This window comes from Lactuca virosa, chromosome 6 (assembly GCF_052849685.1).
Source record: "Lactuca virosa cultivar CGN04683 chromosome 6, Lactuca_virosa_CGN04683_v6, whole genome shotgun sequence".
Classification (NCBI taxonomy): domain Eukaryota; kingdom Viridiplantae; phylum Streptophyta; class Magnoliopsida; order Asterales; family Asteraceae; genus Lactuca; species Lactuca virosa.
The window spans coordinates 265,298,035-265,370,123 of NC_136431.1; the positions used below are offsets into that span (position 1 = coordinate 265,298,035).

At 40.9% G+C, this 72,089-nt stretch overlaps 1 protein-coding gene across 5 annotated transcripts; it reads left to right on the plus strand.

Annotated features, from left to right (window-relative positions):
- The first annotated feature begins 8,126 nt into the window (after positions 1-8,126).
- On the plus strand, positions 8,127-26,918 carry LOC145118954 (BRI1 kinase inhibitor 1-like). Of its 5 annotated transcripts, XR_013713560.1 has the most exons (3): positions 8,128-9,236; positions 10,565-10,839; positions 26,755-26,918. XR_013713560.1 is itself a non-coding variant. In XM_079054603.1 (2 exons), the coding sequence occupies exons 1-2, from the start codon at positions 8,270-8,272 to the stop codon at positions 26,787-26,789; spliced, it is 1,002 nt and encodes a 333-aa protein (XP_078910729.1). In that variant the 5' UTR covers positions 8,127-8,269; the 3' UTR covers positions 26,790-26,915. The 5 variants fall into 5 exon arrangements, 4 of the variants coding, with proteins under 4 accessions (XP_078910729.1, XP_078910728.1, XP_078910730.1 ...); XM_079054603.1 differs by lacking the exon at positions 10,565-10,839 and having other exon boundaries at positions 8,127-9,236; positions 26,755-26,915; XM_079054602.1 differs by lacking the exons at positions 10,565-10,839; positions 26,755-26,918 and adding an exon at positions 13,363-13,509 and having other exon boundaries at positions 8,127-9,236.
- Positions 26,919-72,089: the final 45,171 nt, after the last annotated feature.

The following is a 72,089-nucleotide window of genomic DNA, read 5'->3' on the forward strand; positions in this document are numbered from 1 at the left end:
TACGTATCTTCCGTTAGCGGAATTTTCGTATAAAAACAACTATCACTCCAGTATAGACCGACCTCCCTTCGAGATGCTCTACGGGAGGAAGTACAGGACCCCAATATGTTGGGGTGAGGTTGTTCAGAGAGTCATGGGGAGTACGGAGGTGGTACTCAAGACCACGAAGCGAATTCAGCAAGTCCGGAGCAGGCTCCAGACTGCTCAGAGTCGGCAAAAGAGTTACGCCGACAAGCGGCGTTCAGACTTGGAGTTTCAGGTGGGCGATATGGTCCTCCTGAAAGTGTCACCCTGGAAGGGTGTTATCAGATTTAGGAAGCGGGGCAAGCTGGCCCCTAGGTTCATTGGTCCGTTTAGGGTGTTTGCCCGAGTGGGTCGGGTCGCTTATCGACTAGATCTTCCAGCAGAGCTCAGCCAGATCCACAACATGTTCCATGTTTCTCAGTTGCGGAAGTGCTTAGTGGATGATTCAGCAGTGGTACCACTGGAGGACATTCAGGTTGACGATAGCCTGAACTATATCGAGAGACCAGTGGCGATTTTGGATCGCAAGACGAAGGAGTTGAGGAACAAAAGGGTAGAGATAGTTAAGGTGCAGTGGCAACACCGCAAGGGTTCAGAGTGGATGTGGGAGCCCAAGGAGGAGATGAGAGAGCACTACCCAAAGTTGTTTTCAGAGACAGCAGACTTCGAGGACGAAGTCTAAGACAGGTGGGGGAGAATTGTAACACCCAGTTCCAGGTATGCATTTAATTTGAGCCAACAACTTATTTCACCCTTGGACTCGACGAGTTGGAGGCCCAACTCGTCGAGTAGGATCGAATCCGGGTCGGGAACTAAGTGACCTACTTGGCGAGTCGGAAGACCGACTCGACGAGTAGGAGCTGTCAGATGGAAACCCTAATTTTAAGGGTTTGTCCCCCTATTTAAAGAAACATATCATCCTTGTGGCCTCCCTTATCACCCATTATCATCCAGAAAACCCTAAATCGCCATCTTGAGCATTGTGAGTGTTTGAATGCCATTTTTGAGTAATATATTGTGATTTGAAGCTTGTGTAAAGAAGAGGAAGAAGGAGGACTTCAAGAGAAGATTGTAGATCCAAGAACAACATCAGTTTCTCTTCATTTTCTGGTAATCAAGCTTCATATTTGACTTGTAGTTTCATAGATCTTCTTATTGTCACTTTATGGAGTTTTGGGTCCAAGAAGCTTGATCCTTGAGACTTGGACGTCCCAAGTCGATTTACCCTCAGATCTGGAACCTTGGAGGGTCCTTATGGCATAAAGGTGCCATCTTTATGGCCATGAGAACCCCATGTATGAAATAAACCCCATTTTTGTCTTTTGAGCATAAAAGTCCCATGCATGGACGTAAAGATCAGGACTTTACGTGTCATACCGATCTTAGGAGTCTAGATCTACCTTCTGGATTAGTTTTGCACGTCAAAAATCGAGTTATAGACTTGGACATGCATGGACTTGACGAGTCGTTCTTGGGACTCGGCGAGTCGTGGGTTGATTCCCAAGACTGTTATGATTCAGGAGAAACCCAGTTGGGTTTAGAAGGGGTTTAGATGAGTCCAGGGAAGGGACTCAACGAAATGGACGTAGCCATGGATCTGGAAACCATGGGACTCGGCGAGTGCAGGAATGTATTTGGCGAGTCCAAGGCCATTTCCCAACTCATGAAGACAGACTCGACGAGTTGTTCATACAACTCGGCGAGTCACAGACTAGACACGTCCTATGACGAAGATAAACTCGACAAGTTCAGGAGGAACTCGGTGAGTCAGATGAAGATTGTGATGATGTTATGATTGAAGGAGAACTCGTCGAGTTCTTGCTAAACTCGACGAGTAGAGTCGGGTTGGGGGTAGATGAGAAGATTGGGACTCGGCGAGTGGCCGAGCCAACTCGGCGAGTCCGGTCAACTGAAAAGTTGACTTTGACCATGATGTGGACTTTAGCCAGGGGTAAAATGGTCATTTCTAAGGATAGCTATTAGTTTCTGACTAAGTGTCATTGTGGAATTTATAGTCGGAGAGTCGCCGGAGCAGCAGTCAGATATTTTCCGCTGAGTGTTTCAGCAGCCAGTTACGCGAGGTGAGTTTCCTCCTTTAGGAACGGGTCTACGGCCACAATGTCGGTCCGTTTATTTATAGTAGTTCCGGATTTCGGTATGATGTTGGGGTGATCCCGAGAAGTAGTGTGTATGCTTGATGTCTTTGTGATTCATGCATGTTTATGTTATGTGCTTTGTATTCCGGACTTCGGTCCGATGTCCGGAAAGCCCGATGCAGTAGTTATATGTTTATGTTACATGTTTATGTATATTTTATTTTCAGTTATTCCGGACTTCGGTCCGATGCAGTGGGCAAGGCCCGAGTTATTCTGGACTTCGGTCTGATGCAGTGGGCAAGGCCCGAGTTATTCCGGACTTCGGTTCGATACAGTGGGCAAGGCCCGAGTTATTCCGGACTTCAGTCCGATGCAGTGGGCAAGGCCCAAGTTATTCCGGACTTCGGTCTGATGCAGTGGGCGGGGCCCAAATTATGCCGGACTTCGGTCTGATGCCGGGCGGGGCCCGATGCAGTGGGCAAGGCCCAATATGTGCTTTATGTGCTATTGTATGGTATGTGGTAGTTTGGGGAGCTCACTAAGCTTTGTGCTTACAGTTTTCAGTTTTGGTTTCAGGTACTTCCACTAGCAAAGGGAAGGGCTCGGGATGATCGCATGGCACACACCACTGTCTTCAGCCTGGGAGTTTTACTCTGATATTTTGATATGATATTTGACATGAGATTTGACATGTGATAGATATTATGAGATTTTGAAACACATAGTTTATGATTTTTATAATTTGGTAATGAAATGATGGTTTAATAATTTTTTAAAAACGAAATTTTTGGGTTGTATTTTCGGGATGTTTCAAGAAATTGAAATCAAGAACAACAAATACATTAAACAAGGTAAGCTTGTTTGACATATTCATGTTACCAATCTTGTGAATTTTAGAAGTGGACCCGTTTGGATGGTATACTCTTAGATTAAGATTTGAAACATTAAAAAGATCATTTAAGTTGGATTATGAGGATGTCATGTGTTGATTAGTCCGAGAATTAACCACCCATTTGGTTAATTTTGAATAATTTTTGAAAAATGAATTTTATGAAGTACCTGTCATATTTTCACTGGTAGTCACCTCATCCCCAGATTTTTTATCACCAATAAGCTTAAGAAGTTTAGAAAATTATTCTCCAGTAAGAGATCTAAGATCAAGATTATTTACAGTAAAACAACATCTAATCATAGTATTGGTTGTAGAATTATTTCCAGAGAAAGATCTCTCAGAATTATTATTAGAGAAGTTGTTATTGTTATTGTTTGAATTATTGAAGTTTTTATTGTATCCATTCCTTGGATTAAAATTGTTAGGATAAACAAAAAGCTTACAACATTTCTCTGTGGTATGTCCTTTAATACCACAATGTTTGCACTGTAGGTTCTGATTAGGACTGTTGTTTCTTTTATCATTAAATTTACTATTAAAGTCAATGGCGGTTTGAGATTTATTGGAAGTATTAGACATAGAGCCATTAAAAAAAGATTCTTCTCTAGATATAATAGAAAAAGCATTCCTAACATTGGGTAAGGGGTCAGTTAAAAGGATATGACTCTTAACCTAATTGAAACTGTCATGAAGACCACTTAGAAATTGCATAAGCTTCATGAGTTTGGAGTGATTATTAAACTAAGTAGAGGCAAGACAAACACACTCTGTTAAGTTTGTTAGTCCATCAAACTCTTTCCATAATGATTCAAGATTATTATAGCACTATGAAACAAATAAACCATTTTTTGTTAATGAATTAATTTTTTGATGATTGTTGAAGACAACAGATCCATCAAACTTAAAATAAGTTTCATTTAACTAATTCCATATATCAATAACATTCTAAGAGAAAGCATGTCCTACATAAATGGTTGCAGAAATAGATCCAAGAATCCAAGAACACATAAGAACATTAGTTCTTTCCCATTTACGTGATTTAATAGGATTATCTTCAGTTTTAGTTACAGTTCCATCAACAAAGCCCAGTTTATTTGTAGCTTTTAATGCCCTAGTCATAAAACTTTTCCAGACTCTAAAGATTTCAGTTACAAGTAATTTGAAAGTAATAATAGTTCCCATCACAGTAATAGCATCAGTAAGATGAATATACAAAGGATCATCAGCATCTGGTGTCTCAGTGAACTTTGTCCTTGATACACCTGGAGTCTTCCCAACAGCCATATAAAAATAATAATAAGAAACACAGTGGCACCTGAATTACATAAAGACTAGGATATTCAACCAATATAATGGTGAACCAAGGTCAATAACTCAGACCTCGATAAAACAAGAAAAACACAAAGAGAAGCAGTAATAAGTCTGGTTTTCAAACTAGATAACCAAGCCAAGATAACCGATGTAAGAGAATAGATTAAGAGGAAGAACCTCACAGAGGACCTAATCATAGGGCTGCAGGAAGAAGTTCTTGAACAGAGAGCGAGTAAAGAAGACTTACAGAGTGATTTTATTTTAGATCTTCAATTCAACAATGAAGACTCATCGATCCACCGAAGAGACGTACTCATAAAAATGGAAGTACCAGCTAATTAGGATTTCAAAACTCTAACCAATGTGAATGAAAGCCATAACTGATTAGGCTAATGATATAATATGAACAACTGAAAACAGATCTAAAGGAGATTACGCAATTCTCAAGATCGTATGAGAGTAGGACCACCGATGAACGAGAGAAGAACTACGAGCAACATTGAGATTCAACCGACGATCTAATCGGAAGCCGATCAATAAACGGAACAACGAGACTCCTAGAGCTTTGATACCATGTACAAAATAACAAAAGAAATTTTCTAACATGAACAATCTACTATTGATGAGTATATTAGTTCGTTTACAACTTTTATAATCAAACCACACTACACAAAAACTAGTTTACTCTCACATATATCTACACTCAAAATATTAATGATCAAGAACGGATGATTTACAAGTAACTGTATAGAAACCCTAATTATAGTGGAAACCCTAAACAAGAGAACAATATATATTTGAGAGTGTATATGTGTGATCTAATATGCTCCACAGACGAACTCTTCATTAAGTGGTATCCAACTTGAACAACTTGAACAACCCACATACTATCCTTGGATCGATAGACCTGCGAGGCATCAAACCAAATTTAACATGCAAACCTTATAGCAACACAATATGTACAAAACTTACCCAATTTATATACCAACATCTTTAACCCATCAATGTTACATTTAACCCCTTAAAAAATCATATTGATGCATAAAAAGACAAGCCAACTTTAAGTTTGGTAAGAAAAATCATGTTATTCAACACTATTGCTATTAAGTTGCTAAAGGAAATAATTTGTACCGGATGTACGACGTATTAGAAAAAGTTTGTTGTTAATTCGCTAAATGCTTTTACATACATATGATGGATACTTTTGTGTATAAAATTCCGTTTTGTTGAAATATAATAGGGTATATGCCCGATTACACATACACCCTCATTAAAAGAAGTTTCAGCTACATATTGGTATAGCCGAACCATAAGGAATAAGCCCGAACGACAGAACTAATCTAGTTGATTGGGTACACTACAGCAAAATCGAATGACCGAATGACGAATGACCGGATCACCAAAGGACAAATGACGAATTCACACAATGAAAGAATGATCGACAAGATCAAAGTAGCTTTACATCGATATTAACAACATACATGTTGTAACGAAGTCTAAGATCTTAACAATACTTAATATCTAATATAAATGACTAATGACATTACGTAAGTACACACTTTTGTATCTTCGGTCCCCTGAACATCTAATATGATAGGACTGAAACTCCTTGGTATGCCCACATCCACAATTTCCAAGGGAAGAGATGTATAAAATGAGTAGAGAAATTATACAAGTACACATTCATAATTCATTTTCCGATTTACACCATATCGACAAATTGTCTAACGTTATCTTCAGAGTGTTCTCCCGGGAAAACCTCTCGGTGAACGACTAACGTTCTGTTGGTGATATTATATCACTAATGTTATTTAAGTGTAATGGGGTTAATTTGTTGATCAATGTCACTTTGACAATTATTGAAAAACTCGGTATGGTGCGGAGTGCACATTTGTTTAATTTTGTCTTTGTTGAAAGTATACTGCTATTTAGGGGCGAAGTCCCTGAACCGACGGGGGTCCGGGGGCATCGCCCCTGGGAGTGGGGTCCAAGGGGCAGCAGCCCCTGGCGGGGTCCAAGGGGCAGAGCCCCTGGCTGGGGTCGAGCTTAAGTTAGAAATCCGGATTTTTGGTAAATGTACCCGGTTTTGTGATCCATATTCTAGACCTGAATTTAAGTTAGTTTATGACCTTTTGACAGTTTTAGGACATTAAACTGTCATGTGGCAGTTTTAAGACTGGAAGTTTTTCTGGTTATATGATCATATTCGAAATCTGTTGTTGGGACACTTCTTCTTCATAACATCTTGAACATTCTCTCTTCTGTTTTCTCAATTCTGAGTCTTATCCGATTAAAGATTGAGAGTATCACCCAAATACTTTAATCTGAAAGTGAAAACCACAGTTCTCAGAATTTCCAAGCCCTTTCTATACCCCAATTCTTACACGTTCTGTGTGCTTCTCAGGTTCACTATTCTAGTCAATAGGTCAAGAGAGAAGAGGAGTATTCCTAACCACGAAAAAGAATCCTGAGGCACATCGTAATGTAAAGACATAATAATGTGTCTAAGTTGTGAGAAATTCAAACTAGTTTGTTTTGGTATACCAATCATAGTATATCTTTCTTAGTAAATTAAACTAATTTGTTTTGGTATACGAATCATATATATCTTTCTTAGTAAATGACCGAACTTTGTTTCAATAAGAGCTTTTGTAAATAGATCTCCAAGATTCCTATTAATGTGAATACATGAAAATTTTCTTTTTAAGTGTTATCTCGAATACGTGATGTCTTATACTAATGCATTATGTTTTCGGATGTTGTGGTTGTAAGTGATTGCAATGACACTCAGGGTTGTCACACAAAATTGTTTGGCATGTTAAATCTATAATCCATTATATGACTTTGCAACCACATGATAAATGTTTGTTTTTTTTTCTTGTTGTCTATGTACTCAATATTAGGACTTATAGTATAAAATTAAGACATATTTAGATACTAGAAACTATAAAAAGATTGGTAACCATGAGAACCGATCAAAGTATTAGATCAATTTTAGGACTTATAGTATAAAATTAAGACATATTTAGATACTAGAAACTATAAAAAGATTGGCAACCATGAGAACCGATCATAGTATTAGATTCATACTTTCATAGTATTAATCCGTGAATACTGAAACATAGTTCAGGTATTTGTATTAAATTGTAAATATAACATAATTTTTTACGGTATTCAAAGTTTAATACATGAACCATATTGTTATGTTATTCATAGTTTAAAGTGGTCGGTTATTACGTTCCTAATTGTTTTGTGATCTTTATTCAAAACCTTTCGTAATGACCAATCGTATTTATAATATTTGGTATTTTTTATCATTACAAGTCATAAACTATTATTATTATAATCACCGTATCATCGTATGGTTAAATGGATTGATAAATAAGCACTTAAATTGAAAACTAAATTATAAATTCAATCACCGATCTCAAAAAAAAATTATAAATTCAAATTTCATGGATTATTATTATTTTTTTTATAATTTTTTTATTTTTTGAAACGGCAAACTAACTAATCTAGTCCTAAATAACAACCTATGTCTCCACCGAAACTTGAACCCCTCACCTCTCATATGAGATAGTCACTCCATACCGCTAGGCCATTGGCCCTTTGGTTATAAACCGTCTGAACAGAAACAATGAAATCTACACATACACCCTGTCAATGATCAATGATCACTAATATTTTAACATGCTTATAAACCGTCTGAACAGAAATAGTTTAACATTCATGGTCTTCTCACCACCACACCCTTTCCTTTATTTCATTTCATTTATTTATTTTGTAAATATATGTCATTATAAGGACAAACAACTCAAAGTAGCCTGCCCCTAACTCTAGTTGTTCTCATTCTCTATCTCTCTCTTCTTCTGAGCTCCATAACTTTTTGTTATCCAATTTTCTGTTACTGGTTGTCAGGAATTGGGTAAGAATAGAAATCGTTTGTATGATGGATAACGCCGATGATGAGGAAACTTACTTGAATAAACAAGAATCAATGCTATTACAACAAACTAGCCAAAATCCATGTTCACCACCGTCTTCACCACCACCAGCCACCGCATCACCTTCCTCAGTCTCTTCATCTCCTACTCATGAATTCTCCTTTACCGTTTCTCTCCACCCAAACCTACCACCAATATTCACTCAACATCATAATTCTGATACTTATGATAGCGATAACAACCAGAAAACCGACACTACTAGTTCTCTTCTACCATATCCACCATTGACAGCTATTGACTTATCTCCAGCGGATGATATCTTCTTCCACGGCCATCTCCTTCCTCTTCCTCTTCACCTCCTATCTCCTCTCCCTGTCTCCCCTCGCTCCTCCACAAACTCAATGGACAGTTATACCCTCCCCAGCAACCTCTTATATGACCCAACCAACCCTATCGGAAACACCAGCTTCCACTGCCACCACCAAACCGCCTTCTCCGATTTCGAAGAGCCTGAGGTCGCCATTAGCAATCAAAACCGACCAAAGTCCAAATCTTTTTCACTCTTTAGCATACCCAAATGGAAAAAAAGGTGTGATGATGAGAGAGAAAGAGGTGAAGATCAAAATACCAAGAAGCTGAAGTTAGATTTAGGTCAGCTCATCAAGAGGTACATGAAAATGGTAAGGCCTTTGTTGTCATTTCCAAAGTCGAGGAGGTCAAATACGACGTTTAACCATCAGTCATATTCGTTTTCTGGAAACTCGCTGAGTTCCAAGAGTAGTAAACCGCCGCATATGAATAGAGGTGGTAAGAGAAGAGGGCAGTTCTCGGCGCCGGCGTCTATGCGGACTTCTCCGGCTAACAGCGGAATCATTCTTAACTCGGGGACTGTGAGTCCCGCCAAAAGTACAACAAGTGAAAGCACCATGGAAGAATTACATGCTGCAATTCAAGCTGCTATTGCTCATTGTAAGAATTCCATCGCCATCGAAGAGAAAATTCAGTCCGAAAATTAAATCATTTATCAAATTTAGATACGTCGACGTCAAATAAAGAGTCCAGGTGTTGATCAATTTTAACACGCCAATCTTCTTATAGAGTAAATAATAATGTGCGTCGTTTTATACACGAAATATCAACATTCAACCAATCATATATGTCTGACTAACCGATAAGTGGTCGTAGTGTTACGGCTCTTTATCTATTTACGACTGACTTTGATTAATTGCCACTTATGAACAACTTACGTATTTCTAAAGAAAAATGGAGATTTATAACGTTTTTTTATCTCTAAGATTTTTGCATTGTAAATAAAATATCATACATGCTTAAAACTATGTCGCATTTATTAGATAAGGAAACATTCCTTTTATATTCAAACTTAAACTATTTTAAAACTATATAATTTTATTAAAGATCGACAAGCAAAGTGGAAACAATTCTTTGAGAATTAAAACGTAGACCAACAGAGAAATGATTGGCAAAATTGCATGCATGTATAGAAATCTTTGATATCTGATCAAACTTATCAAAATTTTGCGTCAAAGAAGGATTATAATAGACCAACGAAACTTTGCTATTAATTAGTAGTTTAATTGAAATTTGCAGGGATACAATAAAAGAAATTCATTGAGTGGCTAACTGGAACTGGGGAATGAGATTAGCGATAGATAACTGATTTCAGAAATGATAATTCGATTTACAATGATCGTATACCAAATTCACGATGATGATTAAAAAACACGACGACAATCCGATATGTGACTTATCCATATGTATGATCAAAACATAATGCTAAAAAGTAAAAACGTAACACATAGATTAAGAGGCACATAAACAATAAAACCATTGAGAAATCAAATCAAGAAACACCAAAAAAGAAAGTTATTTGTTTCACATAGATGTCAAATCAAAGTCTAATAAGCAATTCTTAGATATATGCTATCTCTAATTGTTATACGTGCATTCATTGGTTTACTTTGAAAAACAACTCTAATTGTTATACGTACAATCACGCATTCGTTTTTCTTCGATCCTCAAAGATATCTCAAACATTTAAGTCCACTACTGTAAGTCAAAGTTTAACAAGTTTCTCAAAATACCTCACACGACAATAAACACATACAATGCATACATACAAGGCCTACAAGACAATGTTGGACCGCCTATTGGGCCTTCAACATAAAGTTGGATTGGCCCCTTGGCTTTCAGAATAAAGTTGGACCTCCCATGAATCTTGGCATGCGGCACACAGCTAGACCGCCCTCAACCTAACCATTTTTCTTCTTAACAAATAGGACTGACGCTCCCTATGGCGAATTGCTCGGTCGGATAAACTTTTTGCCCAACAATTCTTGGAGCTGAGAGGACAACTCCTGCATCTCAGGTGGTGCGAGACAATATGGCATCATAGCAATCGAGGCTGCTCCGAGGACTAAATCGATCCTAAGCTCAACATGTCTCTCCGGAGACACACTAGACAGATCCTCCATAGAAACATCGAGGAACTCACAAACGGCACATCAGAGATCAAACGCTTATTCTCCTCTCGAATATCAACTATATAAGCAAGGTATTCCGTATAACCCTGTTATAAACATCTCCTACCTCTCGCGACAGAACAGAAAGATGTACCAACTTCCGTACCCTCGCTGTAGATGGGCATCTTGATGGAATTTCTAGGTTATAGCTACGTATACAATGCGGAAAATCACTTATCAATTAATAATAGCACATGCAACCTATAATGATATATGTCTTAACACTTTCAAGGCAACATACTATGAATAACAAAACTAACGTGAACCCTAGCAAATTTGAAAACAAGGAATTAGGGTTACATACCTTTGATTTGTTATTGTAAAAAAATCACTTCAATCCTTCCTTCGTAGAGCTTGGAAAGCTAGCACCAAAACTATGATGCCTCTAATGGTTTGTATCAAAATCCTAGATATAGACGAGTATTGAGGAGAGAGGAAGGAGAGGCAAAAATTCGGCTATTCTTCTGATCATACAAATGGCTGAAAATAGGAGACCCTAGGGCCCTATTTATACCAGATCACGAAACCCTAGAAACCATAATTTGAGCATATAACATTATTATTTCAAATCCAGGTGGTTATTGTTAGATATTAAAATGCTTGACAGGTGAATTTTTATTTTTAACCTATTAGTTTTAGTGTTTTTTAGATTTTAAACCCTATGACTATAAATAGTTTAGGTCATTTTTTTAGAGAGAGCCTCCTTTTTACATAGTATTTTTTTTACTATAGACAGAGAAAGTGAGAGTTCATCTTTTTCATGTGAGGTTTCTTCACTGTAACCAGATCTGATGATCATATGAATATAAAAAAAATTTCACTGATTCCTTGTTTATCTGAGATTGATTCATCTACTGTTCTTAATTTCCACACTGTCATCTCATATTATTTCAATCTAGGTTCCTACAATTAGTACCTGTAACACCTGTTCCAGGTATTACTTAATTATTCATTTAAGTTTTAAGGTTTTGTGCGTGGACTCGGCGAGTTGGGAGTTCAACTCGTCGAGTAGATGCATCATTGGTGGATGCGGGATAGAGACCTACTCGATGAGTAGGAGCTGTAAAGAGAAACCATAATTTTTAGGGTTTTCACCCTATTTAAAGAACATGTCCTACCTCTTGTGGCATCCCTTAGCACTCTATCAGCCAGAGAAAATCCTAGATCGACCTTGCACCCTCTTGAGTGAAAGAAAGAGCCTTTGCGAGCAACTTTGGGGTGATTGTGAAGAACTTTAGAGCTTGAAGAAGAAGGAGATAGGAGATGAACAGTAGATCTAGCATCTACATCATATTGGACATCATCCTAAGGTATAAAGTCGTGATCTTGATCTCTAGTTGCTTAGATCTGTTTTCTTTGAAGTAAATGGCCATTCTTGGTGCAAAATGGATTCAAAATTGGGTCTGGACTTATCACAAGGATATGGTCCCAGACCTGGACCTCTTTCGGTCCCAAATGACATAAAGTTGCTTCCTTTATGCAGTTTAGTCACTTTCCATGCACATAAACTTTGTTAGAAGCCTATTTTTGAAGTAATAGCCTTGTAGGGCCTTGCATGCACGTAAAGTTTGCAACTTTACGTGATACCTACACTAGGAGAGATTAGATCTGGAGTTTGGGACCTTAGATCCCACTGAAAAGGGCTGAACTTGAAGAAGACTGAAGGAACTCGTCGAGTCGCTTAGCTGACTCGACGAGTCGAGTAGGGTTTACCCGTTTTCGGGTCTCCCGAGTGTTTTCGGTTGTCAAGAGTTTTCGGTTGTCATGAGTTTTCGGTTGTGTACAAGGAGGGACTCGTCGAGTTACACAGGAAACTCGGCGAGTCGATGAATTACTCAGAAAACTCAACGAGTTGCTGGATGCACTCGACGAGTTGAGGTCAACATGGACTGATGACGTTGACCGTTGACCTTGAACTTTGACCAGGGTTGACCAGAGTTGACTTTAAGGGAAAATATGATATTATGACAAGTTAATCACATGGTGATTATAGGCAGTTGTGTGGAGCAGCGCGTGGGACATTCCTGATTTTAGCTTGTCAGTTCGGCATTTGAGAGGTGAGTCTTCTCACCATACCAATGGGTCTAAGGCACCAATGCCGGCCCATTTTATGTGATGCAGATTGTTGATTGATTATACGATATGATAGTATGACATTTGCATGGAAGACCACGTGGGGGTTCCCGTGACATTTGGTATAAGACCTTGGAGGGTTTCCATGGCATCCTAGTATATCTGTTTGTATAGTTTGCATTATGTCTTGTTTGGTAGTGAAGACCTTGTGGGGGTTCCCAAGGCAGGAAGACCTTATGGGGGTTCTCAAGGCAGGAAGACCATATGGGGGTTCCCATGGCAGATAAGACCATGTGGGGGTTCTTGTGGAATTAGGTGTAAGACCCTGGAGGGTTTCCATAGCTTCCTTATATGTCGTATGCATGGCTTATGTGATATGTGTAGCTTTGTAGCTAATACAATATGTATTATGTGGATTGTGTGTGGGGTATGCTCTAGGGGACTCGCTAAGCATTAGCTTACAGTTTGTGGATCTGTTTCAGGTACATCTGAGCCCAAGGGAAAGGGAAAAGCTTGATGGCGCGGCGTGCACTCTCACTCGGGCATTTTATGGGACACTCTGATATTTTGAAATAAAGTTGTATTTGATATATGATTTTGAAAACAATTGTAACTGGTTTTTGTGGATGATGGAATTGTGTTTTGGGATAATTAAAAATGAAAATTTTCTTTGAAAAATTGGGTCGTTACAAGTTGGTATCAGAGCCTTGGTTTGAGGGATTCGGGCACACTCTCGGGTGTGTCAGGACTCAAACTAAGGAAATGGTAAAATTGTTTTTTTTTAAAAAAAGTTAAAAACTTTTAAGACTGGAAAAGAGGAGAGTGCAACGCGCGTGATCAGCCGAGCCAAGTAAGTAGTTCCCCAATATGTTAGCCATGTTATACTGATATTTGAGCTTTGATAATCGTATGGATTTTGCTATGTGTATGCCTTTAAATTGTATACGGTTAGGAGCTTATAGCCTAAGAATGATTGATTTGGCCTTATTTCCTGTTCCTTGTTTAGTTGTGGTCCTAGGGTAGAATCTCTTATTCGAAAGTCTATTTGATCCTTTTCTGTGTATAATTTGCATGCATAAAGGCAACCTATAACACCCATAAAAATTGAGCCAAATTAAAACATTTTAATTCATTAAAAAACCATTAACTTCATACATCTCATTTTCAAAATAGTTTATTATCAGAGTATCCCCCCCAAAACCATATCATATAAATCATAAAACATGAGGAGCAGTACGATCACGCCTTCGCCTTGCCACGATCTCCTGAAGTACCTGAAACAATACACTGAAACTGTAAGCCCGAAAGCTTAGTGAGTTACCCCTAAAATACCAACCACACATAAACATACTCATAACATATCACAAATAGAACAGTCACGCACATCGGGTCTACTGTGTGACTGGTCGAAAGATCCTCAACCAAGAGTCCTCCCGTAACCCATCAACCAATCATATCGCGTAACCACTCGTACCTGGCCTAATCAGCCTCGGGCTGGAATACCAACACACCAGGTCCAATCAATCATAGGGTTCGGTCATCCTCATGATGGAATACCCCAGATTGAAATACCTCCTCATACACAACTCAAGCCTACAACCATACTCGAAACCAAGGACCTTGTCCTTGCGTCACCCTCGAACCCTTCGGTTCGACACAACGGAGTGCAATCCACTCACACCTCCCTATCACGATCTCTAGGTCCTTGACCTCCGACTGTAATATCCTTATGCAGTCCTCAGCACCAGTCCAGACTACTCTCGAGTCTGTTAACCTGCTGTCTCACCTTCCTCTGTCCCAATCTCCAATCGGGAATCCCTTTCCTTCTCCTCTTCCAAGGAGACCGAAAACATGCATGCGCATCATCCAACATTTCCACAACCTCAACGGGCATCCAACCCGTATGTGCTTCCATATATCTGGTACAATCTCAGTTCTTGCTACCAAGCACTTTCGATCATCCATTTACTCTGCTGCCTTCCCCTCAGAGGACCCACGCTCCTTCCAGAGCTACATACCTTCCATTTCCAGGAAGTCTACTCAACAACCCTTACCGCACCTATAAGTGCCACAGAGCTAAACTCCACTTTACACTATCCATGTAGAGCAACCGTTATTCTCTAACTCCCATATACTCTGAATCCGATCACATAACTAACAAGGCCCACGCACGGCCTCCAGCCATCTCCATCATCATGATCAATACTTGGGGCCAGACCATATCGATTACTATTGCATGGTGACATATTTACTCATTCTCCTCATATCGATCCACTATCACATACAAAGTCTTCAGCGCGACTGGACCGCCTTTCCAGGCCTTCAGCCTATCTGGACCACTCTCAGAACCTTCAGCATGTCTGGACCGCCCTCCTGGGCCTTCAACCTATCTGGATCGTTCCCCGAGCCTTCGGCCTGACCGGTACGCCCACCGGCCTTTAGTCTATCCGGACCGCTCAAAGACTGTCGCACATCACCATGATCCATTCTTCCTGGAAATCTCTCCCATGCAGTCTGTTCTAGCCCTATTGGGGTTCCGAACTCCAGTTCCATTCCCGGAATCCTTTCCATGGCCTAAACCCAGGCCTCACATCGACCAACTACCTTAACTGAAACCATGGTCTGTTCCCTGTCCCACTTGTCTATCACTTGCTCTAATCATGCCACACTCTCGGCTAACAACACTGATAAATCTAAACAACTAACCAACCCTGGATACTTGATGTTTTACCGGAGAATTTTCCGATTCTCCCCACTTAGTATACCAACTACTAACTTCCGCTGACAAACCGTCATAACTCGATCGACCTTACTTGATAAAGTTCTCTCTCGTCTCCCGGAACTAAATCCCTCCGAAGTGAGAAACCTTCATAGAATACTCTCCCGTCATCACACATCCCGAACTCCAAGGAAGTTCGAATCCCAACTGAACACTTATTGCATCGCAGTCGCTATTCCTAGCAACGAGATCATATACCTTATCTTTCGACCAAGAGTCCTCCTGAACGCTACTCCTAACTACTAAGATCCTCAATCATACTACAAAACATGCGGACAATGCAGACAGATTTACAATACCACACAAATAACAAGATAACAAGATGGAAACATACCCGCAACTGCATCTGGCTCTGCCCTGACCTCCTCTGATGTAAGCTAGAATGGGCGTCCCTGAGCCCTCGGAGGCTCCGCTCCACCCTGACCTCCACCCGTAATCCTCAAAGTGGTCGGCGCTGGAGCCTGCACCGGTCTTGCAACAAGCTGTGGACAGTTGGCCCTCAAGTGTCCAACTTGATGGCAGTGATAACAAATCCTCATATCCTGTACCGGGGCTGACGGACGGCAATCCCTCGCATAATGCCCCTCTCTTCCACACTTGCGGCACGCAGCACCGGACCTACAAACTCCGGTATGACCCTTCCCACACTTCTCACAAGTGTGGCTGCTCTGACTTCCAATCCTAGAGTCAACGGTCTTAGGCCGTTTCGGCGCCGGCTGCGACTGCACCGGGGCCTGCCTCTGCTCTCGTAACTACAACTCCATCTCTAACTCACGCTGCCTGGCAGCCTCCTGCAACTCTGACAAGGTATCACACCTCTGCGTGGACACAAACTGCCTGATGTCCCTTTTGAGCATACTCAGATATCGGGACATCTGAGCCTGCTCTGAAGCAAACTTTGGGCAAAACATCGCCCTCTCAGTAAACATCCTGGTGATCTCCGTCACCGACTCTGAATCCTGCTTCAACTCCAGGAACTCCTGAGCCAACCTCTCTCTCTCAACCCATGGAACATAATGGGTACTAAACATTTCCCGGAACTGATACCACGTAACCGCAGCCTGCTACGCGTCAGAATAAGATCCCGTAGTCAACCTCCACCAATCCTTCGCTCCGAGCCTCAAAAGGTTCAGAGCACACCTCATCCTCTGATCAGCAGGGCATGAACACGTGAAGAAACAACCCTCCACGTCTGACAACCATCTCATAGCAATGATAGGATCCTGAACTCCATCAAAGGTAGGGGGCTTCGTGTTATCGAAGTCCCGATACTGAAAACCTCGACCGGATCCTCCCCCTACCGCTGTTACAACCGCTATAGCTGCCGCGGCAGCCGTCTCAGTAAGAGCTGCATAACGATCATCGAAGTACTCTCTCATAGCGGACTTAATAGTCCCAAACAACTCCGGGATCTGACCCCGGGCAATCTCGACCACCTCCTCGTGGATAATCTCCCTGACCCGATCCTCTGTCAACATTGGCCCCTCCTGGCCAATAATCTTAGGTGCCACTGGGGCCTCCTGCTCACCCTGTCCTGATCCCGATCCGGATCCAGTCACGACACGCCTCGTAGTCTCCATACTGCAATACACCAACGAGACCCTTAGACACCTCGCATAACCTCCGAGAACTATCCTCTAACCAGCAACCTAGGGGTTGTGACTTCCTTGGCACGCGTATGGGTCCTGTGCTTTCAGTAGTACAGGCCCATACTACCTTCCACACCTACCCATATTTGTCTCAAGTATCACCACAACACCCTAATAATATACATCACACAACGAATGCTCAATATCTTATAACTGGCCTCCCGGCCTCACACAACCCACCCATCCATGAAACTTCCACCAACCCTGCAGCACTAGTGTATGCTAGCCATACATGACGCTGGACCCTATAGACTTTCGAATATCCAATCCTACCCTAAGCTCCCAATCAAACAAGAACAGAACATAATGCCAAATCAAACATTCTCAGGCTATAAGATCTTAATTATACACAGCCATGATGCATACACAAATAACTACAGTAATGATGTCAATCTCATATAAAGGAAACCCTAGGCTAGCAGGCATCATGTAATCATGCAATTCTATCATGCAATTTCCTGAAGATCCCTAGCCTAGTACTAGCATGCTGTTCTAACATATCACATAATCAAATAACTTGTATGGTATTTTGGGGTCTACTTACTGGCTCTGGCTGATCGTACCCTCTGCATCCTCCTTTACTTATTTTGAAAACCTTTTGAAAACCATTTTGAAAATCCCTCCTTGATTTGAGACTGGATTCACACGAATGTTCCTCCAATTCACTCAAACCAAGGCTCTGATACCAACTTGTAACACCCATAAAAATTGAGCCAAATTAAAACATTTTAATTCATTCAAAAACCATTAACTTCATACATCTCGTTTTCAAAATAGTTTATTATCAGAGTATCCCCCCAGAACCATACAATATAAATCATAAAACATGAGGAGCGGTACGATCACGCCTTCTCCTTGCCACGATCTCCTGAAGTACCTGAAACAATACATTGAAACTGTAAGCCCGAAAGCTTAGTGAGTTACCCCCAAAATACCAACCACACATAAACATACTCATAACATATCACAAATAGAACACCCACGTACATCGGGTCTACTGTGTGACTGGTCCGCCCGCACCGGGCCTTCAGTCCACCTGGTCCACCCTCCGAGTCTAGCCATGTACATCAAGTCTACAGTGTGATTGGTCCGCCCGCACCGGGCCTTCAATCCACCTGGTCCACTCTCTGAGTCTACAGTATGACTGGTCCGCCCACACTGGGCCTTCAGTCGGCCTGGTCCACTCTCCGAGCCTCGGCACGTCTGGTCCGCCCTCTTGCGGCCTTCAGCCTATCCGGACCGCTCGCTGGGCCTTCGGAATATCCGGTCCGCCCTGGGTATGTTGGCCTACAGCACAAAGCAGGACCCTCCTCAACCTAACCCTGTCAAACAACCATGTGCACATAAAACAATTAATCACATAACAAATCCTCAACCAGACAAACAGTCTAACAGATCACATAGCATATCAACATCCTAACCAGGATTCCGACCTAACCGGTCACTAGCATAACATTACCCTATATACCGGGTACCGACCTTAACCAGGTCACTAACATAACACCATCCTAAATACCAGGATGCAGATCTAGCAAAGCAATAACATAACAACAATACCCAGATTTCCATCCGATAAAGGGCCGGCCTTGGTGCCGTAGACCCTGTCGATATAGTAAGGATAACTCACCTGAAATTGCCGACTGAAAGGATAAGATCAGCTGCTCCGACCACCGACATGAACTCCACCACCGAACACTACCAAAGAACCAATTCCATAAATACCAAAATCACCAAAATACCCTTGGTAGACAAACTGGTCAACTCTTGGTCAAAGTCAAAGTCCTCAGTCAAAGTCAACCTCCCTGACTGACTCTACTCGCCGAGTCGACCCGTCGAATCGTCGAGTCCCTATACTCAGAAACTCCCGTAACACGACTCTACTCGCCGGGTCACCCCAAGACTCGTCGAGTCCAACGATCTCCGAGTCCCATCCTGTTCAACTCACCGAGTCACCTCCCGACTCACTGCTTCAAGGTTTAACCAGAAAAGATTGGGGTTCTGTGACCAGACTCGTCGTGTCCAAGAACAGACTCCCCGAGTCCAAGACAATCTTCAACAGACTCGCCGAGTTGTTCTTCCACTCGCCGAGTCCATGCACATGTTCATACGACTCGTCGAGTACACCCATGTGACTCGTCGAGTCCCTTTAGTTCTCAATCCATAAAGAGGCTTTTCGAGCCATGAAGAGGCTCCAATCCATAGATCCACTCTTCTACAGCCAAACCCTCACATAAAGTTGCAAAGTTTACGTGAAACCAAGGGGATATAAGTCCAAAACACTCTAGGGCTAGGGTTTATGACAAAGGGGCTTCACCAACAACTCAAAGACTGATGCTTTATGACTTTCTGGACCAACACAAGTCTAGATCTGAAGTACCAACCTCAGATCTAAGCTTCTAACTCGAAATAGCTCACAAACAAGCTATGGAACTCCACATCAACCACCAAGGATGAACCAAAAAGGAAATCAGCATAAGATTATGGCTTTTTACCTCTGAAATGTGCCCAAACAGATGTAGATCCCAGATCCACACAAGCCCCTTGATGTTAGCCATTAATTCCTCAAGCTCTTTTCACCAATTTCCTCTTCCAAGCTCCAATCTCCTCAATAATGAAGCCTCACACGAAAATTAGGGTTTCTGGAACTCTCAGGGGGATTAGGAGGCTAGGAGAAGGACATAAAGTCCTTTAAATAGGGTGTAACCCTCGGGATTAGGGTTTTCTTCCTACAACACCAACTCGTCGAGTCCAAGTCTCCGACTCGGCGAGTTGGCCACTTAAACCCTGATAGAATCCCGCTCCGACTCGGCGAGTAGACGGACCTACTCGTCGAGCCCCTTTCCTAAATTTACACTTTGCACCCTCCAACTTCTTGCTTCCGAACTTGGGATGTTACACAACCTGTTATGATTGGTCTGATTGATGTGCGTAGAGCAAATCTTAGGATAGCCTAGGATTTGAGGTATGCGGTAGTCTGTGGGATATCGTTATTTGGGACGAATTGGGGTTATCAGGTAGAGCCTTGAGGAAAGGTACATGTAGGTGTGGAAGGTAGTATTGGGCCCGTACTACTCAAAGCATAGGACCTGTACCCAAACTAATGCTAGATATGACAACTCTAAGGAGGATCGACGTGGGAAGATCCCTTATATAGATGTCCTAATTATTATGGTTTATGACATTTCATGTCATCATGGTGATAACACGCTTTGGGACAGGGGGATCAGGATCTGGATCCGGATCGGGCAGCGGTACTGAGCCCATTAATGAGAGGTTGTGCGAGATCATTGCAGCCGAGGTTACGAAGGGCATCCTTGACGCTACCCCAGTGATCTTTGCGAAGGTCAAGGAGGGTATGATGGAGATCATGCAAGAGAGGCTCAGGTCATTCAGAGCCGAGATTGCTGCAGGCCAAATCGGGGTCCGAACTTCCTCGTTTCGGGAGTTCAAGGCGCGTGGAGCGCCGAAGTTTTTCAGGGTCAGGGACCCCATTGTTAGCCGACGCTGGATGCCGGACATTGAGAACGCCCAGTGCACGAGTTCTTGCCCTGATGCGGCGAAGGTGGGTTTTGCTTCCTGTATGTTGAAGGATCGAGCCCGGGATTGGTGGGGAGAGGTGACCAGCCAGGTGGGAGCAGCCGGTGTGGCTGAGATGACATGGGTCGAGTTTTTTTTGGCGATTTGGCTTGGAGTTTGCACCGGCTATTGAGGTGCAATGGATGGTGAGGGAGTTCCAGGAGCTCCAACAGACCACCGAGACTGTGGCGAAGATCACCGCCAAGTTTCGAGAGCAAGCATTGTTGATCCCGCAATATGCTACCGATGAGGACATGAGGAGGACGAGATATCATTCTATGCTGATGGATGATATCTGGGAGTTTGTGAGCTTTATAGGGTGCAAAATCCTGAATGAGATGACTGAGAAGGCCCGTGAGTGGGGGATGGAGTTGGATTTCCGCACCAAGCGGAAGCCTGAGCAGGCACAGGCAGCAGTAGGTCAGGGTAAAAAGCCTTAGACCTCGGATTCATCCAGTAGGGGCCAGAAGGGTCGTGGCCGGTGTGCCAAGTGTGGGAGATCTCATGGGGGAGCTTGTCGGGGGACGAACCCGGTGTGTTATATTTGTGGTCAGCCGGGCCACGTGAGCAGGGACTACCCCAAGAAGGGATTGATATGTTTCCACTACAACCAGACCTGCCATAAAAGGCCGATTGTCCGAGGTTGCAGGGAGGAGGAGGAGTAGTGGTGGCGCCCGCGCCCACCACGATGAGGATTAATGATGGCCACCCTGCTAAGGTGGATGCTCCAGCAGTGAAGAGTCGTGCATTTCAACTGACTACCGAGGAGGCTCAGGCAGAGCCAGACGTTATGGTTGGTACGTGTTTATTCTTCTCTGCTCTCTATTTATTTGTATTGCTTATACGTGCATTGTGTTTATGTGTAAGGACCTTTTTGGTCAATGGTATGTCGGCTCATGTTTTGTTTGATTTGGGTGCTACCCGATCGTTCGTGTCTCTTGCACTTAGCAAGAAGGTCCGGGATGCGCCGAGAACTTTGGATTCCCCGCTTGAGTTAGAGATTGCTGACGACCGCACTGTGAGTGTTGCGAGGGTGTATCAGGACTGTGTCCTGAACATGCTTGGAGAGAGGTTTCGCATTGACTTGGTTCTAATACCATTGCGAGGGCTGAAAGTGATTGTCGAGATGGATTGGTTGGGGGCCGATGGGCCATGATCGACTATGAGCGCCAGTTAGTGAGAGTTCGAACCCCAAGTGGCGGAGACTAGTTACACATGGTGAGAGGGCCTCGGAGGGGCCGACTCTCTATTCTGCTGCGAGGGCAAGGAGATTTCTACAACATGGATGTATGGGATTTCTGGCTTATATCTTGGATACGAGGGTTGAGACCACAACAGATGTGGGTAGTGTGCCGGTTGTATAGGAATTTCAGGATGTTTTTCCCGAAGAGTTACCAGGAGTGCCTCCGGAGAGGCAGATGGAGTTTTGCATTGATTTAGTGTTGGGTACTGCTCCGATAGCGAAGGAACCATACCGGCTAGCACCGCCCGAGATGCAGGAGCTATCTACGTAGCTTCAGGAACTGCTAGACCGGGGATTTATCAGTCCGACCAGTTCCCCGTGGGGAGCTCCAATCCTAGTTGTGAAAAAGAAGGATTGATCACATAGGATGTGCATTGATTATCGAGAGCTGAACAAACTAATGGTGAAGAACCGTTATCCGCTACCGAGGATCAATGATTTGTTCGATCAGTTGTAGGGTGCGTCTTGGTTTTCCAAGATTGATCTTCGGTCAGGATACCATCAGATGAGGATTCGGGATGAGGACATACCGAAGACAGCTTTTAGGACCCGGTATGGACATTATGAGTTTGTGGTGATGCCATTTGGGCTCACCAATACCCCAGCAGCATTCATAGATCTCATGAACAAGGTGTGTAGACCGATGCTGGATCGGTCAATGATCATTTTTATTGATGATATCCTGGTCTATTCTAAGACCGAGGAGCTGCACGAGCAGCATTTTAGGGAGGTATTGGAGACCCTGAGGGCGGAGAGGTTGTATGCCAAGTTCTCCAAGTGTGATTTTTGGCTGCGGGAGGTACAGTTTTTGGGGCACATCATCAACCAGGAAGGTATTTCGGTTGATCCAGCCAAGGTGGAGGCTGTGTTGCGGTGGGAAGTACCGAAGAATGCTTCCGAGATCCGTAGCTTCTTGGGTCTAGTGGGCTATTATCAGAGATTCATCCAGGATTTCTCCAAGATTGTTGTGCCCTTGACCCGCTTGACCAAGAATAATATGACATTTTGATGGGGTGTGGATCAACAGTTGGCCTTTGAGACCCTGAGATGGAGGTTATGCGAGGCTCCAATTCTAGTACTACCCGAGGGGTTAGATGATTTGGTGGTGTACTATGATGCATCAATTTCAGGGTTAGGTGCGGTACTGATGCAGAGGGGGAATGTGATAGCTTACTCCTCGAGGCAGTTGAAGCCTCATGAGGCGAATTACCCCACTCACGACCTGGAATTGGGGGCAGTGGTGTTTGCCCTCAATATATGGAGGCACTACTTGTATGGAGTGCGGTGCACCATCTATATTGATCACAATAGTTTGAAGTATTTGATGGATCAGCAGAACCTCAATATGCGACAGAGGAGGTGGTTGGATGTGCTAAAGGACTATGATTGTGAGATCCTATTCCATCCCGGGAAGGCCAACGTAGTGGCCAATGCTTTAAGCCGCAAGGCGGAAGGTTCCTCGATTGGGAACGTTTATTTCAGGATGATCGTGATCTCTCCATTGTTGGATATGATCAAGGAGGCTCAGGTCGAAGGGGTGAAGATGGAGAATTGGAAGATAGAACAGATTCGAGGGCAATATCCTTTGTTTGTTAAGGATAGTCGTGGCTTTTTGACACAGTGTGGCCGGGTATGGGTACCGGTGACTGGAGGGGTGAGGCAGGAGATATTAGAGGAGGCGCACAAGTCCAAGTTCTCTATACATCCAGGAGCTACAAAAATGTATAGAGATTTGAGACTGAGTTACTGGTGTCCCTGCATGAAGCGGGAGATCGCCTGGTTTGTAGAGCGGTGCTTGACCTGCAGGAAGGTCAAGGCCGAGCATCAGCGACCTCATGGCAAGGTTCAGCCGCTACCCATTCCCATGTGGAAGTGGGAAGAGATCACTATGGACTTCATTACAAAGTTACCGAGGACGACAAGGGGTGTGGACGCCATATGGGTGATCGTAGACAGACCGACGAAGAGTGCCCATTTTATTCCGATCTCTGAGAGTAAATCCGCCGAGAAATAAGCGGATATTTATGTGCGAGAGGTGGTGGCTAGACACGCTATGCCGGTATTGGTAGTCTCTGACAGGGATGTTCGGTTTACATCCAGGTTCTGGAAGAAGTTCCGCGAGGAACTGGGCAGTCAGCTGCATTTTAGTATGGCGTATCACCCCCAGACGGATGGCCTGAGCGAGGACGATCCAGACACTTGAAGATATGCTACGAGCATGTGTATTGGATTTTGGAGGGAGTTGGGATACATACCTTCCACTGGCAAAGTTTTCGTCCAATAATAGTTACCATGCCAGCATCGACCGACCTCCATTTGAGATGTCGTACGGTAGGAGATGTAGAACTCCGGTATGTTCAGACGAGGTTGGACACCGGGTCATGGGGAGCACTGAGGTAGTACTCAATAATAATGGACTGATTCGACAGGTGTGCGACCGGCTGCGGGTCGCGCAGAGCCGCCAGAAAAGTTATGATGACCGGTGGCGATCGGATCTCGAGGTCCAGGTGGGGGACTTTGTGTTACTGAAGATGTCGCCCTGGAAGGGGGTCATCAGGTTTCAAAAGAGGGGCAAGCTAGGACCCCGATATATAGGCCCGTTTAGGATTACGGCCCGGGTGGGCATAGTGGCATATCGGTTGGATCTGCCGGATGAGCTCAACCAGATTCACAACACCTTCCATGCGTCACAGCTTCGGAAGTGCGTCACTAACGAGGCCGCAGTCGTTTCGTTGGACGACATCCAGATGGATGAGAGCCTAAACTACATCGAGAGGCTGGTTGCAATCTTAGATAGGAACACTAAGGTTCTTCGGAACAAGGAAGTGAAGTTGGTAAAGGTGCAATGGCAGCACCGAAGGGGCTCCGAATGGACATGAGAGCCAGAGGATGAGATGCGAGACCACCACCCGGACTTATTTGGGTCAGCAGACTTCGAGGACGAAGTCTAGTTCAAGTGGGGGAGATTTGTAACACCTGTTCCAGGTATTACTTAATTATTCATTTAAGTTTTAAGGTTTTGTGCGTGGACTCAGCGAGTTGGGAGTTCAACTCGTCGAGTAGAAGCATCATTGGTGGACGCGGGATCGAGACCTACTCGACGAGTCGGAAGGTCGACTCGATAAGTAGGAGTTGTAAAGAGAAACCCTAATTATTAGGGATTGCACCGTATTGAAAGTACATGTCCTGACTCTTGTTGCCTCCCTTAGCACTCTATCAGCCAGAGAAAATCGTAGATCGACCTTGCACCCTCTTGAGTGAAAGAAAGAGCCTTTGCGAGCAACTTTGAGGTGATTGTAAAGAACTTTAGAGCTTGAAGAAGAAGAAGATAGGAGAGGAACAGTATATCCAGTATCTACATCATATTGGACAGCATCCTAAGGTATAAAGTCGTGATCTTGATCTCTAGTTGCTTAGATCTCTTTTCTTGGAAGTAAATGGTCATTCTTGGTGCAAAATGGAGTCAAACTTGGATCTGGACTTATCACAAGGATATGGTCCTAGATCTTGACCTTTTTAGGTCCCAAATGAAATAAAGTTGCTTCCTTTATGCTATTTAGTCACTTTCCATGGAAAAAAACCTTGTTAGAAGCCTATTTTTGAAGTAATAGCCTTGTAGGGCCTTGCATGCACGTAAAGTTTGCAACTTTACGTGATACCTACACTAGGAGAGATTAGATCTAGAGTTTGGGACCTTAGATCCCACTGAAAAGGGCTGAAATTGAAGAAGACTGAAGGAACTCGTCGAGTCGCTTATCTGACTCGACGAGTCGAGTAGGTTTTACCCGTTTTCGGGTCTCCCGAGTGTTTTCGGTTGTCAAGAGTTTTTGGTTGTCATGAGTTTTTGGCTGTGGACAAGGAGGGACTCGCCGAGTTACACAGGTAACTCGACGATTCGATGAATTACTCAGAAAACTCAGCGAGTTGCTGGATGCACTCGACGAGTTGAGGTGAACATGGACTGTTGACCTTGACCGTTGACCTTGAACTTTGACCGGCGTTGACCAGAGTTGACTTTAAGGGAAAATATGGGATTATGACAAGTTAATCACATGGTGATTATAGGAAGTTGGGTGGAGAAGCGCGTGGGACATTTGTGATTTTAACTTGTCAGTTCGGAATTCGAGAGGTGAGTCTTCTCACCATACCAATAGGTCTAAGGCACCAAGGCTGGACCATTTTATGTGATGCAGATTTTTGATTGGTTATGTGATATGATAGTGTGACATTTGCATGGAAGACCACGTGGGGGTTCCCATGACATTTGGTATAAGACCTTGGAGGGTTTCCATGGCATCCTAGTATATCTATTTGTATAGTTTGCATTATGTCTTGTTTGGTAGTGAAGACCTTGTGGGGGTTCCGAAGGCAGGAAGACCTTGTGGGGGTTCCCATGGCAGGAAGACCATGTGGGGGTTCCCATGGCAGATAAGACCACGTGGGGGTTCCCGTGGCATTAGGTGTAAGACCCTGGAGGGTTTCCATGGCTTCCTTATATGTCGTATGCATGGCTTATGTGATATGTGTAGCTTTTTAGCTAATATGATATGTGTTATGTGGATTGTGTGTGGGGTATGCTCTGGGGGACTCACTAAGCATTAGCTTACAGTTTGTCGATTTGTTTCAGGTACATCTGAGCCCAAGGGTAAGGACAAAGCTTGATGGCGCGACGTGCATTCTCACTCGGACATTTTATGGGATACTATGATATTTTGAAATAAAGTTGTATTTGATATGTTTTTGAAAACAATTGTAACTGGTTTGTGTGGATGATGGAATTATGTTTTGGGATAATTAAAAATGAAATTTTTTTTTGAAAAATTGGGTCGTCACAGGATCAGAGCTTAATCTTGAAGACTCATATGTTCTTTCAAGTTTTTAAAGATCAGAGATGACATATTTTCATACTTGAATCTTTCTCATGAATCTGATGTAAGTTCTTCTGTTATCCATTGATTTGTAGTCGAAAATTGTTATATGTATATAAGATCTGAAAGATTTATGAAGAAACATTCCACATCTAAAGGGTTTTTGAAGTGTTTTTTAATATGTTTTTCAAGATCTGCATTTTTCACATTAGATCTACACTCATTCTCTTTGAAATATTTTTTTTACTTAAGATCTTTGTTCAGATCTGAACTTTATCATGAGTTCAGTAGGTAGTCATCCACATCTTTTTCAAGAGATCTGGTATTCTGAAATTTGTACTCATTTCCCTGAAGGGTATAGTTTGAAGTGCTCTAGATTTATATGGTCCAGTGATCCTAAGATGGATTAATTATGATACAAAGGTATCATATGATGAATGTACATTGAATTATCATCCTATACATACTAATGAGTTGTTGATGTCTAATCTAAGTGAAATCAAAGATATAGAAAAAAAGGAGAAATAAAAATATGTGATTGTTGCTCCAGTTATAAATGAAGTTTCCCAAGAAAAAATGGTTCAGAAATCCCCAGAAATAGAGAAAGAGAAAGATGTCGCTGATGATCATTGTTCTCTGAATGTTGTTGAAGATACATGTACCAAATTTCATGATGTTATACTAGAAAAGAAAGAAGATACTGTTAAGATTCTTCATACTGGTGATACATCAAATAGAATGCCTCCTAATATTTCATCTAGATCAAGTAATTCTTTTGATGGGATGAAACCTTTCAGAAAACCAATGATTAATGAAGACAAAATGTAACATTCCGTTTAAAATAGATAATTAAATAATAACTGCAGAACCCCGAGATGTAATTTTATTTTTATTTTATATTATATTATTATAGCCAAAATCAAATTATAATTGCGGGGTGTTGGTTTCGGGGAGCCAAATGACATGATTTGGAGTTTTGGGGGTTAAAGTGTAATTTCGTGACTTATTTTGTAAAGATTTTTAATAGTCAGGGGGTATTTGGTAACAAAAGGACTTAAGTTGAAAGGATTTTGGATGGATGGGGTTAAAAGGGTAAATTAAGGATCCGTTTTGAAAGAAAATGGAGAAGGAGGGACCATTTCCGTCATTATGGGTTGAAGTTTGTATGAACCGGGTATATAACCCGCCGATCCCTCCGTAACCCTAACCCTAGCATCATACACCAGCCGCCACCCTCCTTCCTCCTATCTCCGGCGCCGCCACCCTATCACCCATCCAACCGTTAGCCGCCATCGCCACCTCTTAATCGACGTCGTGAGCTTCCAGCTGAGCCGTGCATTGTCGCCGTTGTCCGCTGCCATCAAAGCTGTGAACCGCAGGGACCGGCGAACACCATTCCCCATTAACCGGCGAAACAACAATACTCTTCTCCGTCTTCTTCTGTCGGTGCATGGTCACCGTCGACGCCATTCCGGGCGGCTGTTGCGGCCGACGAAGACGAAAGCCGTGACCTGTCATCGTTCAGCTTTGGAGATCGAAGGATAACGACAATGGAGGCCACTATGGTTGTGGGAGGGACCAGTCAAACTTGCTGCTGTTGGGTCTCGATGTTGACGTTGCTTCTATGCGGTGTTTCGCCGATGACGATGCTGTTGCTGATCTACAGCCCCTGTTGCTGCCATTTCGTGCCATCACTGCCGCCGTACGCCACCAGGTGGGTGGCTCGACTGATTTACACAAGACACCATGTGTGGGTGTGGTTACATGGCCAGAATCATAAGAGGGCCACCACCACCACCGTGAGGTGGTGGCTAGAACCTCCGACCACCGCCTTTCGCCACAGGACGGCTCTCTGTGTGTGTGTGTAATTCATTTTGAGTGTTTATTTTGGATATTGTTGTATGGTTGTTGTATCATTTTATGGCCAGAATAATCAAAGAAAACAACCCGTCACCGCCGTGAGGTGGTGGTTTCCAGCTTACGCCGCTATTTTGCCGCCACCAGCCGCCACCTTGGGTGGCTATGTGCTTTTGTGTGTGTGATTGTTATTTTAGGATGCTTAGATAATTTTTAGCCAAAATCATAACCGCCACCACGAGGTGGTGGCCGCCACCGTGAGCCGCCGTTGACCGCCACTACTCGAGGTGGTAGTGGGTGGTGCCTGACTTATTCAACCCTAGTTGACCTAATGACGCCCTAATTGACCTAAAACCTAACCTTTTGTCTAATGGGAACGCGATTGGGTTGGAAACCCTAATTAGAGTTTAAAAACCCTAATTTTTGATATGGTAGTTTTGGAACTATCGGGACCCGCATTTTTGGACATCGAATTGAAATTTTGAATTAAGCCCGATCATGTTGTATGTTTGGCCTAGTTGATTGACGGACTTAAAGGATTATGTCCTAAATGGGTTAAGTAAGAAACACTTAACCCTAATCGTCATTTTATGTGAAAACCCAAATTTTGCTTGGGCCTTTATATTGAGCTTTGGTGATTGGGCTATTGATGGGCTATCCATGAACAAGTAAATGGACTAAAATATTTGGATGGGCTTTAGGGTAAAGCCCATGTGACGGATTTGGGCCCAATTTGGAAAATTGGGCTATAGATGGTTCATAACTGGGCCTTTATGATTATGAGATATAGGACCATTGGAATGCCAAGTGTTTGGACAAGAATAGATGGTTGGGCCTTAAGGTAAGGCCCATGTGAACGGTTTGGGCCAAATTTGGAAAATTGGGCTATATGTTGGGCTTTGGTCCATTGGTTCACTTTTAGGCCTTTGGAATGAAAGTTGGGCCTTGGGCTTGAATCAAGCTAGGTTGGGGGTAAAGTAGTCTTTTACCCAAAGCATGGACTTATGGTTATGTGTTGGAACGCAATTATAAATTGGTGTTGTTTGATGTTGACAGTTCGGGAACCTGTCATCCAGCAGCTAGGATTTTGCATGCGGGACTTTAGGTGTGTGAGGTGAGTTATCCTCACTATATCAATAGGGTCTAAGGTATCAATGTCGGCCCTTTTCGGATTTGTACCTGGGTTATTGCATGCTGTGCTTATTGATTTACATCCTGGTAGTTAGGATGGTGATATGCTTAGTGACCTGGTTAGGTCGGTATCCTAGTATATACGATGATGTTATGTTAGTGACCGGTTAGGTCTGTATCCTGGTTATAGGATGTTGCTATGATTGGTGATCTGTTAGATCGGTTTGACTGTTATATATGCTAGCGTATGATATTTATGTGCACATGATTGTTTGATTCGGGGGTTAGGTTAAGGCGGTCCTGCTTTGTGCTGAAGGCCAACATACCCAAGAAGGTACGGATAGAATGAAGGCCCTACGAGGAGGTTCAGTCAGGCCGAAGGCCTGGCGAGCGGTCCGGATTGGCTGTAGACCCTGCGAGGAGGTCCAGACGTGTCGAAGTCTCGGAGAGCGGTCCAGATAGGCTGAAGGCTTGCGAGGCGGTCAAGTCAGGCTGAAGGCTCATTATGCATGTTGTTTGTTTATATGGTATGGTTATATCTGTATGGTGTTGGTATTCTGGGGGTAACTCAGTAAGCCTTCGAGCTTACATTTATCGATTATTGTTTCAGGTACTTCTGATCATCGCGGGCAGGCGAAGGGGTGATCGTGCACCTCCTTATGTTTTTATGATTTGATTCTGGGATACTCTGGCATGAAACCATTTTGAAAACAAATTGTAATAATTATGGGTTTTTTAATATCTTAAAAAAGTTTTAAATTGGCATGATTTTTATGGATGTTACAAGTTGGTATCAGAGCCTTGGTTTGAGTGAATTGGAGGAAACACTCATGTGTCTCCAGTCTCAAACTAAGGACAAGGTTTTAAAATGATTTTCAAATAGTTTTCAAAATACTAAAGGAGGATGCAAGTGTACGATCAGTCGAAGCCAGTAAGTAGACCCCAAAATACCTTACGGATTATTTGTTTTTGTGATATGTTAGAACTGCATGCTAGTTTTAGGCTAAGGATCTTCATGAATTGCATGATATAATTGCCTGATTATATGATGCTTGGTAGCCTAGGGTTTTTCCTTATATGGAATTGACATCATTACTGTAGTTGCTTAGTGTATGCATCAAGACTGTACATACTTAAGATCTTATAGCCGGAGAATGTTTGGTTTGGCCTTATTTCCTGTTCTTGTTTGATGAAGGGATTAGGGTAGGATCAGGTATTCGAAAGTCTATAGGGTCCAGTGTTATGTATGGCTAGCATACACGAGTGTTGCAGGGTTGGTGGAAGTTTCATGGGTGGGTTGTGTGAGGTCGGTAGGCCAGTATGAGATATTTAGCATTCCTCTAGGAATGAGGATTGAGCTCTCGCTATGTTTATGTATACAGTTAGGGCGTTGTGATGATACTTGAGACAAATATGGGTAGGTGTGGAAGGTAGTATGGGCCCGTACTACTGAAAGCACAGGACCCATAAACGTATTAAGGAAGTCACAACCCCTAGCGTTTGGTTGGGAGTTGGTTCCCTGTTATTATGGATTATCTGAGATCTATCTGGTGTATTATCAGAATGGTGGTTACGAGACGTTTTGAGACCGGATCTGGACCAGGATCAGAAGCTTGCAGCCAGGGCGGTCCAGCAGCAGTGACATGGACTACTGGTAAGATGAGACCAGAGGATCTGGATGCTTGGATTCGGGAGATCCTGCATGATGAGGTTGCTGCTCTTTTTTGGGCACAGTTGTCGGGGATGTTTGGGTCTATCAAGACCGCCATGGTTGCGTATTTCGATGAGTGCTATGTAGCCCTTGCTGAAACGGCTGCCACAACAGCTGTAATGACGACAGGGGAGGAGCTGGTCAAGCTTTCCAGTACCGAGACATGTTATAGGGACATATTTTGATGAGTAGAGGGCTGTAGTTACTTGGGATCAGGGAGAAGTTCCGTACTCGTTACATTCCATGGGTTGAGTGGGAGAGGCTGGCACAGGAGTTTATGGATTTGAGGCTTTGGGGGTTTTGCTCGAGGTCGGGGTGCGAGTCGCAGGGATCAGGAAGGGAGTGATGATTATGATCAGCTCGAGTTTTGCAGCTGGAAGTAGAGGGTTGATTGATAGATTGGAATGTTGTTTTCGAGGGCAAGGGTTGTGCCCTTTCAGTTTTCCGAGTTCAAAGGAGTGAGCAGGCTTGTGACCCCCTGGGTCAGGTTATATTTCCAGCTCAGGAGCAGTTGGTCACAGGGGTTGGCGACAGTATGTCAGTGCTGGTGAGCGCGGGTGGGTCGATATGGCATGAGTATCTTGTAAGGCATACGTGATTATCATCTTGAACCATAGGAGCTAAGATCCGATTCGCCTTGGATCTCTTGTATCGTGCGGTAAGGGTTATTGTGCGACCTATTGCACTTTTGGGATTAGAGACTATGTCTTGGGAGTAGTTTGTAGCCCGGTTTCAGGCAGAGGTTGTTTCAGCTACTGCAGTTCAGCTGTGGACGACTGAGCTAGTGAGTGAGTCAGGGTGCGAGTCCCTGAATGATATGATTTCTAGAGCCCGAGAGAGGGAGATTTTCTTGGAGCACCTTGGGAAGAGGGGTATTATGTGGGAGGTCTGCGGACAGGGTCCTACAGGATGGTTATTCAACATTGTCAGGATTCAGTGGTTTTAGTAACCGTTATTGATTGGCGGACGAAAGCGCCAAAGGAAGTAGCTCGTTGCTGATGTATTAGTTGGAGCATCTATCTTTTGGTCTTCAAGATTTGAGTGTGGGATCATTCAAGAATTAGGTACTGTCGGTTTCATTGGGATTCGGGAAGTATCCATCTAGTTCTTAGAAGTGTGTGATCATTTGGGATTGGCTATTAATGGAGCACGAGATGAAAAGAGTTAGTTGTCATCGGATCAATCGTTGAAAGTGAGCAGGATTGGCGCTTTCGTCTAGGGCTATTATTGTGAAGACTTATTCGAATCTAAGTGGGGGAGAATTGTCTAGGGCTTCAGAAGAAGGAGCAATTTTGAAAGTGGGATAAGTTTGGCATCGTTGTCAGGCAGGAAGGCGGCCCAAGTGGCTATTTGGTTTGAGGGAGTGTGAGTTTGGAGTTCGGTAAAACTTTCCAGCATGTGAATTGCTTCTGCTTGGCGCTTGATAGCAGAATTTTGGGGAATCAGGTTCGGGTTCTACTCATGAATTGAGTTCAGTTCGGGTGTTCGGTCGAGTGTGTGCTCGACTCTACGGGTTTTTGGATTCATAGATTGAGGGTAAGACATCAGGATGCGGTTGTCTTAGGGTGAAGGTGTTATGAGACTGCGGGATGACCCGTAGCATTCATGGATTCATTCAGATGATTAGGCAAGGGTGGGCTAGCTCGTAATATTATGGGTAGACCATGACATGATTCGAATCAGGAAATGCTAGGTCGTTGGGGACCGGGCATGATGTAAGACTATAGTATACTGGTAGCGTTCACCTTTCATATTTGATTAGATGACGACAGGTTGTTGGGCTATTATGATCGAATGGACCAGAAGGATTGATGGAACCATGAGTGGTGATATAGCTAAGGTAGTTATTGCTAGTCAAAGTTTCCTTCGGAGGTTGCGTGGAGCGACTCTAAGATTGCTCGTTGGTTCAGCAACCGGGAAGAAATCCGGTATTTCGGATGAGTTTTCTGTCAAGTATAAGTGTATTATAGGGAAATTTGTTCTGTGACTCTGTCTTCCAATAGGAAACCCAGGTTATTAGAAGTTGTGTAGCCAGTTGGGAGATAAGTGCAATAAATTCAACAATAATGATTTAGTCTAGGCAGTCTGTCAGAGAGTCAGACCATCTCGAGACTACAGATTTCGGATTGAGTAATGTGATCATAATGCGGGGAATTCGTCCATCTTTGGGTTTTAAAACCTTGTTAGGGTTAGTTTTGATTGCCTTGGGAAGGCTAGGGTTATGCTCGGGATTGTGGCCATGTAGTTCAAGTTGTCTGTCATGTAAGGAATGATAGGAAACAATTTCGAGGACGAAATCGAATTTAAGTGGGGGAGAGTTGTAACCTTCCGTTTAAAATAGATAATTAAATAATAAATACGGAACCTCGAGATGTAATTTTATTATTATTTTATATTATATTATTATAGCCAAAATCCAATAATAATTGCGGGGTGTTGGTTTCGGGGAGCCAAATGACATGATTTGGAGTTTCGGGGTTAAAGTGTAATTTTGGGACTTATTTTGTAAAGATTTTCAGTAGTCAGGGGGTATTTGGTAACATAAGGACTTCAGTTGAAAGGATTCAAGACGGCTAGGGTTAAAAGGGTAAATTAAGGATCCGTTTTGAAAGAAAAGGGAGAAGGAGGGACCATTTCCGTCATTATGGGTTGAAGTTTGTATGAACCGGGTATATAGCCCGTCGATCCCTCCGTAACCCTAACCCTAGCATCATACACTAGCCGTCACCCTCCTTCCTCCTATCTCCGATGCCGCCACCCTATCACCCCTACAACCATTAGCTGCCATTACCACCTCCTAATCGATGTCATGAGCTTCCAGCTGAACAGTGCATTGCCGCTGCTGTCCGCTGCCATCAAAGCTGTGAACCGCAGGGACCGGCGAATACCGTTGCCCCATTAACCGGCGAAACAACAGTACTCTTCTCCGTCTTCTTCTGCCACTGCACGGTCGCCGTCATCGCCATTCCGGGCGGTTGTTGCGGCTGACGTTCCTTCCCAACCCGTAGTTGATGTTGTCGTGGTTGCTGCCGACGAAGACGAAAGCCGCGACCCGTCATCGTTCAACTTTGGAGATCGAAGGCCGACGACAGTGGAGACCGTCGTGGTCGTGGGAGGGACCGGTCAAACGTGCTGCTGTTGGGTCTCGATGTTGTTGTCGCTGCCATGCGGTGTTTCGCCGATGATGATGTCGTTGCCGATCGACCGCCGCTGTTGCCGCCATTTCGTGTCATCACCACCGCCGTACGCAACCAAGTGGGTGGCTGGACTGATTTACGAACAAGACAGCGTGTGTGGGTGTGGTTACTTGGCCGTAATCACAAGAGGGCCACGACCACCACCGTGAGGTGGTGGCTAGCACCTCCGACCACCGCTGCCGCTATAGGGCGGCTGTGTGTGTGTAATTTATTTTCAGTGTTTATTTTGGATATTGTTGTACGATTGTTGTATCATTGTATGGCCGGAATCATCAAAGAAAACAACCCGTCACCGCCGTGAGGTGGTGGTTGCCACCTCACACCGCCATTTTGCCGCCACCAGCCGCCACCTTGGGCGGTTGTGTGCTTTTGTGTGTGTGATTGTTATTTTGGGATGCTTAGATAATTTATAGCCAAAATCATAACCACCAGCACGAGGTGGTGGCCGCCGCCGTTGACTACCTCTACCCGAGGTGGTAGTGGGCGGTGCCTGACTTATTCAACCCTAATTGGCCTAATGAAGCCTTAATTGACCTAAAACCTAACCTTTTGTCTAATGGGCACGCGATTGGGTTGGAAACCCTAATTAGGGTTTAGAAAACCCTAATTTTGGATATGCTAGTTTTGGAACTATCGGGACCTGTATTTTTGGACATCGCATTGGAATTTTGAATTAAGCTTGATCACGTTGTATGTTTGGCCTAATGGATTGATGGACTTAATAGATTAAGTCCTTAATGGGTTAAGTAAGAAACACTTAACCCTAATCGTAATTTTATGTGAAAACCCTAATTTTGCTTTAGGGTAAGGCCCATGTGAGGGACTTGGGCCCAATTTGGAAAATTGAGCCATAGATCGGTCATAACTGTGCCTTTATGATTATGAGATATTGGACCATTGGAATGCCAAGTGTTTGGACAAGAATAGATGATTAGACCTTAAGGTAAGGCCTATGTGAAGGGTTTGGGCCCAATTTGGAAAATTAGGCCATATGTTGGGCTTTGGTCCATTGGTTGACTTTTGGGCCTTTGGAATGAGAGTTGGGCCTTGGGCTTGAATCAAGCCAGGTTGGGGGTAAAGTAGTCTTTTACCCCAAACATGGACTTATGGTTATGTATTGGAACCCAATTATTAATTGGGTGTTGTTTGATGATGACAGATCGGGAACCTGTCATCCAGCAGCTAGGATTTTGCCTACGGGACTTCAGCGGTGTGAGGTGAGTTCTCCTCATTATATCAACAGGGTCTAAGGCATCAATGCCGACCCTTTTCGGATTTGTATTCGGGTTATCGCATGATATGCTTATTGATTTACATCCCGGTAGTTAGGATGGTGATATGCTTAGTGACCTGGTTAGGTCGGTATCCTAGTATATAGGATGATGCTATGTTAGTGGCCGGTTAGGTCTGTATCATGGTTATAGGATGTTGCTATGATTAGTGATCAGTTAGATCTGTGTGACTGTTATATATGCTAGTGTATGATATTTATGTGCACATGATTATTTGATTGGGGGTTGGGTTGAGGCGGTCCTGCTTTGTGCTGAAGGCCAACATACCTAGGGCGGTCCGGATAGACTGAAGGCCCTGCGACCCGGTCCAGTCAGGCCGAAGGCCCGACGAGCGGTCTGGATAGGTTGTAGGCCCTACGAGGCGGTCCATATGTGCTGAAGGCTCGGAGAGCGGTCCAGATAGGCTGAAGGCATGCGAGGCGGTTCAGTCAGGCTAAAGGCTCATTATGCATGTTGTTTGTTTATATGATATTGTTATATCTGTATGGCGTTGGTATTTTGGGGGCAACTCACTAAGCCTTCGAGCTTACATTTATCGATTATTGTTTCAGGTACTTCTGATGATCGCGGGAAGGCGAAGGCGTGATCGTGCACCTCCTAATGTTTTTATGATTTGATTCTGGGATACTCTGACATGAAGCCATTTTGAAAACAAATTGTAATAATCATGGGGTTTTGAATATCTTAAAAAAGATTTAAATTGGCATGATTTTTTTGGATGTTACAAGTTGGTATCAGAGCCTTGGTTTGAGTGAATTAGAGGAAACACTCGTGTGTCTCCAGTCTCAAACTAAGGACAAGATTTTGAAATGATTTTCAAATGGTTTTCAAAATACTAAAGGAGGATGCAAGTGTACGATCAGCCGGATCCAGTAACTAGGCCACAAAATACCTTATGGATTATTTGATTTTGTGATATGTTAGAACAACATGGTAATACTAGGCTAGGGATCTTCAGGAATTGCATTGATAGATTTGCGTTATTATATGATGCCTGGTAGCCTAGGGTTTTTCCTTATATGAAATTGACATCATTATTGTAGTTGCTTAGTGTATGCATCACGGACATACGTAATTAAGATCTTACAGCCTGAGAATGTTTGGTTTGACCTTATTTCCTGTTCTTCTTTGATGAAGCGCTTAGGGTAGGATCAGGTATTCGAAAGTCTATAGGGTCCAGCGTTATGTATGGCTAGCATACACTAGTGCTACAGGGTTGGTGGAAGTTTCATGGGTGGGTTGTGTGATGTCGGTAGGCCAATATGAGATATTTAGCATTCCTCTAGGAGTGAGGATTGAGCGCTCACTATCTTTATGTATACAGTTAGGGCATTGTGATGATACTTGAGACAAATATGGGTAGGTGTGGAAGGTAGTATGGGCCCGTACTACTGAAATCTGCTGAATCTAAAATAAAGACATGCATAGAAGTCGGAAAAATGTGTTATGATATTGGTCCTATTCTTTTGTTCGATTTGATTCTCAATTTAAATTGTTTGTTTAAATCAATAGTTTATCCAAAAATCATTTTGCTTCATTTTTAGAATTTGATATTGGTCATATTCGAATTCAGCCAAAATCTTTTGATTCGACTGATCCATATCTTTAGCCCAAATATCATTCGATCTTACTGTTCATGTCCAATCATTGAGCCCAAAATATTTTCGAACCCTTTAATGTCTACGAATTATTTGAGCCCAATGATTTATAAAGCTCATTCAACCGAAGTTACTCTTAGTAAATGTTTCTCATCTTCACACTGTAACATCCCGACTACCAAGTATGAATTTCAAGAATTTTAATACATCATTTAAGACCTACTCGACGAGTTGGAGGCCCCAACTCGTTGTGTAGAAACTGATCCGGTCATGTGGTTTATGGAACCTACTCGACGAGTTGGAGGACCCCAACTCGACAAGTTGAGGCTGTGCATGAAAACCCTAATTTTTAGGGTTTGCACCTATTTAAATGAGCTTAAGTCCCCTCACTGGCCTCCATTATCACTTTATAGTCCAAAGAAACCCTAATCGAGCTAACCTTCCATTTTGAGAGTGTGTAAGGCTAAAGAGTGTGTGTTTGGTGCATTTCTTTAAAAAGCTTGAAGTGGTGAGTGCATAACTGAATGAAGGGCTATAGATCCGGGTTTTGCATTCTTGTAGCAGCCATCTTGAGGTATAAAGCTGCTACCTTTAACTTTCATTGCTTAGATCTCCTCTCATTAAAGAAAATGGTCCTTTTTGGTATATCTTGAGAGACATTCTCGGATTTGGGCATGTCATGAGGACATGGCTTTAGATCTAAACCCCTGTAGGCCTCCTTAGGCCTAAAGACTCAAGTCTTGTCAAGCTTTGGCCAACTTCCATGCCCTAAACCTCTTATTTAGATTAGTTTTGGTGTTTGATCCCTTTTGTGCCTTGCATGCATGTAAATTTAGCAACTTTACATGTCATCTTAGTCCTACGAAGCTAAATCTGTAGTTTGGGGGCTTGGACTCGACTGGAAAGGGATGAACTCATAGGTTATGAGCATAACATCAATCCTATGGTGTTCATGTAACCCTAGTTGCTTTGATCTAGGTTTTTCTAATTTGAACATAAAACATTGAATACTAAAGTAATAAACCTATGACTAGCATATAATAATCGAAATTGACATATAAACTAGTTAGAATGATTACCTCAACTTGTTATGTAGTAATAACAAGAACTCCTTGACCTTTGAAAGCTTAGTGCCTCAAATGTTGCACCTCTAATGGAATCACAAACACTCTTGCAACAAGATGACTTAGGAGAGAGGAGGAAATTGGCTAGAGCAACTCCAAGAAGCATAGGGCCGAATTGTCCATGTTAAGGGGTCTATTTATAGTTGAGAATATTAGGGTTTTATGGTGGAAACCCTAACTGCCTTGCTTAGGCCTTAAGCAATCCATGGAGCCCATCTAGAAAGCCATTGGACGAAATCTTCTTGGACTCTCCACAGATTTCGTCCAATCCATTTCCATTAGGAATCCATAGCCCAACTAGCAACAATCAGATAATTGCAATATCAGTCCCCTTTATTTAATCAGTTTCTTTTGATCACCAAATTAATTTCTGATCAATACTAATTAAATAATATGATTTCCAAATAATATATTAATCTTGTAATATATTAATAAAACCATTTTGAGTACGAATTTATTATTCATATAATAAATTTTACTCTCTCTCCTCTTGTCATCTTATCAAGTTGCATGAGTGAAGGCAACCCAAAAGGACCATGCTCATAATCGGGTCAAGTACATACCAAAATAGTTATGGGCTTAGACACCTAATCCAACAGTCTCCCACTTGGATAACTATAATAACTATTTTGCAAGTACGACTTCAGAACCTGATTAGCAATCGTAGCTTTCAAAAGCTGTTGTCAACTCTGATCTTATCAGTAATGCGTCCTTTAGATAAGGGATCATAAATTCCTCCATTCTAGATATCGTATGAACTGAGACATGGATTTTAATCATACTCTCTGTTCATGTGTTGTTTCCCGATTTCTGATTTCTGACGACTGGCAACAAACTAAAATTGAACACACCAACTTAGTCCAGGCTTGGCCAAGGGCTTACGATGTCATCACTAAATCATCAAGGGGCCCACAGATATCGCTTTTATCCCTCTTAGGGTAAAAGTAACGGATAAACTTTGACTTAAATGCTCGCTTGTACCTACTCATCAAATCACACACAACATTATGTTTTATAACACCAAGTTACTGGTGCGTTTACATATTATCAATGTGCAACTGACTTGTAAATTACAACTCATATGTCTCGGTTTCAAGAATATAAGATATTATAATCTCACTAATCACTCGTGATAAAATCCATGAAGTGATTCAAGTGAGCGTGGGTTTAATCCAATACTCAAATCTTATTTCAGGAGCACTCACCAACACTACAACAGACCTTCGCTATGTCTAAAACGCTTTAGACAATCTACAGTCAGATTCAAGAAAATCTTGCCTCATTACCTACTTCCATAGTATGATCGACTGTGGATGGTTTGAATAATCTTATTATTCGGGAAGTCAAAACATGCGAAGTGAAACACAAGAATAATCGAATCCAATATGGTCTCAAACTTTTGAGTATAAATAAAACACATTTTATTTAGTCACCATATTGATTACACATTATTCATTGTATAATGTTTCGGATAATCAACTTAATACTTGAATTGAAAAACAATAGTTATCCCATGTTCCAAGCATGCACACTATGTTTACCAATGGTCCATACTTTGTGAAATAGATCAATTGAACACATTTCCAATTATGCTCATTTCACAATTCCCAATCCTTATCAGAAGTGTAAGAATACCAAATTCTCTCCACTAGTAGAATATGTTAGATTCTAACATTTCATGCAATTACCCTTTTGTAATGCCACATCACAAAAGTCACAAAGACTTTGCCAATGATATTACAAAGTACATATTCAAAGTACATTCCTTTGAACATTCTTCTTGCATAAAAGTTTCTAATCTATAGAGATTCTTAATATCCAACGCCCATTATGGAAACATTTCCATATTTGCCATATGACAACTCATTCTAAATAGAATCCTATCTATTCATAATAATGTCAATATGGTCCATCCATTACTATACTTCCAACTGCCCACAATTGACCAATCCTTGGCGAACCTTAGATTTCCCTTGACAGTTGTTTAATTATTTTAGTCGCTTCTGGTCCTTTTTCCCTCTTAATACCCTAGGCATTTGGAAAATCAGAACGCGTGAATATTATAGTATATGCAATAGATCCTATGCTCGAAGCATATGGGATGCGATACATAATGTCTTACATAAAGACATGATACTTTACCAGTTTCTTGCTATAATATTGCCATATATAGAATTCTCTTACGTTGAATCTTTTCAACATAACATCCGTATATATCTTTTGACTAAATTTTATTAAAAGTTCTCGATCTAAGCTTTTAGATTTGAAATGAAGTATAATATTTTCTCCCTTAATTATAGCAAAACAACCTTTCAACCCCTACAACTTTGCAAAGTGAAACTTTTTTTTTTGTTTTCTATAATTAATATTGCTAACTTGCAACACTTAAAATAATAATCATGCTCCCACTAACATGATGATTATATCCTTACCAGCATAACGCTTATGCTCCCACTAGCTTTGACATGTATCCAGAAATCAGCTGAACTTCTAGAAAACAATACTTATTGAATTTCTTAACGAAAGTTCATATTTCTGATACGAGATTGTTGGGTCTAAAATTATGGTTTATACTTTTCTTTTCTAGGCAATTGTAATTTTCCGTCTAGCACCGAAATGTGTTAACGACCCAATGGGTGTTTACGGCCGTAAACAGGTTTACAGCCCATATTCCGCAAGTATATATATATATATATATATATATATATATATATATATATATATATATATATATATATATATATATATATATATATATATATATATATATATAGGTGATAGGGGTGAGGAGTGATAAGTGTAGATGATCAGAGGAGAGAGTTTACGGCCTAGAGAGGGAAACTAGAGAGAAGAATAGTGTGTGTGTGTGTGTGTGTGTGTGAATCTCTTGTATCCGGATCTTCATTCTAATCAATTCATACATTAGATTCATCATCTTCTTCTTCTCTTTCTCCTTCATTTGATCTGGCATCATCCGTTTGATTGGGATTCCGCACCATCAAACGGATCTGATTGATACACAAGCAGATTTGGGACTTACAATTGGTATCAGAGCTTGGATTATATCAATCAATTTTGTCAGATCTGGAGCTTATTTGATCTTGTTTTTTAAGGTTTTTGGATAGATCTTCGCAAAATAAGGGGGGTTTGTTCTTCGTGTTTTCGATAAAAAAGGGTTTTTTTATCGACTTTTGGAGCTACAAAGTCGAAAAAACGTTGTTTTTGGTCGTAACCAGCGAGGGGGTGGCGGTGTGTACGACCAGCAGCTAGGGTTTCAGAAGAGTTTGCGGCCGGAGTTTACGGTCCGAGGAGTTTGCAATCAGAGGGTTTACGGTCCGAGGGCTCGCGAGTTTACGGTCCGAAGTCACGTGTACGGCCTCGGAGTCTACGGCCAGAGTTTATGGCCTCGGAGTTTACGGTCGGAGTTTACAGCCTCGCTTTGGACGTTTACAGCTCGGAGTTTACGGCCAGCCTCGGTCTCGGTCAACAGCGTGTGCGAGACTTCGATCAGATAGTCCGAAGTTCGCAACACTCGTCCTCGCATCGCGTTTGTAGCTTCGTCCTCGCAGCACAACAACGTCCAATAAAAAAGGAAGCGAAGTTGGGGGTGCCGAGGATCGAACCCGGGTCTCCTACCTCCTCATCCCACGCGTCTTACCAATTGCTCTAGGCTGTATCTTGTTTAATTCCTTTCGATTTTTATTCAAAAGCACTCCCTTTCGCACATATTTTCGCAAAATTGACACTTTTAGCCCAAAATCAATTTTCTTTTAATTTTAAATTCCATTTTCAACCCAAAATTTTAGTTTTTAATTTTTGACTTTTCACTTTGACTTTTTACTTAAAATTTTGAATTTGACTTTTAAAGTTTGACCTTTGACTTTCTCGTTTAACGTTCAAACTTTCAAATTTAGCTTTTTGGTTTGACTTTTAAGTTTGACTTTTTAAATTTGACTTTTAAGGGTGACTTTTGAGTTTTTAGTCAAATGGCATATTTTTAAAACAATGAGTTATTCAAACACCAAAGTCAATGAAATTTCTTTTTCTCAAACATGCATTGATAATGTTAAAAATTTACTTGAGCATATCGAATTATTACGCAGAGAGAACGAGGACCTAAAATACGAAGGATATCAACTTAGGAAATGTCAAAAACCCTTAAAAGCACAATTAGAAACCAAAACAAAAGATTTTAGAAAATTTCAAGAAGAATATAGTAATAAATGTGCAAACTATAGATTTGTGATAGAACAACTTGCTGAGTTAACTGTTGAACTTGACGCATTAAAAAATAAGTTTGAAAATTCAGATTTTAATTTAAGAAAATTTGATGTGTCGAGTGAAGTAGTTGCGACAATGATGGAAAATAATTTGAGATTTAAAAATAATCAGTCAAAGGGTTTAGGGTATGATAAAGTTCCTCCTCGTTTTAATCACACCTATCAGTATAACCCTTTGACAAAAGAGGAAATGGACAGAGAGCTATATCTCAAATATGGATTTGTGTTAGGAGGTAGTATTAATGTTGAAAATACTAATGTGTTTATTTCCCATGCAGATCAATCTTTAAGTCAATCAAAGCAACCAGCTGCAGAGAGTGTGTCTGATAATAAAATTGTATCAAAGTCTGATGACTCAAATTTTTTCGATATATTTGATGATATCTTTGATAATTCTGTCGTGGTTGTGCCAGAAAGTGTTGAGCTGAACGATTCTAATGCTTCTACTTCTTGTGCAGGTAAAGTAGTAGAGGATGAGGACAAGGAGAACAGAACTAGTTCTAGTTCTGCAAATTCTGATGATTATCAAACAAATAACTTTTTGAACTCTGAATCTGTTGCTTCTAACTCAGTTACTTCTCATCAACCTGCTGTTGAGAAATACAGGCCACCAAATCAAGTGAAACAGCCAGCCTGCTGCATGTGTGCATGTGGGAATAACCAGGAACAAGGCAAGGATACGCCACCAGGGGCAGGAAGAAACAACTTCCCAGTGAAGAAAAAGACTTGCTTTCACTGTGGAACACCTGGACACATTGCCAGAAATTTTCCTAATCGTGGATACCTTCCCTACTATGCACAAGGCTGGCAGAATGCGCCAAGAGGGAGATTTTCCAAAAGAAACCCCTCAAGGTCACGTTCAGACAATGGCGACTGGAATGCCACGAAGGGAAAGAGCTCAACTCCCAAGGCCAAGAATCCAAACCCCAAAGTCAAGAAGGGAATGTCGGCCAAGAAGTCCAATCCAAGAGATGCTCCAGTGAAATCAAGACCGGTTAGGTCAAAGTCATCTGTGACATCCCCCAAAATCACGACCAGAAAAGACCGGTTTTATTTATGCTTTGAAAATAATTTCAGAGTAAATCCATTGATTTAAAAGAGTTGCGGAAATTTATCCCCAAAACAAAACATGATAAAATAAAGTTTATCAAAGCATTTCTTAAAGAAATGTATTTTCATTATATATCAAAACTCGGGATGTCATGTTCCGATACAGACCAAAAGCATAAACAATACAAAATAGACCTTACAACAGTTACATATAACTACTGGTCTATAATCCAAAAATATATTGACAATGTCATCCAACTTATGCTCTCGTGCCACTACCTGTAATACAAAGAAAAACAGAGTGGGACAGGCTTGGGAGCCTGGTGAGCATATAGGGTTTTCAACCCACAATAAATAAGTATATTTAGTTCATCAACAAACAATAACCCGATTACCCATTCCCGTTATCCTCACTTTATGTCCCTAAAACAACAACTATTACAAGGGACCTAATCTAGGATTTTCATCGGCACGGACATTACTGCAAAGGGGTTTCCTTAACGATAGATGACCTAAAGGCAACCATGAGGGGGATGGAATACACCGGTGAACACATCGTTCACAACACCTACAGGTTATGAGCCTGCTAGCATTCCACTGGACTGTCTAGAAAGAGTCTGTGGTCGTCATCCATACTCCGCTAGATGACTAGATCAACAACAACATCGAGGCCTCTCATCATATTATTTCATCACACACCAACTGTCTGCCCATGTTCTACCCAACATATTAGTAGATAAAATATATACATTTATATACAGCTTAAAACCTGTACAAAACATCCATTCAACAACTAGTTCAAATAAACAGATAAAATATAAACACATAGTACGTATTTTATAAAGAATACTTCATATCTATGTGTTAGAAGAAAACGAAAATACACTCACTTGATCAGAAGATAATCAGACAGCACTACGGCTTTAAAGTAGTATTCTTCGGTGAAACTAGAAGATCTTCACACACCGGGCTTCTTGCAAGCAGAGCTTCGGCTCGGAAACTTTACTTCTCGGGATCCTCGGGGCTTTGGGACTTGCTTCGGGTCTTGGGATAATACCGGGGCTTCGGGGGTATTTCTTTGAACGTAAAATGAGGCAATAAGGAGTGAGAGAGAAGAAATGAGCAACAAATTCCGGAGACCTTGCATTCTATTTATAGGGGGAGGCTGACCCTCCGAACGTAGCGCGTTCCGTGAACGAACGCAACGCGTTCCCGAATGCAGCGCATTCCCTGAACGAACGCAGCGCGTTCCGCCGTGCGTCATTGCTTACGAACTTCGGACTTGACAGGCGACGGGACAAGTTCTGGGCTCCGAACGCGGGGCGTTCCCCAACTGAACGCGGGGCATTCCCCCTTTGGGATGCGCGCCTCGAACTTCCGAAATTCATAACGTTCGCATACGATCTCCGTTTTTGACGTTATTTATATCCTCGCGTAGGTGAGATTATGCTCTACAACTTTCGTTTAGACTTCGTCGGCTAATTTTGACTTTTATTTTTATTATAATATTTTTAGTAGGCCGGGACAGTAAAACTCCGTTAGAAATTCATATCTTCTTCATCGGACATCCGTTTTCGTTTGTCTTTTTACCGTTGGACTACTATCAACAAGATCTTCGATTCTCGTTTAGATTGTTTCGGCCAAATATCACTCGATCTCTATTTCGAGATTTGGGCTGCATACTGCTAAGTCGAAACTTCGAAAAATCATAACCTCCTCATACGAAGTCAGATTTAGACGTTCTTCTTATGCACGCTCTCGGTTTAACTTATTCTACGTCTTTCATTTAGATCACTAAGGCTAAATATCGCTTTATCGTAAATTCACTATTTACGTCACGCAGTGTCGTACCGGTTCTGTCGCGAAACTTCGACAGGTCATAACTTCTTCGTTATAACTCGGATTTCGGCATTCTTTATATATTCGGAAACCTCGTCACGACTACTACGCCTTCATGTATCAATATCGGGTTTATCTAACATTTCATTTTTACGCTTATTTTTATTCTTAATTCAATTAAGCCACACAATTAAGCATAAAACACATAATACTCAAATAATACCTTCTTATTATTTCAAAATGAGTTACAAAGGTTCACCTAGACTATTACATCAATATTAATGCCTAGCCTAGAAACGCGGGTGTTACAATTCTCTCCACCTTAGAATGATTCCGTCCCCGGAATCACACGTCAACAAACAAATGCGGATAGCGACTCATCATGTCACTCTCCGTCTCCCAGGTGAGATTTGGCCCATTCATATGTTTCCATCGGACAAGCACTAATTCGACCATCTTGCGTCGCAACTTCTTAGTCTTTCGGTCAACGATTGACTCTGGTTCTTCAATTAACCTTTTGTTCTCATCAATTCTGAACTCAGAAATTGGAATTATATCGGGAACTTCTCCCGTGAACTTCCTCAAATAACACACATGAAAAGTGTTATGAATTCCATTCAGTTCTTCTGGTAATTCAAGCTTGTAAGCTTGGTTCCTAATCCTCTGAAGAACTTTAAACGGTCCAATAAACCTTGGACTTAACTTTCCCCTTTTGCCAAACCTTATAAGTCCCTTCCACGGCGAGACTTTAAGCAAATCCGAATCTCCAACTTCAAAAGTCATCGGTCGTCTTTTTTTGTCACCAGAGCTCTTTTGACGATCTTGAGCTGCTAACATTCTCTCCTTAATTATTTTCAACTTTTTAGCAGCTTGATGGACTATCTCCGGTCCCATAAACTGCTTTTCCCCAGCCTCAAGCCAACAAGACGGCGTACGACACTTCTGTCTGTACAAAGCTTGATAAGGTGCCATCTTTATGCTCGAGTGGAAACTATTATTGTAGGAAAATTCTACCAAAGGTAAATGTTCATCCCAGTTACCTTGGAATTCTAGGGTACATGCTCTCAGCATATCTTCAAGTGTTTGTATCGTTCTTTCGCTCTGACCATCAGTCTGTGGATGGTAAGCTGTACTCAAACACAACTTGGTACCCAATTCCTCTTCTAGACTTCTCCAAAATCTTGAGGTGAAACAGCTGTCACGATCTGATACAATCGTTAACGGAACACCGTGAAGCCTCACAATTTCCTTTACGTAAGAATTCGCAAGCTTATCCATAGACCATTTCTCATTGGCTGCTATGAAATGCGCACTCTTAGTGAATCGATCAACGACCACCCAAATCATGTCGTGACCATTCTTCGTTATGGGCAGTTTAGTGACAAAATCCATTGTGATGTCTTCCCACTTACCCATAGGCACATGTAAAGGTTCTAAATTCCCGTATGGTTTCTGATGTTGTGCCTTGACTCTCGCACAGGTCACACACTCCGCCACATACTTTGCAATGTCGAGCTTCATTGTCGGCCACCAGTAATAGAGTTTCTGGTCCCTATACATTTTAGTGCTGCCAGGATGAATTGAGTACATGGTTTTGTGAGCTTCTTCCATCAGAAGATCTCTTATTCCTCCTGACTTAGGTACCCAAATACGATCTTGGAATACCTTCAGTCCATGACCGTTTGTATCAAACACTATCGTTTTGCCCAAACGTTCCTCCTTCCGGTCATTCTTCTCTGAAGCTTCTGCTTGAGCTTTCTTTATACTTTCCACAATTGTCGAGACAACTTCTATTCTCAACGCTCTTGGCCTTTTTCTTAAAAAATTAACTTTCCGACTGAGAGCATCAGCAACAACATTTACTTTATCGGGGTGGTAAAGTATCTCACAGTCGTAGTCCTTAAGTAATTCTAGCCAGCGTCGTTGCCTCATATTCAATTCTTTCTGATTAAAGAGATATTGGAGACTCTTATGATCAGTGAAAAGTTTGCACTTCGAGCCATAGAGGTAATGCCTCCATATCTTTAGAGCAAATACTACCGCTGCCAACTCCAAATCATGAGTGGGGTAGTTCTTTTCATGCTCTTTTAGCTGTCGAGATGCATATGTTATCACATTTTCTCTTTGGGTCAAAACACAACCCAACCCAACACCAGACGCATCGCTATAGATATCGAAGTCTTCAACTCTATCGGGTAAAGAAAGAATTGGTGCTTCACATAGCTTCTTCTTTAGCAACTCGAATGCTTCTTTGTGTTTATCACTCCAAGCATAAGTAGCTCCTTTGTGAGTCAAAGCTGTTAATGGAGTAGAGATCGAAGAAAAGCCTTGGATAAACCTTCGGTAATATCCAACTAATCCTAAAAAGCTTCGGATCTCCGTGGGAGTTTTGGGTTGTTCGCACTTCATCACAGCTTCAATCTTTGCTGGATCAACCATTATCCCTTCTTGGTTGACCATGTGACCCAAGAATTGGAGTTCTCGAATCAAAAATCACATTTGGAGAACTTAGCATATAGCTTCTCCTTCTTCAAGACTTCCAACACTTCTCGCAAGTGTCTGCCATGCTCCTCTTGGCTTTTCGAATAAATCAGGATGTCATCTATGAACACTATCACAGATTTATCAAGGAACGGATTGCAAACTCTGTTCATTAAATCCATGAATGCTGCTGGAGCATTGGTTAGTCCAAACGACATAACCAAAAACTCGTAGTGTCCATATCGTGTTCTGAATGCAGTCTTCTCGATATCCTGCTCTCTTACTTTCAGCTGATGATATCCTGACCTTAGGTCGATCTTTGAAAAATAACTTGAACCTTGTAGTTGATCGAACAGGTCATCAATCCTTGGCAACGGATATCTATTCTTTATTGTTGCCTTGTTCAGCTCTCTATAATCGATGCACATCCTCATACTCCCGTCTTTCTTTTTCACGAATAACACCGGAGCTCCCCAGGGTGATGAACTAGGTCTTATGAAACCTTTGTCCAATAACTCATGAAGTCGCATCATAAGTTCCTTCATCTCCGTCGGTGCTAATCGGTACGGTGCCTTTGCTATCGGTGTTGTACCTGGTAACAAGCCTATCCGAAATTCCACTTGTCTATCAGGTGGTAATCCGGGAAGATCTTCGGGAAAGACTTCCGGATAATCACACACAACAGGAATGCTCTGCATCTCCTTTTTCTCCTTCTTTGCGTCAATCACGAATGCCAAATATGATGTACATCCTTTGGCCAAACACTTTTTGGCTTTCATTAGAGAAATGATTCCAAAATTTACCCTGCGTTTGTCCCCATACACCATAAATGACTCCTTCCCTAGCGGGTTTACTTTTACTATCTTCTTCCGGCACAATATTTCGGCATCATTGGCGCTAAGCCAATCCATTCCCAACACGATGTCGAAACCGTTAAGTTCGATAGGCAATAATTCCTCGTGGAACTTATTCCCATTCAGGTCGATTAAGATATTTTTCATACGATGGCTAACAGGTACAAACTTGCCACTAGCAACTTCGACTAATAAAGCATTATCTAGTCTATCAACAGGCAAAACTAGTTTTCTACCAAATTCATGCGAAATAAAGGAGTAGTTGGCTCCAGAATCAAATAAAATTTGGGCAGGCAATTCGTTTACGAGAAAGGTACCTGAAGCGACATCAGCTTCTTCTTTAGCAGCTTCCAATGTCATCTGAAAGGCTCTCGCCTTCGGCTTTGGTGGAATGTTGGGTTTTGTTGCCTCCTTCTTTTTCGGACAATCCCTCGAGATGTACCCCCTCCTCCCCACACCCATAACAAACTTTCTTGGTGAGGGTGCATTCGTTGGCATAATGCCCTGGATTTCCACATTTGAAGCAGGTGACTTCCCCGTCACATTTCCCATGATGCTTCTTCTTGCATTTGTCGCACCACTTCGCTTCGCCTCCTCCTCCTCTCGAACTAGACTTCGAGAATTTCTTTTTCTTGTTGGACCCTGAAGGCCCATCAAACTTCCTCTTCTCACCACCCTCTGATCTCTCCAGACCCTTTTCCATGATCTGAGTCTCAACATTCTTAGCAGCCCAGATGGCGGCTGTCAATGTGGTTGCTTGCTTAACCATTGGACCATAGTCCGCTGGTAATCCGAGGGCAAACTTATTGACCTTTGAGAGTTCTGTTGGAACTAGGTATGGGATAAGCTTCATCTTTTATGTGAAACTTGCAGCGTATTCAGTAACGCTCATTTTTCCCTTCTTCAAATTCTGAAACTCATTATTGATTACCAGAAGGTCCTGCTCGAAGCAGTATTGCAATTTGAGTTGCACCACGAAGTCTTCCCAATACATCTTGCTCGCTTCTCCCTTGGGTATAGAGTCAGCTAACAGCTTCCACCAACTCAACACACCAGATATTAACAAAGGTATCGCAAGAGCGGTCTTCTGCCTGTTGCTGCATTCGCAACTTTCAAACATTGTCTCCATTTCGGAGACCCAATCCATAACTTGCACCGGCGTCGGGCTTCCGGATAGACACGGTGGCTTAGATGCCATAAAATCCTTGTATTTACATTCTCTTCCATCATTTCCTCTATCACGATTGTTTTGTCTAACAATCGGTGGGCTGGCTTGACCAACAGTCCCACTGAAGTTTCCTCCATCCGACGGCTCTCCATTCACTTCGGGCTCTTCAACTTGAATTGAAAGTTCTTCATGATTTTGTTGAAGCAGACGTCTAGTTTCTTCCATCTGACGATCCAACATCATCTAAATCATCACTTGTACACCAGCCATTGTTATTGGCTCGAGTGCTGCGGCTACAACAGGTATTTGCTCAATCATTGGTGGTTGATTCCTGTTTTCGTTAGCGTTTCCCACGCCACTTCTTGTTCTTGCCATCGTTGATCTATACACCGAACAAGGTGAATTTAGATCCTCGTTCACGATAGATAATTATCCAAATCACTTTGAAACGTTTACATGCTAGTTCTAATACCGTCGACGCACGCTTAGAATCCTAAACACATAAGGTTTCCAGATCCGGTCGGCAACAGACCATAGATCCGAACAAATAATATCATATATGGCATACATATAACATTTAGCACGTAAAAGCATTTTAGGCAACTTTCCTAAAATAAACTAGTGCTCGTGTCTTAAATATAACAGACACTCCTCACAATCTTCACTTAGCATTCTAAGTTTAAGTCTAGAAATCCTACAAATTCCTAGTTCGCTTAAACTAATGCTCTGATACCAACTGTGACATTCCCCAAAATCACGACCAGAAAAGACCGGTTTCATTTATGCTTTTAAAATAATTTCAGAGTAAATCCATTGATTTAAAAGAGTTGCGGAAATTTCTCCCCAAAACAAAACATGATAAAATAAAGTTTATCAAAGCATTTCTTAAAGAAATGTATTTTCATTATATATCAAAACTCGGGATGTCATGTTCCGATATAGACCAAAAGCATAAACAATAAAAAATAGACCTTACAACAGTTACATATAACTACTGGTCTATAATCCAAAAATATCTTGACAATGTCATCCAACTTATGCTCTCGTGCTACTACCTGTAATACAAAGAAAAACTGAGTGGGTCAGGCTTGAGAGTCTGGTGAGCATATAGGGTTTTCAACCCACAATAAATAATTATATTTAGTTCATCAACCAACAATAACCCGATTACCCATTCCCGTTATCCTCACTTTATGTCCCTAAAACAACAACTATTACAAGGGACCTAATCTAGGATTTTCATCGGGACAGACATTACTGCAAAGGGGTTTCCTCAACGATAGATGTCCTAAAGGCAACCATGAGGGGGATGGAGTACACCAGTGAACACATCGTTCACAACACCTACAGGTTATGAGCCTGCTAGCGTTCCACTGGACTGTCTAGAAAGAGTCTGTGGTCGTCATCCATACTCCGTTAGATGACTAGATCAACAACAACATCGAGGCCTCTCATCATATTATTTCATCACACACCAACTGTCTGCCCATGTTCTACCCAACATATTAGTAGATAAAATATATACATTTATATACAGCTTAAAACCTGTACAAAACATCCATTCAACAACTAGTTCAAATAAATAGATAAAAAATAAACACATAGCACGTATTTTATAAAGAATACTTCATATCTATGTGTTAGAAGAAAACGAAAATACACTCACTTGATCAGAAGATGATCGGACAGCACTACGGCTTTAAAAGTAGTATTCTTCGGTGAAACTAGAAGATCTTCACACACCGGGCTTCTCGCAAGCAGAGCTTCGGCTCGGAAACTTTACTTCTCGGGATCCTCGGGGCTTCGGGACTTGCTTCGGGTCTCGGGATAATACCGGGGCTTCGGGTGTATTTTTTTAAATGTAAAACGAGGCAATAAGGAGTGACAGAGAAGAAATGAGCAACAAATCCCAGAGACCTTGCATTCTATTTATAGGGGAGGCTGACCCTCCGAACGCAGCACGTTCCGTGAACGAATGCAACGCATTCCCGAACGCAACGCATTCCCTGAACGAACGCAGCGCGTTCCGCCGTGCGTCATTGCTTACGAACTTCGGACTTAACAGGCGACGGGACAGGCTCTGGGCTCCGAACACGGGGCGTTCCCCCTTTGGGATGCGCGCCTCGAAATTCAGAAATTCATAACTTTCGCATACGATCTCCGTTTTCGACGTTCTTTATATCCACGCGCAGGTGAGATTATGCTCTACAACTTTCGCTTAGACTTCATCGGCTAATTTTGACTTTTATTTTTATTATAATATTTTTAGTAGGCCGGGACAGGAAAACTCCGTTAGAAATTCATATCTTCTTCATCGGACATCCGTTTTCGTCTGTCTTTTTACCGTTGGACTACTATCAACGAGATCTTCAATTCTCGTTTAGATTGTTTTGGCCAAATATCACTCGATCTCTATTTCGATATTTGGGCTGCATAGTGCTAAGTCGAAACTTCGAAAAATCATAACTTCCTCATACGAATTCATATTTAGACGTTCTTCTTATGCACGCTCTTGGTTTAACTTATTCTACGACTTTCGTTTAGATCACTAAGGCTAAATATCGCTTTATTGTAAATTCACTATTTACGTCACGCAGTGTCGTACCGGTTCTGTCGCGAAACTTCGACGGGTCATAACTTCTTTGTTATAACTCGGATTTCGGCATTCTTTATATATTCGGAAACCTCGTCACGACTACTACGCCTTCATGTATCAATATCGGGTTTATCTAACATTTCATTTTTACGCTTATTTTTATTCTTAATTCAATTAAGCCACACAATTAAGCATAAAACACATAATACTCAAATAATACCTTCTTATTATTTCAAAACGAGTTACAAAGGTTCACCTAGACTATTACATCAATATTAATGCCTAGCCTAGAAACACGGGCGTTACATCATCTCGGCGATCGGCTTCAAGTTCGAAAGAAAGCGACAAGGCATCCATCCGATCAAACAAGAAATGGGTTAAACCCAACTACAAAAGGTTAACTCCCCCAAATATTCTAATAACTCTAATATTTCTTCATCTTCTGTTTATGATAAGCATGACATGTCATGGGAGAGAGTACCTTGCAAAGATGACAAAGGTCGAACCTGTTTCAAAATGGACTGGGTTCCAAAGACCAACTAATCCCGCTCTGTGTTGAAGCAGCTATGGAGGCATATCATCAGACTTTGGTTTGTTGGTAGTGGCTGTTCCAGGCACATGATAGGAGGCATCTCTCAACTGTACAACACTCAGAACTTTGTTTGAGAGTATGTGTCCTTTGCAGGAAAGGAAGAAAGAAGAGGATCACACATGGGGTTTGTGCTTAACGATGTGAAGAATTTTCAGATTTGTTCTGAGATTTTGCGTGCTATTCTCAGACCTTCTGGATGCAAATTCAATCGGTGACTTACGGTTTGAGTTTTCTTCTCTATACTACTGAGCTTATCTTAAACTGATTCATTTTGAAGACAATTTTTTATTTCTTTATATGTCTTTCTTTAGTAGATTGTTTTGGGAAGTGATATGAAGCATAGTGCTAAAGGGCAATTTATGATGCGTGTAATGCACTTAAGCCGAATTGTCTAGACTCTGTATTCAATGTGCTGGTAGGTACAAAGGATTTAAAAGGACTAGACGTTGATTGACCATGAAAGGACTAGACAATATAGACTTAGATAGTTTCATTTGGACTGACCATACGATGCTCGGGTAGATTGAGCAGTAAGATAAACATGGGAGCCTCCGAGATACACTAAAAGTTAATTATCTAGAACTGTGGCTGAACATTTCCTTGATGTATTAACTCATGTCCTTAATTCTGGTTCTGATAGGGCGACTGGGGGGTTCTGATAAAGTAGGTCTGTAGGAAATTATTTTCTTGCTTTCTATCTGTCAGTCATATGTTGCTTCCTCTGCATGATTGGAAGAGATCCGACCTAGATTGCAACATATGCAACTCTATTTCTACGCACCTCCTTATCTATGAAATTCTTTCTATCTGTTAGTCATATGTTGTCTCCTCTACGTGATTGAAATGATCCGACCTAGAACACAGCATATGCAACATTCTACCTCTCAATCCCTCTATCCTAGTTAGCCATATGTTGTCCCCTCTGCGTGATTAAAAGAGATCCGACCTGGGACACAACATATGCACCTATTTCTAAATCTGACTTCCTCCTTAATAATTATTTACTCACCTAAAGTAAGGAGTTCTTTGGAAGTTCTTGATAACTAGGGTATATCGGGAAGTGGGAAACATGTTCTAGTACATCTAAAATTGAACCATTTAGAGGTTGTCTGTAGATCTTGCTGCCTAATTTAAGTGGACAACAATATGCTTGGTCATCGTCAGCTAAATGTCCATTTAGGAATATATATCACAATGACTTGTCACTTATAATCTGTCCCAATTGTCAACATCCTTTTTGTTTATGTGGACCACAATACCGGTGATTGACCAAATCTAGACATGCAGGCATGTGCTGATAAACGATATTGGATTGCTTGACAACTTTGATCCCAAATATTTTTGTTTTTGTTAAATTTGTTCTTAGTTTTCCTCTATGCACAAATTTACGGGGAGAATTAAAAAAATTCAAAAATTAAACAAAAATCAGAAAATTCAAAAATCAAACAAAAATCAGAAAATTAAAAGTCCAAAAATAGTGTTATTTTTGTTTTTATTTTTTTGTTTAGAAAAATAAAATAACCCAAAAATATTTTTGTTTCTGTTTTAATTTTCAGAAAATATGAAAAATCCAAAAATATTGTGTGCTAAGTTTTCTTTTAGTATTGTTTTGTCTTGAAAAGTGAATTTAGATATAGATGAGACTCATGGAGACTGTATCGAGAATTTCTGAGCCAAGGCTTCTTCCAACATTCAATCTTTCAACCCCAGAAGCAAGGTGAAGCTGACTTGAAGATTATGTGACAGATTGTATTGAAGCCTTCTCAATCAATTTGCTGCTATTCTTGAACTTGCTGAAGTGATCAATAAGATTATTTCTCTGTGAAGATTCTCAAGCTGAAAGCGCCATCTTTCAAGAATCTTTTCAAGAAGCCGCCTCACCCAACGTGCTTTCAGAGTCAAATTTTAAAGAAAAGCCCAACTGCTCAAGATGAAGTCATTCATAGAAGATTCATATGTTCATCTTGATGCTGTGAAAAATTTGAAGATTAATGCTGAAGCCAAAGCTCCCAATGAAGATTAACAAGAAAAGCCAGCTACTTTTTAGGGGGAGTTTGTTGGGTCAGTTAGAAAAGAAAGCTATAAACCAAGGGGGAGATTGTTAGGTCTAAAATTATGGTTTATACTTTGCTTTTCTAGACAACTGTACTTTTATGTCTAGGACCGTAAACAACTTGGTGTTTACGGCTGTATATGAGTTTACGGCTGTGTTTACCGCCGTGAACAGGTTTACGGCCGTAAACCTATTCACGTCCCATGTCTACTATATATAGGGTGAGGAGTGTGTGAGGAGAGTAATTTTGGGAGCGCAAGGCTAGATAGAAGGAGAGCATATTGTAGAGAGAGAAACTAGAGAGAAGAATAGTGTGTGTGAGAGAATCTTGTGTAAGGAGCATCATTCATATCTTCAATACATTCAAGATTCAAGTTATTCTTCTTCTCCTTCTCTTCTATTTTGATCTGGCATCATCCGTTTGATTGGGATTCCGCACCATCAAACAGTTCTGATTGATACACAAGCAGATTTGGGACTTACAATGTGTCGATAAGACTTTATCTAAGCCTCTCAAACTCACACACCTTTCCTTATATAGCTCATATGTATGTCTAAACTAATTCGGAACTTCTACCAATAAGTCCTAAATGTTTAGAGTAATTGCAAAATCTCACAATTCGAACCATGAAGAGGGATGTCGTAATCATGATCGGATTTGAGAATGCAATTCTCATAATTGCTATCTCCTTAAAATTTTCCTAGTGAAAGTGTTTCCTCACAATCATTTTCATGAAGGAGAGAAACCTTATCACTTAGATTTTTATGGTGTATGTGTTCCTATCCATGTGAATTTGTCATAACCATAATCATAAGACAATGTTTGTGACAAATCCAAACTCATATTGACTGAACTTGTTCAATTTTTATATTTCTTGCCATCTGGCAGCACAAGGGCCTAACATGTCTTCCAAGTTGTTGCGCAGCTCACCCATACAGATCAATAAACTTTCATTGATTAAGGTTCTTTGCCTTTATGCATTCAAATGAAAACTCATAGAACTCACTTGCATAGTCAACTCAACTGGTATGGCATAGAAAAAAGAATGTCAACACGATAGGTTATAAACCTCAAGTCGTGTGCTAGTGATAAACAATAGGTTTAATTTTGATAAGTTCTTGAAACTTTTCAATATCATTTAAACTCCCACTGACCTCTTGACATATAAGATTCTCTTGTCAAGAAACATTCCTTGACAAACAAATATTCAAGAGTTAGTGCGGGTTCTTATCAAGACAAACACTTCACACAATCGGTCTTGGTTGGTCTTTGTCTTGTCCAAGACATCACAACTTACCAATTTCAAATGTGAAGGAATAAGAAGAAATTTTCCACTCCACATTTGATGAGTGTTATAAACCTTCTTAAGATGATGTCACTCAGGTCACAACCTTGGAGTACGACTCTAAGACTTGATTTTGGAACGAAGTATGATTCACCTTTTGATTAAACCATTTCAACAATTTATGATTCCTCTTGTTAGCCATAGTAGTGCACTAAGGTGTCCATAGAGGATCAATTGTGACACGGTTTCAAAATCACTAAGTTAATCATAAAACACGATACTTAAGTACTCTCCCTTCTTTTCAGATTGGAGAAACTTTTATCTTTCTGCCTAATTGAATCTTCTTATTCGTTCTGCTATACATTGAAACCTTTTCAATGATTTAGAATTACACTTAATCTTGTAAGCATAACCATATTTGCCAAACTTTTAGCAAATCATGATGAATATTCTTATCGTTCTTTGTGGCGGACTTGACCTTGTTCACAACAATGCGTACTAGATCTCCCAGTCCTTCACTTGACTCACATACTAATGTGAACAAGGAATTAGTCTTAATTTCCCAAATACGAAGGTTCTCATTCATCATACAATACCAGTTACATGATTCCAAGTTTCTGTCCAATTGAAACTTGGGTGATCAGAATCAATCCTTAATTGGAAATTTCTGACACTACCACAAATAACATAACTAAGAATCATATCCATTTCAATATTTCTAACAATAGAAACAAACAAACATCAATTTTCACAAATAACATTGCAAGGATAAATAAATAAGATAAAACTCAAAATTTCATTTATTTATAAAATGCGGAAAAACTTGTCCTTACAACGCAATTCAAATGAAAACTATGTTTATTACATATTCCTAAGCAATCTATCCTAACTCCTAAACAGCAGCTCAAAAAATCCGATCTTCAAATTATGCGATCGAAATCCATTTCTTCGTGATTAGACTCAGCTCACTCTTCCTTTAAGCTTCATTTCTTCTCTTCGATCCTACAAAACATCAAAATGTAATCATATCACATCATGTATTAAGAATCTACAAATAGGAACTTAATAGAGTTAGATAGTGGATTTTACCAGAAGTAGAGTCATACATCTTGACTCTCCCATCTCTTAGATCTCTCAGGTAGTCAAGGCAGCTTCGCAACCAATGCCCCTTCTCTTAGCAGTAGAAACAAGTAGACTCTTTTGGAATAGCACACGTGGCAATCTCAGACTTAGCCTTTTCTGGACTTTCAATGTCGCCATTTTCAATGTCCATGGAAATTTGGGAGTTTGATCTACCAGAGAAATTTGCTTGACCAGTACGCCAAATCATTGTTCATTCAGCAACAATAAGCAAATAAGTCAAATCAGTGAGGGTCACGTCGTGGTCCATCATATAGTACTCTCTAATGAACTCACTATATGAGTCAGGAAGTGATTGAAGAACCAAGTCAACAACCAACTTCCTTGAGATTTCGACACCCAACATTCCCAACCTATAAATATGCAACTTCATATCCAAGACATGACCACATACAGACTTTCCATTTTCGTGTTTGCTTGCCAATAGGGCTTGAGTTACCTTGAACTTATCAAGTCTTCGAACACGTGGGTCGGGGAGAATTATTGGAGGAGGTGGAGGAAGTGAAGCATGATTTACATTTCCACAATCCAATCGTGGAACATTATCTTCATGTGGAAAGCCTTTTCCAAAAGGTTTGGGAAGACCATAGTTGTTAGAATTTGACATCTACAAAACGGGAGAAATACAGGTTAGTTGATTCAATCCTTGATATAACACCCAAATGAAATATCAAGGCTAGGACACAACACATTATTCTTCAATTCGGAATAGGGATACTGTAATTTAATTGAAAAATATTTGAAGGTAGGTAAATGACGATTTACCAATTTCCACCATGAAAAACGAAAAGGAAATTTAGGTTTTAAATGAATTGAAACTCCTAGATCTTTTGAGATTCATTGAACCTTTCAATGGCATGTTTAATCTCGATTATGCCCTTCATGTTTGTGACTGGGATGCTGAGGATCACAAACAAGGTGTGGATAACCATGCAAACTAGCTTGGTACTCTCAAAGATGTTCATCACCTAATCAATGTGTCGGTTAACCACACACGCTCCATTGATCCATGATAATCTACGAGCTACCCATTTCCATCCTTCATTGGTCCCATATTAGTGTGTCAGTTAACCACATACGCTCCACTAACGACCAACAAGGTACAATGTGCAATTTCATGGATTAGCACCAACTCCACCTTTTTCCTAAAGTAACTAAGATTTGGGAATTTATAAAAGTGTTTAGTTACTTTGTATTTCATTATACTTATAATGGAAGGTTTGTGTCCTATCCTACCCGTTCGGTTAATAACCCTCCACTAGTAAAGGGTGTGGTGGGTAAGAGTAGATACCCAATGGCGGTCATTTTACAAGCCGTTTCCTTAAACACCCCTTATAGACTAGCTTCGTGAATGAGACCTACTAACGGTAAGACTAACATTTACTCATACATATATAATATTAAACTTTTAATTTTATATAGTATAAGGGTGTATTTTATAGTTTTAAAATACTAGGTGGTTTAATCTTTTAATAAATTAAACTTGTAATTTAATTAATCTTAAACCGTATACTTATGGATTTATTAATTATCTCTTTTAATTAAACACTTAATTAACTTAATAAAACCATAAGGGTGTAATTTGAACTTTTGAAAATACTAGGGTTCTAGAATTTAATATTTCAAAATTAATACCTTTTAATTAAATTTTAAATTCCAAAACTTGAGGACAAATTTTGAAACCTTTCAAAATATTAGGGTTTAACTATTTAAATTTCAAAAACCAAAACTTTTAAGTTCAAATTTAAACTATAAAACCTAAAGGGTGTAAATTGAAACTTTTCAAACTTACTAGGTCAAATATTTGACTCATAATAATCTTATATTATCCATATTTAACCAAAACCATTAATTTTGATAAGGATAATCATTCCAAACATAAAAAATTGATTTTAGGCAATAAAAACGAGTTTTGGTAATTATCCTTAACAAAATCTGCTCAAAAAATCAAAAATCCCGTCAACAGCACTCTGGACTCGCAGAGTCCACTGATGGACTTGCCGAGTCGGCTTCGCAGACAATAAAAATTCGACTTTTTGATCCTTTGGCAGTTCACTTTTGCATCTATTCAACTAGAAAAACGACCTAGACTCTGATACCACTGATGGGTTATGAGCATAACATCAATCCTATGACGTTCATGCAACCCTAATTGCTTTGATCTAGGTTTTTGCTAATTTGAACATACAAAATTGAATACCAATGCAATACACCTATGACTAGCATATAACAATCGAAATTGACATATAAACTAATTAGAATGATTAACTCAACTTGTTATGTAATAATAACAAGAACTCCTTGACCTTTGAAAGCTTAGTGCCTCAAATGTTGCACCTCTAATGGAATCACAAACACTCTTTCAACAAGATGACTTAGGAGAGAGGAGGAAATTGGCTAGGGCAATTCCAAGAAGCATAGGGCCGAATTGTCCATGTTAAGGGGTCTATTTATAGTTGAGGATATTAGGGTTTTATGGTGGAAACCCTAACTGCCTTGCTTAGGCCTTAAGCAATCCATGGAGCCGATCTAGAAAGCCCTTGGATGAAATCTTCTTGGACTCTCCATACATTTCGTCTAATCCCTTTCCATTAGGAATTCATAGCCCAAATAGCAACTATCAGATAGTTGCAATATCAATCCTCTTTATTTAATTAGTCTCTTTTGATCACCAAATTATTTTATGATCAATACTAATTAAATAATATGATTTCCAAATAATATATTAATCTTGTAATATATTAATAAAACCATTTTGAGTACGAATTTATTATTCATATAATAAATTCTACTCTCTCTCCTCTTGTCATCCTATCAAGTTGCATGAGTGAAGGCAACCGAAAACGACCATGCTCATAATCGGGTCAAGTACATACCAAAATAGTTATGGGCTTAGACACCTAATCGAACATGAACACATCAAGACAGGAAAACTCAACGAGTTGCTTAGCCAAGTTGATGAGTTGGATAAGGGTTCTCCCGCTTTCTGGATTCTGAGTGAACTCGGCGAGTTAGTGAGATAATTCGACGTGTTGATTAAGGTTTTCCCGATCTTCTGGATACTACATGGACTTGACGAGTTGTTTGGCAACTCGGCGAGTTGACTCGAGTTTTCACGGTTTCTGAGTTCTGAAGGAACTCGACGAGTCGGTAAGCTGCACTCGATGAGTTAGGTCAACATGGATTGTTGACCTTGACCGTTGACTTTGACTTTGACCATGGTTGACCAAGTTTGAATTCTGGGGGTATTTTGGTAATTTGGTATTCTAATGTAATCAGTGATATGGGGATTGCAGGCAGTTGATTTTGGAGCTGAGAGTTCGGGTTTGATCTTCTTGATTCAGCACTACTTGTGAGGTGAGTTTTCCTCACTATACTGACAGTGTCGAAGGCACCAATGCCAACCCTTTTGGATTGTTATCCTGGTTATCGCGTGATGATATGCTTCGTGATCGGTTAGATCATATGCTTAGTGATCTATTAGATTTGTATCCTAGTATATAGGATGATGTTATTTTAGTGACCTATTAGGTCGGTATCCTGGTATATAGGATGATGCTATGATTAGTGATCTGTTAGATCGGTATTACTGTTTGTACATGCTAGCATTTGTTATCTATGTGTTGATTGTATGCTTGGGGGTGGGTTGAGGCGGTCCTGCTTTGTGATGTAGACCAACATAACCAGGGTGAACAAGATAGACTGAAGGCCTAATGGGGGTACCATTCAGGCCGAAGGCCCGGAGAACGGTCCAGACAGGATGAAGGCCCGGTATGGCGGACCAGACATGCTGAAGGTTCTGAGAGTGGGCCAGATAGACTGAAGGCCCGGTGAGGGCAGTCCAGTCATACTGCAGACTCTATATGCATGTTGTTTTTATGATATTGTTATGGTTTGTATGGCGTTGGTAGTTTGGGGGAACTCACTAAACTTTGGGCTTACAGTTTTGGATTTTGTTTCAGGTACATCAGATGATCGCGGGAAGGCGAAGGCTTGATTGTGCACCTCCTCACATTTTATGATTTTAATTTCTGGGATACTCTGATATGAAACTATTTTGAAAACATTTTTAATAAATATTGGTTTTTGGATGCTTGAAAAAGTTTTAAATTTTCATGAATTTTACGGATGTTACACACACGCTTTATCAGATTGTACCTTTTGAAGAAGCATATCTCGATTTTTTTTTTCAACGAGCTCATGAGTTTTGTTTGCGTTTATTTATCTCTAAAAATAGATTAACTATGATGTTGGTTGATTGTTAATCTGAAATTGGGAATTGATTTCAAATGATTTGTTATATGATGAAATCGGTTTTGTTTATGTCATAGCTTAGAAATTGACAATTGAGTCTTTGACTTTAAAGACTTTGATCAAGAACACTTGAAGGAGATGAAGAATAGTTGGTTGAACTTGTTTTGATCTAAAATTTGATGTTAGAATCATCAATTTCATGTTTGTTGACTTTTGATTTCGAAAAGTCAAACATTGTAAAAAGTCAAACATGATTTTCAAGTGGTGATTCTATGAATTGAAGGCTGAAATCGATAGATACAAGTTGAAATTGGGTTGTGGATGTCGAAATCAAGTCTGATTTGGGGTTTAATTTCGAAATGGGTTGTATTCTTGTTCTTGACATCAAAGGTTGAGAGGTGAATGACGTTCGATACTTAATGTTGATTTGGAAATCAAACATGGATTAGTGAATGTGACATCGAATTGAAAGTGTCGAGATTTTGATTTTGAATGGTTAAAGGTCAAGTTTTGAGATTTTGATTTCGAATGGTTAAAGTTCAAGTGTTGAGATTTCGATTTCGAATGGTTAAAAGTCTGTGATTTTGAAATCGACTTGGGAATGAGTTGGGAACGACAATATTGGGTTTTGGAAGTCAAAATCGAATAGCACATAAGGTCATTATTTGGTTCTTCTCTCTTGGACATCGAATGGAGTGGGAATCGAATGGGAATAAAATAAGTTGGAGTCGATGGTCGATGGGTTTGATTTCGAGGGGTTGCCTAGATTCGTTGTCGAGGACCTGTACGCACTTTGTTGTCGAGGACCTCTACACGGTTCGTTGTCAAGGACCTGTACACAGTTCGTTGTCGAGGGTTCCTCCACGAGGAGTCGATAGTCGATGTCGAGTAGTGAATACCAGACTTCGAAATGGGAAGATTGATTTGGTATCGACATCGGTAACTGGTAACGAAGTGGCGATTTAAGTACCTGCTCTTTCAACGAAATGGCAGAAAATGTCAAGATTCGAAATGGTGACAATATTTCTAAAGAATGAAGAAGTTTTACATTTAGTCCCTAAAGTTTCAAAGTGTTAATTGAATTCACCCAACTTCGACATTGGACAGAAAGTTATGAGAAATGGGATTATTTTCGAAACAGGCCCCTGCAGTTAATGTAAATTGACACTTTATGTCGAGTTTCGCAATTGTGGTAGAGTTTCACATCTTAGGTTGTTTTCGGGCCCACTGGGTCACTACAGAATTTCGATATTGAAAATTTCTACCCATATTTGTAAAATTTTGTCAAAGGCGGTCCGTGAACGAATTCAAAAATTGAAGATTTTTTGGATTTTCCGGATTTAAAAAAAATGTTTATGCCATGTGTTAAGGGGGAGATTTGGATAGAAAAATTCCGATTTCGGGCGCTTTCTCATTCCTTTTTGGTTTTATAATCATTTTTCGATTATAAAAAGGGGGAGAGATTTAAATATGGGAATTCAAAATGTTGAGTCTAATTGTGTTGCGTCTTGGGCTTATGTTTTGTATCCGGATTGGGCCTGTCCATCCGTGATTATCTAGTAGGGTTATACTATAAATATGCATTCATGTATGCGTTAGGAGGTTAACATTGTTGATTATTACGTTTATTGTTTTTGTAACCCTAAACACCTCTACAGTCGAAGTTCTTAATCGAGCGCTTCTGAGGTGTTGAAGTTTTAATCATACGACACATTCAAAGCCATTCTCGTGTTCATAGTTACTTTGTCTGCATAGAATCTAACGATCCTAATTGAACTTTGTTCTAACAATTGGTATCATAGCAGGAGACTGTGTGATCAATACACATTCCTTCTGTATTCAGAATTCTTTAGGGTTTCCGCTTTTATCGTATAAATAGAAGCCGTCTTCTTCATATCGACGGCAACTCTGTTTCAGATAAAACCCTAATATCAAGTTTACAGGTTTGATTCTAGCAGCTCACCATGTCTCACGAAGATTCGCAAACAAATCCCATCAACATCTCAAACAACATTGGATCTACAACCAGGATACCCATTCTCTACACTCAAGACTGTGAAGTATGGGCACAACACTTTGAAGACTACGTGGTTGGATCTGAAGATAATGGCTATCTCATTTGGGAAGCTATCACACTTGGGCCGTTTGTTCATTTAGGAACGAACACGACAGTTAAGTCCCAAAAGGAATATAACAAGCTGGTGGCGGATGTAGAGAAGATGCCACAGGATGAGAAAGACAAGTTGTTGTGTAACGTGAAGGCCATGAGAATGATCAGATTCGCCTTGCAATCTGATACTTTTCGGTTGGTTGGTTCATGCACGACGGCCAAAGAAATCTGGGATAGGTTGAAAGAACTTTATTCGACTGATGAAGATTTGGAACACTCCATTCAAACCTTGCTGCTGTCAGAATTTGGAGTTTTCGAACAGAAACCAGAAGAAAAACTCATACAAACTTTCGATCGGTTCAATCATCTCCTAAGTAAGATGATCAAGCATGGAATAGAAAGAAAGTTGATCGAGCAGAAGGTTACCTTTATGAACGGTCTGAGACCAGAATGGATGGTTGTGGTTTCAACCGTGAAAGCGCATGAACAGTTTAAATCCTACTCGCTAGCGAAACCTGTGGGAATACTTAAGTCCCATGAGAGTGTTGTAACCAAAGAAGCGAAGGTAGTTTCTGGTGTGGGATCGCTAGCCCTTGTCTCAAAAGGAAAAAAGCATTGCAGAAGAAGAAGAAGAAGAGTCTGATATGTCTGAGTGTGATCTTACAAGCGAAGAGTATGCTATGATGGTCACCAATCCAAGGAAGTTTGCACGAAGAAAATTTCCTGTCAACAAGAACCGAAACTGGCAAGGAAGTTACAGTTCTGAGAAGGTGAAGGATGAAGCGAAAATCTCTTCTCAAAAGGATGAAGACAAGAAGGAGATCAAGCTTGCAGGAGACTCTGGGTTCGACTGCAATTACTGTCACGGCAAGAACCACTTTGCCAAAGATTGCATGCTAAGGAAAATGGCTGAGAAAAGAGATGGTGAAGATGATGAGGCGTACTATATGCGCAAGTTGGAAGAGATCAAGAAAAAGAAGGCGACTAATAGTTCTATGAATGCCTTAATTGTGCAGGAGAATGCATATAAAGATGAGTTCGGTGGCGTTGAAGTTTGGTCAACTGATTCTGAAGATGAAGAGGTGAGAAAGCCCACTCATGGAAAGGCTTATGTGGCAAAGGAAGAAGGTTCGGATGGAAGGTGTTTAATTGTCACAGCTAGTTCATCAACCGAAAGTGCAAGTGAGGAACCAAACCTGACTAAGGACAAGTGTTTTGCAGCCAAGCCTATGAGTGAGAAGATCAACGACTACGATCGGCTGATCAAAAAGGTATAATCCATCCTTGAATCACTTAAAGTTCCAACAACAGATTATGAAGAAGAATTAAAAGAATTAAAATTTAAATTTTCTAACTTAAGTGGTAGTCTCATGCAAACTCACTTAGCGAATTCTAACCTAACTGACCAACTCAGCAGGGTGTCTTCAAAAAATGAGGAGAGAAGGATGTGGATTGAGCTGAAGGAGGCGGAATTAAATAGAGCTAGGGATGAAAGTATTTATTTGCAAAGAGACAACTTAAAGTTTTTAAAACAAAGGAATTTTTTTTTAATTGCTAAGCGTCTATACTCTAATATTGCTCAATTGCATTTAAGTTGTGAGATAGGAAAGAAAATGCATAAGATGATTTTACCCTTCCTTGAATTTAAGGAGGATGAGGTCATAGCAGAATGTGAATCAGTAGTATCATCAGAAGAGACATCCATATCTTACAAAATTGGACTGGACAAGATAGAAACCTTCATTGATTCTAAGGAACACAAATGCATGCTCAAAAATATTTTAGATGAAAATGATAGGTTAAAAATTAAGTCAGACACTATTCAATCACTTGACTTGTCTAATGCCAAATTAACTTCAGAAAATAAAATGAACTTAGAAAAAACGTCTGAATTTGATGAGGAAAGTGAGATGAGTGAAATCTGAGTAGAAGACGAAGTTGATTGCTCTAAGTTCATGAAGAGTGAAACCGAGAATGAGAAACCCCTCATATCTGAAAATTCGGTTGAGTTCACTCGCTTGTCAAAAGACAAGACACAAAAACTCAAGGAAAAAGCTATGATCTATCAAAAGGTTCAAACTGTGCCGAATCAGGTATATGCAGTTATAGGGGTCACTGCTAAACAAACGGCAGAATTAAAAGTCTTGGTCGACAAAGACAATGCTGATGGATGCGACGATTACTTCTGGTCTGCCCCTGTTGACAACGCAGACGAAACCGTAGGCTTATCTGAGCAGACTTCATGGAGGGTTAAAGGGAGATATGTTGCTAAACCCATCAACAAACCCTCAAGTTTCGACAAACCAAGCACAAGTGGAACTAAAGAAATCCCTGAAGAACCGATGACAGAACCAACTGTTCCAACAAATACAACCGAAAGTCAAAAGCAAAAGCAAAAGGCTAGCTTCAATATCCACAAATCACAGAAGGAGTTAGCTGAACAGAAGCGCTTAAGAAATCAAAGATACGCAAAGAATCTGAATGAAAGAAAATGTCACTGGGAATCTCAAAATCCCAACTACGTACTTCCTAAGAAATAAATCAACGAATAAAGGAAAAGAAAACTTTAGCCCAAATTCCTACTATTCCAAATCTCAGAACCGAACATCTACTTTCGGTTCCCAAACTAGTGTACCGAACCGAAAGACAAGTTTCGGTCCCCACATGGGCTCTCAGAACCGAAAGTCAAGTTTCGGTCCCCAGTCTAGTTTCGGTCCTTCTAACTCCCACAGCAAAACAAATTCAGTGAAGGACATCAAATGAAAGGGAAAGCTCAAATCAAAATCTGAGTTCCAAAATAAGAAAAAGTCAGCTAAACCCCGAATTCAAAAGAAAATTCCTAAACCATCTGACAACACACCAACTTATACACCAAAATTTAAACAAGATAAAACTAAAATCAAGGTGTATACCATTAAAAGAAAAGATCAAACCACTCTAGTAAAAAGAACATATTTGGTTGATATTTCCACTGTAATTCCTTTTTCTGTGAAAAACTCACCAGGACCCAAGAAACTTTGGGTTCCTAAATCGGCTTGAATTTGCAGGTAATTAGTGACGAGTAGTTCGATGATGAATGGTATATAGACAGTGGCTGCTCGCGTCATCTGACAGGAAGAAAGGAAGAACTGAGGGAGTTTCGGTCCCTAAAAGATGGTGGGTGTGTAAAGTATGGAAATAACTCCTATGGAATAATCAAGGGATATGGTATGATAACCAATGGAGATTTCTCGATTCGAAAAGTGGCGTATGTGGAAGGATTGCAGCATAACCTCATCAGTGTGTCACAATTAGTTGTGGGAACATGCCTGAAAGTATCATTTGATGATGAGGGCTCTGAAATAATTGAAAGGCAATCGAAAAAGGTTATGCTAAAGTCTGAACGCAAGGGAGAGATGTATCCTTTAAATCTCAACCCAATACGAGGAAAACCAGCAATATGTCTACTGTCAAAGGCGAACACTGATGAAAGCTGGTTATGGCATCGACATCTATCATACCTGAACTTCAAAGACATTAATAAGTTGGTTCATGGTGATCACGTTCGAGGACTCCCTCTTCTCAAGTTTGACAAGGAACATCTGTGTGCAGCGTGTGAGATGGGCAAACAAAGTAGAAAGAGCCACCCTACACGAATCAATACAAAGATTGTTGAAGCTCTTGAACTATTGCACATTGACTTATGTGGACCTTCGGCTATCGAGAGCATCGGTGGGAGTAAGTACATTCTTGTTATTGTAGATGATTTTTCGCGCTTCACCTGGGTTTTCTTTCTTAAGCAGAAATCAGATGCAACTCCCAAGTTAAAGACATTTATCAAGCAAGTGAAAGTGCATCTGAGAAAGACGGTGAGGAACATCAGAAGTGACAACGGTCTAGAATTCAAGAACAACGATTTTGAGGACTTTCTCGCTGACAAGGGGATAACTCACAATTTTTCGGCCCCTTATACACCACAACAGAATGGGATTGTTGAAAGACGAAACCATTCTTTATGTGAGGCAGCCAGAACCATGCTCAGTTTCGCTTGACTTCCGTTATACTTATGGGCTGATGCAGTTGCAACCGCGTGCTATACTCAAAATCGGTCCTTGCTCAACAAAAGATTTTCAATCACTCCATATGAGATCTTAAACAATCGAAAGCCAAATGTCAAATTTTTCCACATATTCGGTTCAAGGTGCTTTATTTTCAATTCTAAAGAGAACCGAAATAAGTTTGACGTCAAAGCCGATGAGGGAATCTTTCTGGGTTATTCGCTAACATCAAAAGCATACAGAGTGTTGAACAAACGCTCCAAACGAATTGAAGAAACATATTATGTAACCTTTGACGATAATTACATGAAGAAAGTTCAAAGGAGCGAAAGTGATTTAGGGGAAATTTTTCTTGCATCAGGACAAGTCTCGGTTCCCATATCCAACTTGTTCGAGGAGTACATTCGGTTATTTGATGAACCAGAGAAAGCAGTACACTCAGAAGCGAAAGCGGCAGATAACAAAATCGATAATCTCAAAAAGATCATAGATGAAGCTGCCAAAGAAATACAAAATGAACCTCCTAAAGTGACAGGTGGTCAACCCTCCACTGACTCTCCAAACAAAGGCTCATCGTTCAAGGGGGATAGTTCATCTGCACCAAAGACAACCAAAGCATCTTTCGAGGGGGAGAATCCAATTCCGTCCCCAACTCATAAAGGTCCAGGCGAGGGGGAAAATATTGCTCTAAACTCACCCAATAGTAGTTCAATCGAGGGGGAGAATCCAACTCCCACAGAGGATGCAAACTCTGATGCTGCCACAGATTACACTTCGCCAGTCGAGGGGGAGAAAGAGAATGCAACTGACGAAGGCGAGGGTGATCAATCAGAATTTGAAGAGGAAGTGAATGCTGAATTGGATCCAGCATATGACCCAAATTATCCTCCGTTAGTGAAATGGACCAAGGACCATCCCAAAGCTCAAATTATTGGTGAATCATCTGAGAAAGTTCTCACTCGTTCACAGTTGAAAGCAAAACAAACTACATTATTCTCTAACGTTGAATTCTGTATGTTTAATTCATTTATCTCCAAGGTTGAGCCAAAAACAGTTAATGATGCACTTGATCATTCTGATTGGGTTCAAGCAATGCAAGATGAGCTCCATGAGTTTGAATGCAACCGAGTTTGGAGGCTGATTCCCACACCAAAGGATGCTTCAGTGGTCGGCTTAAAATGGGTCTTCATAAATAAATTAGATAAGGAGGGGAATGTCATTCGCAACAAGGCTCGGTTGGTGGTGAAAGGATATTGCCAAGAGGAAGGGATAGATTATGAGGAAACCTTCGCTCCAGTAGCTAGGTTGGAATCAGTTAGAATCTTCCTGGCATATGCTGCTCATAAAAACTTCGAAGTTTTCCAAATGGATGTCAAATGCGCTTTCTTGAATGGAGAACTAGAAGAAACAGTGTATGTCGAACAACCTCCCGGGTTCGTGAACGAGAAGTTCCCTGATCATTGCTATGTGCTGGATCAAGCGGTATATGGTTTGAAGCAAGCACCGAGAGCCTGGTATGAAACTTTAACTCGCTTTTTGAAAATGTCAAAATTTAAGCAAGGTTTGGTTGACCCAACCTTCTTCCGAAAGAGAGAAGGAGAACATCTAATGATAGTTCAAATTTATGTCGATGACATCATCTTCGGCTCCACGAATCCTAGCTTAACGGCTGAATTCAGGAAGTTGATGGAGACTAAGTTTGAAATGAGCACAATGGGTCCGATTAATTTTTTTCCTTGGTTTGAATATTAGACACGGACCAGAAGGTATCTTTATCAACTAGGAGGCGTACACAAAGACCCTGCTAACAAAATTTGGCATGACAGGAGACTCAAAACTGAAGGTTCCTATGGCTTTTGGCACTAAGTTAACACCCTCTCTGGAAAAACCTGCTGTTGACATAACACTATATCGACAAATGATAGGGTCCCTAATGTATCTAACAGCTAGTAGACCGGACATTATGTTTTCTATTTGTTATTGTGCCAGGTTTTAAGCTAATCCAAGAGAACCTCACATGGTGGCGGTGAAAAATATTTTCCGTTACCTGAAGCGAACCTCATCTCTCGGTCTCTGGTATCCTGCTAGATCTGGATTCTTCATTCAAGCCTTTTCTGATGCTGATCTTGGAGGATGTGGTCTGGACCGAAAGAGCACTACAGGTGGATGCCAATTTCTTGACGGAAAACTGGTTAGCTGGCAGTCCAAGAAACAAACCTGTGTGTCACTTTCAACAGCCGACGCTGAGTATATAGCAGCAACATCTTGTACCTCTCAAGTCATATGGATTCAAAGTCAACTAAGAGATTATGGGCTGAGTATGAAGAAGATTCCTCTCTATTGTGACTCAGAAAGTGCAATAAGGATTTGTCACAATCCTGTGCAACACTCTAAGACCAAGCATATTGCACTTAGATATCATTTTATCAAGGACCACGTAGAAGATGGGAACGTGGAAGTACATTTCGTTCGGTCCTCTGATCAACTGGCTGACATATTCACTGAAGCTTTGCCTGAAGCGAGTTTCAATAAAATTTTACAAGGCCTGGGAATGATGGAAGCAGAGTCTGTACCGAATTCTCAAATCTTTAACTAAAAATTAAACAAGCGAAATAGAGCAAATGCTCGGTCTATTTCGGCTCCATAATTTTCGAGAACCGAAATGAACCGACCGCTCGGTCTATTTCGGCTCTGGAATTTTAAGGAACCGAAATGAACCGACCGCTTGGTCTATTTCGGCTCCATAATTTTCGAGAACCGAAATGAACCGAATGCTCGGTCTATTTCGGCTTTGGAATTTTAAGGAACCGAAATGAACCGAACGCTCGGTCTATTTCGCTTCATTCTTTTAAGATAAGGTTTCGGTTGTACACTTTGTTCACTTCAAAAATCCAAAAATATTTTCTTTTTCTATTTTTATTATTTTTCAGAAAACTTCAAAAATCCAAAAATATTTTCTTTTTCTGTTTTTATTATTTTTCAGAAAACTTCAAAAATCCAAAAATATTTTCTTTTTCTATTTTTATTATTTTTCAGAAAACTTCAAAAATCCAAAAATATTTTCTTTTTCTGTTTTTATTATTTTTCAGAAAATCTTAAAACTTCAAATTTTTTTGTGGTGTGTTTGTTTGTTTTGTTCTTTTAATTAGGTCACAAGTGTACCAGTACAACATAATTTGGAGCTAAGGCAGGTATAATGATTTCCATAAGAACTAGTTAAGAGTCCCTAGAAGCATGCTGCTGCATGTTGACAAACGCCTCTACGACTTGGAGCAAGGCCTAAATGATTCGATCTCTACCTATCGTTTCTTCCCAATCAGGCTATTAAAATCAACTCAGTATAGAGCTACCTTACTCTTCTCATATGAGTTAAGAGTTTTTCTGCTTAGTCATGTTTTTATAGCAGAAGGTACTTTCGGTTCTTTAGCCACCCTCCTTACATTC

What these genes read in the sequence shown, in the direction of transcription:
- LOC145118954 (XM_079054601.1), top strand. Translation starts at nt 8,270, where the DNA reads ATGATGGATAACGCCGATGATGAGGAAACTTACTTGAATAAACAAGAA.